At 44.6% G+C, this 71618-nt stretch overlaps 3 protein-coding genes and 2 long non-coding RNA genes across 5 annotated transcripts in view; 3 read left to right on the top strand and 2 right to left on the bottom strand.

Moving 5' to 3' along the window:
- The window catches only part of LOC129838624 (transportin-3), a 17270-nt gene extending 14998 nt beyond the window's left edge, over positions 1-2272 (top strand). The window contains exons 22-23 of the mRNA XM_055905727.1: positions 1189-1280; positions 1429-2272. Of these exons, the coding sequence (XP_055761702.1) occupies positions 1189-1249 (61 nt within the window). The 3' untranslated portion in view covers positions 1250-1280; positions 1429-2272. The remainder of the gene's footprint in view (positions 1-1188; positions 1281-1428) is intronic.
- A 555-nt stretch (positions 2273-2827) lies between these two features.
- Positions 2828-11127, bottom strand: LOC129838625 (interferon regulatory factor 5-like). Its single transcript, XM_055905729.1, has 9 exons — positions 10783-11127; positions 8317-8526; positions 6044-6230; positions 5807-5832; positions 5667-5694; positions 5062-5541; positions 4096-4485; positions 3578-3699; positions 2828-3476 (listed from the first exon to the last, which is right to left on the bottom strand). Exons 2-9 carry the CDS (start codon positions 8491-8493, stop codon positions 3306-3308), a joined length of 1581 nt encoding a protein of 526 aa, XP_055761704.1. The 5' UTR covers positions 8494-8526; positions 10783-11127; the 3' UTR covers positions 2828-3305.
- On the top strand, positions 10794-13989 carry LOC129838629 (uncharacterized). The gene is made up of 2 exons (XR_008756875.1): positions 10794-10912; positions 11665-13989. It is a non-coding gene; the product is annotated as an uncharacterized LOC129838629 (long non-coding RNA).
- Positions 13990-40132: 26143 nt separating this feature from the next.
- On the bottom strand, positions 40133-71233 carry LOC129838298 (putative helicase mov-10-B.1). The gene is made up of 23 exons (XM_055905189.1): positions 70976-71233; positions 67115-67214; positions 66470-66717; positions 66078-66174; positions 65274-65418; positions 63160-63412; positions 61814-61942; positions 61539-61701; positions 61217-61371; positions 60394-60567; positions 60127-60239; positions 55384-55580; positions 55190-55287; positions 53776-53873; positions 53157-53255; positions 52908-53013; positions 51483-51600; positions 51094-51285; positions 49066-49137; positions 45360-45485; positions 43725-43813; positions 41359-41477; positions 40133-41256 (listed from the first exon to the last, which is right to left on the bottom strand). Exons 1-23 carry the CDS (start codon positions 71098-71100, stop codon positions 41195-41197), a joined length of 3078 nt encoding a protein of 1025 aa, XP_055761164.1. The 5' UTR covers positions 71101-71233; the 3' UTR covers positions 40133-41194.
- LOC129838299 (uncharacterized) lies at positions 68170-69895 on the top strand. The gene is made up of 2 exons (XR_008756844.1): positions 68170-68699; positions 69215-69895. It is a non-coding gene; the product is annotated as an uncharacterized LOC129838299 (long non-coding RNA).
- Positions 71234-71618: the final 385 nt, after the last annotated feature.

The raw sequence follows: 71618 nt of genomic DNA, 5'->3' as shown, positions 1-71618 counted from the left end.
CCTTTTGTCCAGGTGGGAAAGGGCAGTGTGGAGTGCAATAGACTGCATCATCTGTGGATCTGTTGGGGCGGTATGCAAATTGGAGTTGGTCTAGGGTTTCTGGGATGATGGTGTTGATGTGAGCCATGACCAGCCTTTCAAAGCACTTCATGGGTACAGACGTGAGTGCTACGGGTCGGAGGTCATTTAGGCAGGTTACCTTAGTGTTCTTGGGCACAGGCACTATTGTGGTCTGCTTAAAACATGTTGGTATTATAGACTCGGACAGGGAGATGTTGAAAATGTAATTGAAGACACTTGCTAGTTGGTCAGCGCATGCTCGCAGTACACGTCCTGGTAATCCGCCTGGCCCTGCGAATGTTTACCTGTCTAAAGGTGATCAGTCTTCCGGAACAGCTGGTGCTCTCATGCATATTTCAGTGTTATTTGCCTCGATGCGAGCATAGAAGTAGTTTAGCTCGTCCAGTAGGCTGTGCGTCCCTTTTGTAGTCTGTAATGGTTTGCAGGCCCTGCCACATCCGACGAGCGTCAGAGCCGGTGCAGTACGACCCTATCTTAGTCCTGTATTGATGCTTTGCCTGTTTGATGGTTCGTCAGGGGGCATAGCGGGATTTCTTATAAGTTTCCGGTTTAGAGTCCCGCTCCTTGAAAGCGGCAGCTCTAGCCTTTAGCTCAGTGCGGATGTTGCCTGTAATCTATGGTTTCTGGTTGGGGTATGTACGGTCACTGAGGACGACATCATCGATGTACTTATTGAAGCCAATGACATGTGGTGTACTACTCAAAGCCATTGGAAGAATCCCGGAACATATTCCAGTCTGTGCTAGCAAAACAGTCCTGTAGCTGAGCATCTGCTTCATCTGACCACTCTTTTATTGATATACCAGTAGTCACTGGTGCTTCCTGCTTTAATTTGGCTTGTAAGCAGGAATCCGATAGTATTTCTGAGGGAGCACCTTGAGTTCACAGTAGGAGACTTGTGAGACAAACTGCAGGCTAGACATGGGTTCATTTCAGTTCAGATTAATATAAAGTGACCTTGAATAAATGGCAAGCCTGAATGTGTTCAATGACCTTTCTTTTCCGATTTCATTTGAAATAACCTTTACCATGTAAATGCACCACATTAATAACGTTGCCCTTTCTCTCCCTGCCACCCCCTCTTTCTCCATCTGTCCATCTCTCCAGTGCGGAGGAGTGTAAGCAGGTGTGCTGGGCTATCCGGGAGTTCACTAGATTGTTCCGATAGCCACGCCCAAAGAGCTCTGCCAGAACACCAGGTACGGCATCAACCCAGAAACCCAAACAGCCCCCACACTGGGATCTGCAGACTCCTCTCGCTCCATGTCTTTAGATGGTTAAAAAACAACATCTGATCTGATTTACATTGGTAGTGTCAGTAAGATCGCCATTGTTTTTCTTCCTCAGGTTAAATATTTTGGCGAACATTCAGAGGTGACGGCAAAGAGGCTGAAGACCGCAGCAGACGAGAATCTAAAGGGATCTCCTACTGGACAGAAGATGGGCGGGACTTGGCACTGTGGAAAGCCAATCAAGACGCATCGCAAGGATTGGAGTGACAGGGTGAACCCGTAAACGAAACGCGCCTTCGACTTTGGCCGTGTGAGAAGAGACGCCCCCTTTCCGCTCCCCTGCCTCACTGTCGCCACAGTAACAGGTGGCATGAGGGTTGAAAGGGGGCGGGGCAGGAGGGCATGTCCAAGGAGGAACGAGAATTCACCGACTCAAAGAAATGGAATGGGATTAGTTCTGGATCCATCTTCAAAAAGAACAAGAGAAGGGAAGGAAAAAAACAAAGAAAAAAAAAAAACAAAGGATGTGCCTGGTTGCAAATCATAATGCATCAAAAAAAGACTTGTACGTTTTTAAATTGAGAAATGATTTATTTTCATGGATGTGTCTTTAGAACTTTAACATGGTCTTGCTGTCGGTGCCATATAGAAAAAGAAATAGCAAACCCACGATGCCCTTCACAAATTGGTCACCACTGCCTTGTGGAGGAATTTAGGAAATGGTTGAAGGGAATGCTGGGAGATTTGGCGTCACCTTTGACCTTTTTAAACGTGTTGGCTGGAGTTTTACTGTTCTCTATTGCCAGGGAAGGAGAGTTGTGACCGGTCGAGTGGGACTCTGGCAAATAGTATATATTCTTTTTTTTTTTTTTGTGTTCCACCTCTGGCATCGTCCATTCTTGGGGAGGCAGACACCGTCATGTTGTGAACAACAATAAAAACGACAGTGAGGAACAAACGTGCCCTTGTCTGTGTATCATGTTTTAGAGTTTAGACATTTGTTCATCCCAGACCCACAACCCCACTCAATCTCTGGCAGAAACCAGTTAGCCAAGGTGTTCTTTGTTGCAAAGCCACTGCTGTCCGTCAGACACACTACACACTTTGGTAGTATGCTATAGGTGTTGTTCTACTTAGATAAATATCCAGAGACATTTCCACACATGCTAACAAGCCCCTACTTTTCGATCAATAACATTTAGTGGCTGCATTTTGAACTCCATATAGCTGATGTCACTCACCACCCTTCCAAGGGTAATTTGCTCACAGGTTCACCCTCATTGACTTGAACACAGACCGGGTTGTATTGTGGACTTGGCAAACAGGTTCCCTTCCAGCTGTAAAGTGAACATGGAGGTAGGTGTTTCACTGTTCTGGAACACCTCCCCCCCCCCTCCCTAGAATCTGAGGGTGAAGTAACAATACCAGTGGATGCTTTCACCCATTCACCAAAGCACCTTCACAGCAAAATGTACAAAATTGTCCTGTCATGGAATAAATTACAATTTTGCTGATTAATGTAGTCATGTAGTAGTTTATTTATTAAAAAAACATTCCAATACTTTTTACATTGCATGTATGGCTTAAGTCCCATTTTTGGCACCAGTGTCCATTCAGCTACAGGGTTCTAGTACAGTAGCAGGTGTCTGCAAAAGAAAATGGATAGAAATTAAAGTGACAATTGAGTAATACCTGCCACCATTAGAAAAAAAATACTGCAATGGTATTTATTGAAATTCAAAAAAATAATATAAGGGACCAAAAAGAGGATACAGCAGTCTGGGTTTTGATGATGTACAAGTAGTTCTGCCTAAGATCCAGTTAAGATTAATTACATACAGGGCTCTAGGCTAAATGGATCTACCATAGGCTCAGGGTTGAAAGAAGGCTAATATCCCCACACACAAAACGTTGAATAAGGTTATTAATCCAAGTGCAGTGTGCTATTAATAGTCCATGAGCAGTCGAGGCCTTGATCCAGGAAAAGCCCTGTTAGGATCCCAGGCCGTGCTGACTCTGGAGAAGCCTCTGGAGCTCCTTGAACTGCTCCACCGTCTGGTCCTTCAGGTCTGGGTTGGAGATCTGCAGCCGGATGCTGTCTGTTGACCAGGACAGCTCTCCAGAAAACATCTCTGTTAGGATCCGCGCCACCACCGGGACCACCTGGACATGAAATGGATGGAGGAGAGAGTCCCTGTTAAGTCAATGTGATAATTTCGTGTGTACTGTATCTGATGGGTATGGGGTCAATTCGTTCTGCTCGCCTGCACAACGATGAGCTTCTTCTCCTTGGGTTTCCGTTGGTCTGGCCAGTCCTCCCCGAAGCAGAAGCAGAGCTCAAACGGGGGTGGGGTGGGAGTTTCACCCTTCTGGAACAAGATGAGCCCTGTTGGTGTGCATGAGAGGGAGAAAGAGAATCTCCTGTAATGCGATAATCACTGTGTATGTGATATCTGTTCTACAGCTAATCCATTTGGATGCCTGGGCTGTGCAACAATAGCAGTACAAGCAATAAGTACTACTCAAGAGCTTACTCACAGAAAGGGCCTGTGACTGAAATATTCAGGGATCAACTGACACTCAGACAGCCTCAAGTGAACTGAAAAATCATGACAATGGAGTCCAGCATTGTTATCTGACAGGATCATTTGGTGTTGTGATTAATTGATCTCAATAAAAAAAAATTTTTTTTTTTGAGGGATCAGATGGGGATTTAAACACTATGAAACTGCTGCCTTAGATGACTAAAATACCAAGGAATAAAATGGATTGACTGACTCACCGTGCAGGAAGTTATTGAGGCTGAACACTTTGTACTTCCGCTCCCTCTCCATAGGGTTGGGAGGCCCCTGCTCGTCAACGCCCGGCCCAGTCCAATACACCTTGCACTGACACAACCTGATAGCATATATATCCTGCTCCCAGATCTCCAGGATCAGGCCTCGATCCATCACATCCAGCAGGTGCTCTGTGTAGAACCGCTGCTTCTCATTCTGGATGTCGGCCGAGCCAGGGAAGAGAACTTGGTTGAGGTTGATAGGGCCGAACAGGTCCACCTGCTCCGGGGTGGGCTCCAAGTGGCCGTAGTACAGCCGGCAGCCCTGGGGGTTACTCACCGTCAGGGAGCCCATCTTGCGACCCCGGTACTGGAACTTCATGTCTAGGTCAGTCACTGAAACCAGAGTCAAAGAATGTAGTGTTGGAAGAATTGTAAGCACTTCAACAATAGTCAACATTTAATACAGCTCTTTCTAATCATGCCTAACAGTATTCTGACACCAAGTTATCATAAGACTGAAAAAGGGGTGTTTATCAATGAATAACACATTACCGCTTTAGCTACAAAAGGGTAAAACTCGATTTTGCCTATTCCAATTAACTACAGAACCTGTCTTACCATCCCCCACACTTCAGACAGCTGCCAGTGTGTTCCATTTGATGGGTGTGACAGACAGACAGCTATTCCAGACTACTACACTAATGCCTGATAGCCTATAATCCATCGAATGAGTCAATTGGAGGCAACTGTTTTGAGTGAATGTATTACAACGTTGGCATTGTGTTGCATGCAGCAACACCAAATAAAGTTAAAGTTGACGCCCTGTTTTTATGGTAGGGGAATTACAAGGAATATTTTTGGGGGGATAACATGCAAGGAACTACTGCAGAAGTGCCTGAGTGCCAAAGTAAAGCCATAGTACATAAAGCAGTATTCTTCTCAACACAGCATAGGTGCTACTCCACTCACATGGCAAGCTGTTCAGCAGGTCATATTTGTAGGGTGGCACCGCCTGCCCTTCTTCCTGATTCTGGACTCCAGACATGGCCTCCATGGGGGCGGCACCTGGGTTAGGGGCAACCGGAGCCACAGATGCAGCAGAAGGAACCATGGTGGCCATCTCAGTGACCATAGGAGGCTGCATGCTCCCTCCACCCATCCCCAGGCCGTTGGAGGGTTCTGCGGGTCCATGGTGCACAAAGACCTCATGTTCCAACTTCACCACCAATGGAACGTGGGCAGAAAACTCTGGGGGAGCCATGGTTAGCTGAGGGAGATCCGCTGCCATGGTATTGCCCCCGTTGGGATTGGCGTACATGTTGGGACTGGGGTACATAGGGGCGTGGTGGGATGTGCCATATCTGTCATTGAGGGGGGAGCTAAAGGGAAGGTCTATCCTATGTGAGGTAGGGAATGCCTGATAAATGCGGGGGTCACTAATTCTGGGGTCTGGGAGAGACAAGAGGACAAACACAAACCCATTAGACCTTGCATAATGTCAATAGTGACACATTTCAAAAGGTTTTCTGCCTAATTCACAGAGGGCTCAGTAGCAAAGGTGTATTGACACGTACCAATGGAGAGATCAACAATATTCGGCATCTGAAAACAAAGGCAAGATTTAATGTTTATGTAACAAAGCTGATATATGGGTATTGTTCTCAGATTGCTCTGAGATAATGGGAAAGTAATTGTCTACTTTTCTACACCTTACCTCCTCCTCATCTTCATCAACTGTGTCTGAAACCAAATCAAAAGGAATATGACATCAACATGGAGGAGAAAATCTCATTAAATCTCACAAAACATGAATATCTGAGATTACTTGACGTTCAGTTCAACAAACTTATTCTAAAGAACTAATTTAAATTTGAAGACAGACAATCAGATAAGACTTGCAAAGCTGCCAATGAGCCTGCATGCTTATGCACGTGTGCGCACGCACTCTTACCTCCATTGCAGGGCTGGTCACAGACCTCGTAGTTCTTGTAGGGCTGGGCGGGTGTCTCCTTGGTGCCGTCGTATTTCAGTTTGAACTCCCGGCTCTTGTTGAGGGCACAGCGCAGGTTGGCCTTCCACTTGGCAGGGTCCGGCTCATCCAGACCCTCCTGGTACTTCCCTGTCTCCAGAGCCCAGGCCTGGGGGAAGAGATGGGGAGGCAAGGAAGAGAAGGAAGTTACATTTTAAATGAATTAGAGAAGGAGTCACATCTGGATGGAATCAAATGGGTGAGGGTTAAATTAACTTCAAATCAATTAGTCACAACTAGGGTGCATTCAGAAAGTATTCAGACCCTTTGACTTTTCCAAATTTTGTTACATTACAGCCTTAAATCGTCCCCCCCCCCCCTCATCAATACATACACACACCCCATAATGACAAACCAAAACAAGTGTTAATGAAACTGAAGCAGAAATATCACATTTACATAAGTTCAGACCCTATACTCAGACCCTATACTCGAATACTTTGTTGAAGCACCTTTGGCAGCGACTACAGCCTCAAGTCTTCTTAGGTATGACACTACAAGCTTGGCACACCTGTACTTGGGGAGTTTCTCCCATTTTTCTCTGCAGATCCATCAGGTTGGATGGTGAGCGTCGCTTCCCAGCCATTTTCAGGTCTCTCCAGAGGTGTTCGATCGGGTTCAAGTCCGGGCTCTGGCTGGGCCACTCAAGGACATACATAGACTTGTACCGAAGCCACTCCTGCGTTGTCTTGGCTGTGTGCTTAGGTTCATTGTCCTGTTGGAAGGTGAACCTTTGCCTCAGTCTAAGGTGCTGAGTGCTTTGGAGAAGGTTTTCATCAAAAGATCTCTCTGTACTTTGCTCTGTTCATCTTTCCCTGAATTTTGACTAGTCTCCCAGTCCCTGCCGTTGAAAAACATCCCCAGAGAATGATGCCGCCACCATGCTTCACTATAGGGATAGTGCCAGTTTTCCTCCAGATGTGACACTTGGCATTCAGGTCAAAGAGTTCAAACTTGTTTCTCATGGTCTGAGAGTCCTTTAGGTGTCTTTTGGTAAACTCCAAGCGGACTGTCATGTGCCTTTTACTGAGGAGTGACTTTCGTCTGGCCACTCTACCATAAAGGCCTGATTGGTGGAGTTCTGCAGAGATTGTTGTCGTCCAGGAAGGTTCTCCCATTTCCACAAAGGAACTCTGGACCTCTGTTAGAGTGATAATCGGGTTCTTGGTCACCGCTCTAACTAAGGCCCTTCTCCCCTGATTGCTCAGTTTGGCCGGGCGGACAGCTCTAGGAAGAGTCTTGGTGGTTCCAAACGTCTTCCATTTAAGAATCATGGAGGCCAATGTAGTCTTGGGGACCTTCAATGCTGCACACATTTTTTGGTACCCTTGCCTAGATCTGAGCCTCGGCACAACCCTGTCTCGGCGCTCTACAGACAATTCCTTTGACCTCATGGCTTGGTTTTTGCTCTGGCATGCAGTGTCAACTGTGGGACCTTATATAGACAGGCGTGTGGCTTTCCAAATCATGTCCAATCAATTGAATTTACCACAGGTGGACTCCAACCAAGTTGTAGAAACATCTCAAGGATGATCAATAGAAACAGGATGCACCTGAGCTCAATTTAAAGTCTCATAGCAAAGAGTCTGAAAACTTATGTAAGTAAATAAGGTATTTTTTTATTTTTAATACATTTGCAAAAATATTTACGGTTTCGCTTTGTCATTATGGGGTACTGGTGTAGATTGATGGGACAAAAAAGTAATTTAATAATTTTTAGAATAAAGCTGTAATGTACTAAACATGTGCAAAAAGTCAAGGGGTCTGAATACTTTCAGAATGCACTGTAAATGGAGAACAGGATAATGACTAATGAGGAAATGACTCGTCAAAAGAGGCAGAGAGTAGACTATTGCCGCTGTTCGTGCAGTGGATATCATGTGGACATCCTTACACACGAGGTCAAAAAAACCCAGAGGTTTGACACTAAGAGATTCAGTGGAAATGAAACTAAGGCTATTTCAGTTCACTAAAACAGTTGATACATTTATCGCTGAATGGGATAAGGAAGTGTGTGGGTGACATAGTAACTGAGTACCTTAGAAATACTCTTGAAATGTGCTACTTACTAGAAAAAGTTGATCTACGTATACAAAGTAAGCAGAACTTTGATCTAACTACATTGTGATATCAGAATGATGACAGAGTTGAAGTACCCAGATCTGTCACGCCATTCTCAACATGAACCCTCTCACCTTGAAGATGGTGTTCTCTTCCTCAGAGGTGGGCAGGTGTCTTGTGGCGTGCCTCCAGGGGATCTGGAAGATCCGGTGGTCCGGGCTGAGCCACTGCAAGCCGGGGTACCTCCCGCTGTTCACCTGGGCTAACAGCCAGGGCTTCAGGCGGATCCTCCGAGGCTGCACACTCATCATGGGGCAGGGCACCACGCAGGGAGGAGAAAGGGGCTGGAAAGGTGAAGGGAAAAGTAATGGTTAAGATGGGTGATTGGGCACTGGGGGTAGGGGAGAGAGTGGGCACTGAGGGATTGTCTTGAAGCGTGATACGATAGTAATGGTTCAGATGGGTGATGAGGCAATGGCGGTAGGGGAACGTGGGGGAGGGTTGAAAGAGAACATACTCCCTACCATCTGCAGGAAGAAGGCTGGGGAAAATGGAGAGAGGATGGGTGGGGAAAAGAGAGGTATGAAGGTGGAGAGAGTAGTCAACAAGTCAGATTTCCCGTTTTTATTTATGATGGCAACAGGCCTGATTATGAAATGATCTGCTGGGAAACAAAAAGTGTTCCATGGCTGAAGAATACAGAACAAAAACACTATCAAGGCAATAAAAAACAACATCATAGAGTTGGGTGAATTAACATACACAACATGCAACAGTTGTAGGCTATTCCTTAATCCATTACTCCATTTCATGACAGTCCCAAATTTGCTTTTGTCATCCTAAAATGATGGATTTGATACTAGGACAACAAGCCTAGGCCCCCCCGGGCACAGATGCAGAGTCCACTGTCACAAAATGAGATCACAGAGGACCATATGAACAACAGAGGTATACAGGTAACTCCTTTACAGACAAAGACCAACTTCTGTCTCAAGCAGCACATCAGAGTCAAATATAAGGCCAACTTGTATTTGCCGCTGGTTGCGCGGAGACAAACTAATGCATCTAGATAGAATATGTCCTCTTCCCGAGGCTGCCACAAATGTCCTTCTGAGCCCTAGTACCAACACACACACACACGTGTGAGTTGAAAAGGGCAAGGTAACTTTAATGAGTATGCAACACAGAACAACAACTGGGTGCAGAGGCGTCATGGCCATAGGGGGCAAAGGGGCATGTGTTTATTTTTGGCATTAACTAGTCCAGATAGGTTTGCCTTTTTTCAACCTCATAACTAGCTACCAATAAGTTATTTCAGGCTTTCAATCAAGTTAGAGTAACTGGCTTGTCTTTCTCTTAGCAGGCATGCCTGCCGGCAAGGTTGTTAGACTTTCGAAAAGCAAGCAATTACTAAATAAGACTCACATTCCTATGAATCATACAGATTGTTGCAGAAATCCAGAGAAGCATATTTCTTAAAAGAAATAAAAACACCAGGGGGACACAGGCAGGTCAAAATACTGTATATGCTTTTTAAAATTATTATAATTTTTTACATAGAATTAAGAATAATGATTATGGCTCTAGATTGCAGGTAAAGGCCGTTTCAGGTATTTGAAAAATGCTAAGTTGTCCAACTTGCAGACAAGGGGGGAGGAGAGAGAGAGAGAGAGAGTACTAGCCCCCCTCATTCTTCAAGTTTTGTCAAGTTGGTTGTTGATCATTGCTAGACAATCATTTTGAAGTCTTGACATAGATTTTCAAGCCGATTTAAGTCAAAACGGTAACTAAGTCTCTCGGAAAAACATTCAATGTTGTCTTGATAAGCAACTCCAGTGCATATTTGGCCTTGTGTTTTAGGTTATTGAGATGCTGAAAGGTGCATTTGTCTCTCAGTGTTTGTTGGAGAACAGACTGAACCAGGTTTTCTAGGATTTTGCCTGTACTTAGCTCTATTCCATGTCTTGCTATCCTAAAAAGCACTCCTATGTCCTTACTGATGACAAGCATACCCATACATAATGCAGCCACCAACATGCTTGAAAATATGAAGAGTGGTACTCAGTGATGTGTTGTATTTGCCCCAAACATAACACTTTCAATACATAGCTTTTTAATGCAGTGTTATTTTAGTGCTTTATTGCTAACAGGATGCATATTTTGGATTACTTTTATTATGTACAAGCTTCCTTTTCACACTGTCATTTAGGTTAGTATTGTGGAGTAACTACAATGTTGGTGGGGACATGGTGTGCTTTAAAATGGGGACTTCCCAATAGTTTTAAGAACTTAACAATAATTGCACAAGTCTGAATTACATTGTCTAAACTCTATAGATACATTTGTACTTATTTAAACATATTAAAACAGTAATAGCTTCACTAGGTTTCATTCAGGGTGTGCAGAAGACAGGTTGATATATATATATTTTTTTTTACATAAACCGACAACAAAAGTTGAAAATAGGCCGCCTGCCTGACACTGACATGATCATGTAAACAATCTTCAAAAAATAAAAGATTTGTAATCGGTCTGAAAAAAATATCAATAGGCTACTATAGTTGTTTTAGGAAACAAGTACAACTTTAAGCAGCACCCACCTTTTAACGATAGGTCTTCTCCACAAAATGATTTCGCTCCCTTGTATCGAAGAGTTCAAGAACGCTGACTGTAGTGATCCCTCCTTCCACAAACAGAAACAGACCAGGCAGAGTATGCGCGCCGCCACAGGTAAGCTTTTTACTTGGTAGTCTAACTGACAAAAACCTTGCCCAACACCGTCACAAGTTCAAGAAGTGGGTGGGAGAATGACAGTCAGAAAGTCCAAGGCTTATTCAGAAGACTTTCCACAAACAGCGGCCAAACATGATTTGACTTTAAACATGAACAAACGTTGTTCGTGTGTGTTTGCTGAACCTGCCTAGATACCACCCTTCCGGTTGACAGACAGAAGTAATATGCAAACATTGTTTCATTTTCGATAGGCTACTAGTACTACCCTAGTGGTTGAAAATGTATACATTTTCAGTGGTGTAAAAGGTACCCAATTGTCATACTTGAGTAAAAGTAAAAATACCCTAATAGAAAATCACTAAAGTAAAAGTGAAAGTCACCCAGTAAAAGAGAAAGTTCCAGACATCATTATGTTTTCCCACCAGTTAGATTATTGTTTTAGCCAAGGTCAGTGTTGTTGATATGTAAGTACATATTTCATATCTTTCAGGTGTTTATGTATGAAGACGCACTCTGCGACAATAATGTGATATTTATGGTTAAGCTAATTATAGTTTCTACTGCAAGCTACTAGTAGTTATTGTGAGCTCGCTAGCTCTGTTTTGGTTGTCATATAATTTCGGGAACATTTAACACTGTATTTGTATAGGATAATGTCCCCCAGTGCCTCGTTATATGCCCTGTAATTGTATAGGTGTATGTATGGTACATCATTATATCAGTATTACATTGTATTTCACTGTTTATAGGTATTCACATTCATTGTGCAATGAAGATGATGGTGCTATCCATACTACGTACATTGTGCGTTGCTGTTCCATGCCTGTGCATCTTCAGCGTAATTAAACCACCTCAACAGTAATCCTCCCTGCCTGTCATCTGTGCTCTTACCAGCACACGGGAGTGAACACGTAAAGTAAAATCTATCCGAAGGAATATACAGTCCACCAAGTCCTCATTTAGATAGGGGTCCGTTCGAGCCGGATAAAGGTGTTTACTCCCGGTTCTAAATGCAGCATGTTACCGGTGAAGCCTGGACCTGGTCTGATCATCAAAGGTACCAAGCCTCACCTTATCCAAGGTATACTAGCACAGCACAGTATTTCCATTGGCAAGAAGAGGACCTTCAGCCTCACATGGAGGAAGCTGCCAAGATGACACCCCTCACTCCACACAGTCCCTTCCTATCCAGCCAGGCCAGATGTGACACAACTCCAGATGAGTGGGAGACATTCAGAGAGTACAGGTCTGTCCTAAACCCTCATCTGACCCACGAGAGCAGAAGGATGAGCCACAGTAAGCAGATTAAGGAGAAACAGAGGTCTGTCCATGGTCTACAACAGTCACTGGGAACACAGGAAGGCACCTACAGAGCACAAGCTAGTGAGAGAGTACATCGAGCAAGAGAGAGCCCAGCTGCGGCAGTCCCAGCGGGCCATACAAGTCTGGCTCACTCAGCTACGTGAGCAACAAGAAGAGATGGTACAGCTCTGTGCTGCCACAGCTCACATCCCAGTCTATAGCTAGTCTCTCTCCCACTAAGCCAGCCCCTACAGAGCCCTTACCCAGAGGTACCCTTCCAGCAGATAGATGTCTGCTGGGACCACAACGGTCCGCGTCAGAGCTGGTTGAGCATACGAAACCATCACCCAACAAAGAAGATACAGCTTGCGATGGACAGTATGACAACAGTGAGTGGCCAAGACCAAGACCCTCCCGCCGGAGCTATGAATCAAATCAAATCAAATGTTTGAGTTCCCTCAGTCCCGGCGCTCACTCCACATGTCAGGAGGCTACTCCTTCACCAGTGTCAGCTCCTAAACACTCCCAGTGTGAAGTATCAGCCCGCTTACGGTGCCAGGGTGTGTCTACCCGTCCCTGCCATTGGTTCTTCATTTGCCCTCAGCATGGGTTTTCAGGTGTCCCTGGTGCCCTACTAGCTAAGCAGTCAGGTGTTCCCCCTAGTTTCCTGCCAGGTGACTGTTTGGACTGTTTCCTGCTGTTAGAAGAATGCAGCGTTCCATCAATGAAATTCACCCCTCTCCCAGGAGGACATTCTCACCACAGTGTGCCCCTGATGGACTAAGTGTTCCTGCCCGGCTGTTTCGGACAGCAGCTCCTCTATTCTACTAGTACAGAGAACCCTTTACATCGTTTAAGTACTGGACTAGAGTTTATTTGTTATTAGTGGTTATACCTAGCCAGGCCATCTGTTGATGGGGCGGCTAGACAGCCCTAGACATCTGGTCTCATGCCTGTTATTAAGTTTGAGTAAGATATGTAAGTAAGAGTTAAGTAAGTCAAGATAGTCAAGTTAACTATTGAGCCTTTCTTAGGAGTGAATTAATATAGTGAATTCAGGGGCGGCTGTACAAAAGGCTGTGAAGACTTTGTAGTTAATCATATCAATAATGTTAGTTCATCATATCAGAGCTGTAGCTCCGCCCAGTGGTGAAGTGGAGCAGAGCATGCTGGGCGATCTCCAGCTCAGAGAAGATCAGCTCATGAGAAGTAAAGTGAGAGAAAGTTCCAGCCATCCTTGCATCCATTCCCACTAGTTAGATTTCATAGTGTTAGCCAAGGCCAGTGTGTGTCCTTGTTGATATGTTAGTAAATATTTAATATCTTTCAGGTATTTATGTCTGAAGATGCACTTTGCAACGATAATGTCATATTTATGGTTATGCTAATTAGTTGTGTAGCGACCCGCACAGACAGCTGTGTGTTATGTGTTAGGCTAGTAGGTGGTTGTGTTGTACTGACCAGTACCCAGTGTTCGCGGGGTCCGACATGTCAATCAACCTGCTATCTGCCAATCACGGGAATGCCTGGAATGTTCTGATGCCGGGCATCCTGGCGGTTGGCGGAGTGGAGTGGAGGGGGTTTGGGCAGGGGGATGGAGCATTGGAAGTTAAGACCAGGTTTCGCCTTTGTTCTCTCTCTTACGTCTGGGCTTCACAAGAGAAGGTCACGATTGGCTTGTGGGTTATTTGTCATTTTATTTGGCGTGTGCTACGGCCCAAACAGTAGCCTGTGTAAAGTTGGTTTAATAAACCGTCAATTCGCAAACTCAAGCCTCTGTCTGGACAATTGTTCATTTATGATCTAGTCAGGTCATTACATTGGTGTCAGAAGTAAAAACGTTGATAAAAGCTAGCCAGCTAGCTAGCTGACTTATGTGGCTAGCTACCGTAGGTGAGAACGGGGGTTGAAAATGCTTCGAGGGAATCCGAAAGTGAAGGTGGAGGTAGGGGACGATTATGGCCAAGGAGGTGCGTGTGCATGGACGTCGGAGGTTCTGGCTGAGGAGATCGCCAGGGCGTCGGAGCGCAGAGGCCGCTTGAGGGAGGACGCTAGAGTGATGGCGGCTGAAGCGGGCATGAGCGCCTCGTCGACTGTGTTTCGCGCGGATTCTGGTGGGCGGGCCGAAGTGGTGACGTCGACGCGGCGGGACGAGGAATCTGGGGCTCAGGATGTAAACAAACATGGCGGCGCCCAGTTCCCGGCTGCGTCCGTATCTGTTAAGACCCCGAAGTATTCCGGTAAGGCGTATTGGGAAGCTTTTCATGCTCAGTTTGAACTGTTAGCTCATTTTAGGGGGTGGTCGGATGAAGAAAGGGCACTGCAGTTGGCTTTATGCCTCACGGATGAAGCTCTGGCCTGTTTGATATTGATTAGCCCCGAGGACAGACATGATGATGGTGGTTTAGTGGGAGCACTGAGGAGGCGCTATGGACAGTGTGTACAGCCCGGGCTACTGCGCTCCGAACTGAGTAATAGACGCAGGCAGCCTGGAGAGCCTCTACGGGTGCTAGCTAATGTTAGTAAAACGTTTACTGTTGACAGGAGAACAAGAGGAGACAATAGGACGAGGTGGATAATTTTATAATAAGGCCGTTTAATCACATGTAAAGATATCTTAGTAAAATCTTGCAGCAAGGCTCTTTCTGTCTGATTCTTATTGAACCGTCCGGAAAAGAGGTAGTTTCAACAATTGTACAGTATTATATAGACAACAAGCAAAGTAGGTAGATCTGCGAGTGTGGCCTTCCGATTGGTCGATCTGGGTCTTGGGTAGTCCTGAACAGGCCTGGTGTCCACGTTCCATTGGTTCCTGAGATAGTTCTTTGTCTTGAGCTCCAACCCTGAGTTGTGTGTGTCTGTGGTTATCATGGGGGAGGGGAATTATGTGTGTCTGTAGTTGGTGTCTTAATAAGTCCAGCATATGTCCAAGAGAAATGAGGAGTATGTGTATTTTGTATAAAAGATGACTTATGTTGAAATGTAGTTATTACTAGTTTCCAGTCCCTATTACAATTTCTTACACTAATGACATTGAGAGCCTCTCTCGGCGGGCATTTGCTCACATGCCCCCCTCCGTGCAGAGCGAGCTAGCACGGGACCAGTTCATACAGGTGCTCTCTCCTACGGAGCTGCGCATACAGACCCAGCTGGCTCATCCTGAGTCATTGCAGATAGCCTTGGAGATGGCTTTGGAGAGGGAGCTGGTGTGGGCTGGGGCTTCAGCTAGGGCTTTGGTGGGGGTGCAGGGAGACACACCCGCTGTGCGAGCTGGGGGGCAGAGCAGCCCGGAGCCGGAAAAGCCTGCATGGGTGGCTGAAATGACAGAACTCATTCGTGCTGTGTCGCTACAGGCGGCACGAAACACACGCCCTGGTCCCAGGGTCTGCTGGGGTTGTGGCCAGCCAGGCCATCTGCGCCGAAATTGCCCCATGTCCCCCAGAGCTCAGGGAAATGGCTTTCGGCACAGACGGGGAAGCAAGGCTCCACTTCCCCCAGAAGCAGAGGAGAGCAAGCGGATGGAGCCTGTTGTTGTGGTGGGCCGGACCTGTGTTGGGGACTTTTGTCATGTCCCTGTCACTGTGGAGGGGGTGCCCTGCTCCGCCCTGGTGGACACTGGGTCCACAGTAACCCTGGTGAGGACAGATATTGTGCCAGGTTGGACTCAGTGTGAGCCTACAACTGTGCAGCTCCTCACAGTCACAGGTGAGCTGGCACCCATGAAAGGGAAGGGAATAATGACTCTGACAGTAGGGGGCAGGACTGTGCGTCATCCTGTGTGGGTGGCGGCTGTGCAGGACCCTTGTATCCTGGGGTTGGACTTTCTTAGGAGCACAGGCTGCCAGTTAGACCTAAATAGGGGCACACTGAGCTTCCAGGGAGGGCCGGAAGTCACCATGGCCCCCCCTAATGTCACATTCACTCAACCCAACAAACCCTTTACTCCAACAGTTAAAGCAGCAGAGACTCATGGCTGCCCCCCCTTCCCCACAGCTGTGTGTGACTTTTCCCCAGCCCCCCTGTCACCTACGGCAGTGTGTTACATTCCCCCAGCTACCTCCATGACACAGCCCTCTGTGAGACCAGGCCGCGCCCCCCCAGCCCAGCTACCCCAGATGGGAGAGGAGAGGACACTGTCTGCAGTGAGGGAGATATGGGGGAGGAACTGTGTTGGCCTTGACCCCGAGCAGCAGGAACGGTTGTGGCAGTTGCTGTTTGAATTCAGAGACAGCTTTGCGCTGAGTGAGGAAGAGGTGGGTCAGACTCATCTGGTGCAGCATGAGATCGACACAGGTGATGCTCGACCCATCAAGATGCGTCCCCGCCGTATCCCGCTGGCACGCCAGGAGGCGGCAGACAAGGCTGTGTTGGAGATGCAGCGGGCAGACTTCATTGAGCCCTCAGACAGCCCCTGGGCGGCGCCAGTCGTCATGGTTCCGAAGAAGGGGGGCAAGCTGAGGTTCTGTGCGGACTACAGGCGGCTGAATGAGGTAACCAGGAAGGACTCATACCCCATACCACGTATCGATGAGTCGCTGGACCTGGTTAGGGGGTCCTCCTGGTTCTCCTCACTAGACCTCCGCAGTGGCTACTGGCAGATGCCCCTCTCCCCAGAGGCCAGAGCCAAAACTGCATTCTCCACTAACAGAGGACACTGGCAGTTCAAGGTCCTGTGCTTTGGCCTGTGCAACGCTCCAGCTACTTTTGAGCGTTTGATGGACAGGGTGCTGGATGGCATCCCCAGACAGCAGTGTCTGGTATACCTCGATGATATCCTGGCCCATGGCAGCTCCTTCCAGTCAGCCCTGGGGGCGCTACGGCGTGTGCTGGAGAGTGTGGCTGCCGCAGGTCTGAAGCTCCACCCCGAGAAGTGCCACTTCATGAGGAGAGAGGTGTCCTTCTTGGGCCACCGAGTGGGGAAGGAGGGGATCAGCACCATGGAGGACAAGGTAGGGGCTGTCAGAGACTGGCCCACCCCCACCGACCAGCGTCAGCTGAAGAGCTTCTTGGGCCTGGCCTCGTACTACAGGAGGTTTGTACGGGGCTTCTCAAGCGTTGCTGCTCCACTGAACCGCCTGCTGCCGAAGGACAAGGCTTTCACTTGGACAGTGGAGTGTGAGGAGGCGTTCAACACCCTCAAACGTGCACTGATCGAGGCCCCCGTGCTCGCCCCCCCTGACCTCACCTTGCCCTTTATCCTGGACACAGACGCGAGCAATGTGGGCATGGGTGGGGTGCTGGCCCAGGTGGGGCCAGAGGGGTAGAGAGTGGTGGCGTACTTCAGCAAAACATTTGACAAACATGAGTGCCGCTACTGTGTCACCCGGCGGGAGCTCTTGGCTGTTGTGGCTTCCGTCAAACACTTCAAGTACTACCTGGGTGGTCTGCCCTTTACTGTAAGGACTGACCACTCTGTTCTCCAGTGGCTCATGTCTTTCAGAGAGCCAGAGGGGCAGGTGGCACGCTGGTTGGAGGAGCTTCAGCCGTATGACTTCACGGTGGTGCACAGGGCAGGGGCACGCCACTCCAACGCCGACGCCATGTCCCGTCGGCCCTGTACTGCAGACGGCTGCCGCCACTGTGAACGGAGAGAGGGACGGGAGAGAGAGCTGTGTGCAGAGGGGTCTGTGCCACAGTGTGTCGGGCGAGCGGGCCTGTCTGCTGTGAGCTGCAGACTGTCGACGTGGCTGAATGGCGGCAGCAGCAGGGACGGGACACAGACCTACAGCCAGTGCTACAGTGGGTAGAGGCGCAGGTGAGGCCACCATGGGAAGAGGTGACAGCGCTCTCACTCGCGACCAAAGGGTTGTGGTCAAAATTTGAGAGACTGCGACTGGCTGATGGCGTGCTACAGCGGACATGGAAGGAGTCAGCTACGGGAGAGGAGAGGTGGCAGGTGGTGGTCCCAAAAGCATTGCGGGAGGCTGTGCTCCAGAGTACTCATGGCGGGGTGGGGACTGGACACTTTGGGGTCACAAAAACACTGCGCCGTCTCCGTCAGGGCTTCTACTGGGGGCAGCACAAGAGGGATGTGGAGGACTTTTGTCGCCGCTGTGACAACTGCACAGCGAGAAAGGGCCCCCCAGGCCGCTCTCATGCTCAGCTCCAACAGTTCCCAGTGGGGGCTCCCATGGAGAGGGTGGGAGTGGATGTAGTTGGGCCGTTCCCCACCACAGACAGTGAAACCGCTGGGTGCTCACGGCCATGGACTATTTCACAAAATGGCCCGAGGCCTATGCTCTGCCTGACCAGGAGGCAGAGACCATCGTCGACGCCCTGACAGCGGGGATGTTCAGCAGGTTTGGAGCTGCAGAGTCCATCCACAGCGACCAGGGCAGAAACTTTGAGTCCCGTGTGTTCGCCACCATGTGTGAGAGGCTGGGTATGCACAAGACCCGCACTACTCCTCTCCATCCTCAAAGTGATGGCCTTGTGGAGCGCTTCAACAAAACGCTTGGACAGCAGCTGGCCATCGTCTCTTCCAAACACCAGCGTGACTGGGACAAGCACCTGCCTATGGTCCTCATGGCATGCCGCTCCGCTGTCCAAGACTCCACCTCCTGCACGCCTGCCCTCCTCATGCTGGGGAGAGAGATCCGCACCCCTGCGGAGATGGCGTTTGGTCGGCCCCTGGATAGCCCTCATGTTTCCCCGGGGCCGGATTATGCCCGGAGACTCCAGGACCGCCTGGAGACAGCCCACACCTTCGCCAGAGAGCAGCTGGTGAATGCAGGTGTGAGGCAGAAGAGGAACTATGACGTGCACACCCGGGGAAGGCACTTTGTGGCTGGGGAGCTGGTCTGGGTCTACAGCCCGCTAAGGAAAAAAGTCAGATGCCCCAAGTTGGACAGTCACTGGGTGGGACCCTGCAGTGTCCTGGAGAGGGTAGGGGAGGTTGTTTACCGGGTGCAGCTTTCTCCCAGTGGGAGAAAGGTGGCACTGCACCGGGACAGGTTAGCCCCATACAGAGGGGCCTCTTCTCCCCAAACCCCAGGAACCCCCACAATTCCCCTCTCTGGCAATGCCATTCTCCAGGCACCCACCCCCAGGTGCCGCAGACAAGGCTCCAGACAGCCCACTCCCCCTGTCTCCCCCCCTGTGTCACCGCGTGGTTCCCCAGAGCCACGGACTGTATTACCCGTTCCCGCTTCCTTGTCCCCCATATCCCTGCCTTCATCCCCTGGTTCCCAGAGGGGCACTCTGCGACCATCACGGCCACGCAGGCAAAGGAGACCTCCGGGTCGCTTCAGAGACTTTGTTTGTTCCCTCGGGGACGAGGGACTTTGTGGTGGGGGGGCTGTGTAGCGACCCGCACAGACAGCTGTGTGTTATGTGTTAGGCTAGTAGGTGGTTGTGTTGTACTGACCAGTACCCAGTGTTCGCGGGGCCCGACATGTCAATCAACCTGCTATCTGCCAATAACGGGAATGCCTGGAATGTTCTGATGCCGGGCATCCTGGCGGTTGGCGGAGTGGCGTGGAGGGGGGTTGGGCAGGGGGATGGAGCATTGGAAGTTAAGACCAGGTTTCGCCTTTGTTCTCTCTCTTACGTCTGGGCTTCACAAGAGAAGGTCACGATTGGCTTGTGGGTTATCTGTCATTTATTTGGCGTGTGCTACGGCCCAAACAGTAGCCTGTGTAAAGTTGGTTTAATAAACCGTCAATTCGCAAACTCAAGCCTCTGTCTGGACAATTGTTCATTTATGATCTAGTCAGGTCATTACAGTATTTTCTCCTGCGAGCTAGCTAGTATTGTGAGGTGGCTAGCTCTGCTTTGGTTGTCAAATCATTTCGGACATTTTAACCCTGTATTTGTATAGGATAATGTCCCCCATTGCGTCATTTATATGCCCTGTAATTGTATACGTGTATGGTACATCATTATATGAGTATTCCATTGTATTTGACTGTTTAGAGGTATTCAAGTTCATTGTGCATTTGTAGCCCTGTACTGAAGATGGTGCTATGCTTTGTAGTACACGTGCAGCGTAGTTATGGGTCGTTCGCGAACGAGTCGGATCTTGTAAGTGAACGTTGGGAGCCGGCTCACATAACAGAAGAGCCGAATCTATTTATAAAAATATTTTAAAAATGAAGATATGAATAATCAAAAGATTTAAATGAATAGAATTAACTAATTCAAAGAACGAAAAAATAAATACAATAATATAGGCCTAAATGCTCAAGCGCACACATTCGTTCTGACTGTCAGCTCATACAAACAGCCTCACCTGTTGTTCCTATTAATCAGACACGCAGTGTCAACGAATAAACCAAAGATGCGCGAGGGAGGGCCGAGCCAACTTAGTCACACACTCAGCAGCCGAGGAGACAGAGGAAGGACAGCTGTGAAAACAATAGCTGGAAAATGAGTCGGAAGCACAGTAGCATTTGGATGCATTTTAATAATGTCAACAATGTTAGAGCACAGTAGAATTTGCCAAAACAAAATCTCATATAATGCCGGTTCTACGCACAACCTACACCGGTATATGTGAACTGTGCACCCAACTGTGAAGCTAGCTGTAGAGGAGCTTCGAGAAACTAGCGGGCCTGCTAGTGATAGGAGTGGAGCCAGCACCTCCACACGTGGAGATGTATCCACTCAGTCAAGTAGGCCTACTCCCACAGCAATGCAGTTTATGGACCAGTTTATGCCAAAGTCTATGTCAGTAGCAAAACAAGGCCAAATTGATATTGCATTGGCTAAAATGATTGCCACTGATTTCCAGCCATTTTTGATCGTGGAGAACAGAGGTTTTAGAAATTATAGCAATAGTCTACATCCAATATACACAATTCGAAGCAGGAAAACCCTTTCAAAATCACCTGATTGTTAGAGATGCTCTGAAGGTGATGAAGCCCATGGGACAAAGTGAAAGCAGCCGTGGAATACTTCCACAGGAGCACAGTAGGTGCTGAAAAACTAAAGTCTACACAACGCCAGATGGGGATGCCTGAGCTGAGGCCTAAACAAGACTGCACTACAAGGTGGAATTCAACATTTTATATGTTGAAGCGGTTTCTTGAGTCAAAGGATGCCATCATCTCTACCCTGACCATTGTTGATGCTCTGACCCAAGAGGAATGGAAGGTGGTGGTGGAGGTGTGCAGAGTCCTGGAACCATTTGAGCAGGTCACTGTGGAGATCAGTGGAGAGAGGTACAGTAAGCAGTTATTACTACATTATTTAATCCAGTATTATATACCGTTGAAGTCAGAAGTTTACATACACTTAGGTTGGAATCATTAAAACTTTTCAACCACTTCACAAATTTCTTGTTAACAACCTATAGGTTTGGCAAGTCGGTAGGACATCTACTTTGTGCATGACACAAGTAATTTTTCCAACAATTGTTTACAGACAGATTATTTAACTTATAATTCACTGTATCACAATTCCAGTGGGTCAGAAGTTTACATACACTAAGTTGACTGTGCCTTTAAACAGCTTGGGAAATTCCAGAAAATTATGTCATGGCTTTAGAAGCTTCTGATAGGCTAATTGACATCATTTGAGTCAATTGGAGGTGTACCTGTGGATGTATTTCAAGGCATACCTTCAAGCTCTGTGCCTCTTTGCATGACATCATGGGAAAATCAAAAGAAATCAGCCAAGACATCAGCAAAAAATTGTAGACCTCCACAAGTCTGGTTCATCCTTGGGAGCAATTTCCAAACGGCTGAAGGTGCCACGTTCATCTGTAAAAACAATAGTGCGCAAGTATAAACACCATGGGACCACGCAGCCGTCATACCGCTCAGAAAGGAGACGCGTTCTGTCTCCTAGAGATGAACGTACTTTGGTGCGAAAAGTGCAAATCAATCCCAGAACAACAGCAAAGGACCTTGTGAAGATGCTAGAGGAAACGGGTACAAAAGTATCTATATCCACAGTAAAACGAGTCCTATATCAACATAACCTGAAAGGCCGCTCAGCAAGGAAGAAGCCACTGCTCCAAAACCGCCATAAAAAAGCCAGACTATGGTTTGCAACTGCACATGGAGCGAAAGATCGTACTTTTTGGAGAAATGTCCTCTGGTCTGATAAAACATAAATAGAACTGTTTGGCCATAATGACCATCATTATGTTTTGAGAAAAAAGGGAGGCTTGCAAGCCGAAGAACACCATCCCAACCGTGAAGCACGGGGGTGGCAGCATCATGTTGTGGGGGTGCTTTGCTGCAGGAGGGACTGGTGCATTTAACAAAATAGATGGCATCATGAGGAGGGGAAATTATGTGGATATTTTGAAGCAACATCTCAAGACAAAAGCTTGGTCTTCCAAATGGACAATGACCCCAAGCATACTTCCAAAGTTGTGGCAAAATGGCTTAAGGACAACAAAGTCAAGGTATTGGAGTGGCCATCACAAAGCTCTGACCTCAATCCTATAGAACATTTGTGGGCAGAACTAAAAAAGTGTGTGCGAGCAAGGCGGCCTACAAACCTGACTCAGTTACACCAGACCTGTCAGGAGGAATGGGCCAAAAATCACCCAACGTATTGTGGGATACTTGTGAAAGGCTACCTGAAACGTTTGACCCAAGTTAAACAATTTAAATGCAATGCTACCAAATACTAATTGAGTGTATGTAAACTTCTGACACACTGGGAATGTGATGAAAGAAATAAAAGCTGAAATAAATCATTCTCTCTACTATTATTCTGACATTTCACATTCTTAAAATAAAGTGGTGATCCTAACTGACCTAAGACAAGGAGTTTTTACTAGGAGTAAATGTCAGGAATTGTGAAAAACTGAGTTTAAATGTCTTTGGCTAAGGTGTATGTAAACTTCCGACTTCAACTGTATATATATGAGCAGTAGATGATAATGTAGTATCAGTAGACAAAACATGAACCTGAACTACTGTTCTCTCTTTTCAACTATGTGACAGCCTCAAAAATGATACTCCTGTGTAAGGGTCTGCAGCGAATCACAGCCAGCCACCAGAGAGAAGCAAATGTAACCACAGGACATGTGACAGAGTTGATGGACACCCTATGTTCATCAATGGACAGAAAATTCCACAGAATGGAATATAATCACGTGCTATCAGAAATCGCTGCACTTGACCCCAGGTTTAAAAAGTTAGCCATCAGTGATTCAGTGATGCCAGAGCGATTGACGAGGCTCTTCAAAGAATAACCTCAGCAGCAGGGAGGGACAGCCCCAGCAGTCAGCTGACCTAGGCACCAGGGCAACAGGAAGAAGAGGGATCAGATGGAGCAGAAGCACCAGCAGTAGTGGCACAAACATCTGCTGTTTGACGAGAGCAACTGGGGATGCAGCACGAAGGAATCCCTCAGCAGATGCCATAATGGAGGTCCGATCCTCTGAGCTGGTTGAAGAACAAGGCCTCTGTCTCCCCACGGCTTACTAAAGTCATGACAGTGATGAAAGTGGCCACATCTGTTCCCTCTGAGAGGGTCTTCTCGAAAACGGGACAAATAATTACTGAGAAGAAACCGCATCAGCCCCTCAAGTGAGGCAGCTTGCATTTCTAAATGCAAATCTCTCATAAAAGCAAAATATAGTCAGCATTGCTGTGTGCTGCTGGTTATAACATGGTAATGAAGAAGAGAGAAAAGAGGGACCAGTTTAATGTTTTAAGTGGGATGCTGCAGTTTTGCACATTATTTATTTTTCTTTGATATGGTGCAATATTCTATTATTATGCTGTTCAGATTATATTAGTTTTGAATGGTTAGATTTATATGCACTTTGTTTATATACATTAAAAAGTTATACTTTAAATGCAAATGTTTAATAGCATTCTTTTCATAACAAACCAAATCATTTTAAAATACATTGTGGTTAAGGTAGAGTATGATTTCATTAAATAATTTCATTATAATTGTTTTAACACCAATCATAGTCAAACTATCGCTATCTGTCTGACTTGAAAAAATACAAAACATTTTTTTTTTAAAGAGTCGTTTGGGAGCCAAAAGAGCCGGCTCTTTATGGTGAGCTGAGCCGAACGACCCGGCTCACTGAAAAGAGCCGGAATGCCCATCACTAATGCAGCAGCACCACTTTAATCTTAAATTAGTGCAGTCACATTCACGTTTTATTGCGCTGTATGGTCCTGTATATCATTTAGTCATCACAGTCATGTTATAGCCATGCATATTGTTTATAGGATATGTGTTTTGTATTCTGTCATTCACTATTGTATCTTTATTTCTCTCTTTATTTGCAGACCACACACACACACTTTGGCTGAAGCAAGATGCCAGACCACTAAGTGCCTTATATCCCATCGACTACATACAGTGTGTGGTGCTGTTCCATGCCTGTACATCTTCAGCGTTATTAAACCACCTCAACTGGAATTCTACCTGTCTGTCATCTGTGCCCTTACCAGCACACGGGAGCAAACACATAAAGTAAAACCTAATCTGAAGAATATACAGTCCACCAACATCTGCAAGATTTGAGTAACACTAATGTAATCTGTTGTTGAATATTGCAGGCAATAATTTGGGGGGAAATTTCCCACAGTCATGATACACACCTATGGATAGACGGAGTGATGGGATGATTGATACCGGAGTTTCCCGATGTAGTTTTCAAAGCGCTACAATGTACGGAAGCTTGTTTCAAAGTAACATTATCACGCGATCAATGACATCAGAAGCTTTGTTTGATCACGTGGGGTTTCAAACTGTATTTAGCAAAATGCAAGATCCCCCTGAATTCTCCTGTGGTTCCGGGGCTTTCTTTCAAATACCTGAGATTTTTTCATATAGTGTCACCTGAACGGTAGCTCAGCAGGTGAACAAGAGAATGTGGTGAACAAGAACACGGGAATGGGGTTGAATACCAGCCAAGGCATATTATGTAGAACATAGTTTTAAGTGAAACCACACCAAACATTGTTTAAACAATTCGTTTTATTTAGAAAAGTATAAGTTTATGTCTTTAGCATCGTCAATAATACCATAGATTCAGTTTGACAGAAAAATTATGGCTATTTGTTTGGAATTCGTTTTTTTGTCAAGAAATTAGGTCCACCTAATAATGCAGAGATGAAAGTAATTAAGATATATCGTTCAATCATATAGTAATTAGTGAGTATAGTATTCAGACCCCTTGACTTTTTCCACATTTTGTTACTATACAACCTTATTCCAAAATTGATTAAATATAATTTTTTACTCATCAATCTACACACAATACCATAATGACAAAGTGAAAAAAAAAAATTGTGTGCAAATTTACTAAAAATAAAAAAAATACCTAATTTACATAAGTATTCAGGCCCTTTGCTATGAGACTCGAAATTGAGCTCAGGTGCATCCTGTTTCCATTGATCACCCTTCAGATATTTCTACAACTTGGAGTCCACCCTTGGTAAATTTAATTGATTGGACATGATTTGGAAAGGCACACACCTGTCTATATAAGGTCCCACAGTTGACAGTGCATGTCAGAGCAAAAACCAAGCCATGAGGTCGAAGTAATTGTCCGTAGAGCTCCAAGACAGGATTGTGTCGAGGCATAGATCTGGGGAAGGGTACCAAATAATGTCTGCAGCGTTGAAGGTCCTTAAGAACACAGTGGCCTCCATGACTCTTAAATGGAAGAAGTTTGGAACCACCAAGACGTTTCCTAGAGCTGTCCGCCCGGCCAAAATGAGCAATCGGGGGAGAAGAGCATAGGTTCAGGGAGGTGACCAAGGGCCCAATAATCACTCTGACAGAGCTCCAGAGTTCCTCTGTGGAGATGGGAGAACTTTACAGAAGGACAACCATCTTTGCAGCACTCCACCAATCAGGCCTTTATGGTAGAGCGGCCAGACGGAAGCCACTCTTCAGTAAAAGGCACATGATATCCTGCCTGGAGTTTGCCAAAAGGCACCTAAAGGACTCTCAGACCATGAGAAACAAGATTCTCTGGTCTGATGAAACCAAGACTGAATTATTTGGCTTGAATGTCAAGCGTCACGTCTGGAGGAAACCTGGCACCATCCCTAAATCAAATGAAATCACATTTTATTGGTCACATGTTTAGCCGATGTTATTGCGGGTGTAGCGAGATGCTTGTGTTTCTAGCTCCAACAGTGCAGTAATATCTAACAATTTCACAACAACATTACATTTACATTTAAGTCATTTAGCAGACGCTCTTATCCAGAGCGACTTACAAATTGGACAATACACACAAATCTAAAGTAAAGGAATTAAGAATATATAAATATTTGGACGAGCAAGTCGGAGCGGCATAGACTAAAATACAGTAGAATAGAATACAGTATATACATATGAGATGAGTAATGCAAGATATGTAAACATTATTAAAGTGTCCAGTGATTTCAAGTTAGCCTCTAAGGTGCTAGTGTTGGCTATTTAACAGTCTGATGGCCTTGAGATAGAAGCGGTTTTTCAAAACCAGTTTTGAACCAGTTTTTGCTTTGTCATTATTGGGTAAAAAAAACAATTTAATCAATTTTTTGACAGTGACACTGCACAAATAGGCAGGTACAACACTTCTGCCATCCCCTGCCTTGCATGAAAGGGCTTTGTATATATTAGAGCCCTCAAACTACACTCTGGTCCCCAAAGCCAGTTCCACTGCATTTTTTCATTGTTCCCCTCTAATCAGGGACTGATTTAGACCTGGGACACCAGGTGGGTGCAATGAATTATCAGGTAGAACAGAAAACCAGCAGGCTCTGGACCTTGTAGGGTAAGAGTTGAATACTCCTGTACTAGAGTATGACATATTTCCCTCAGTTTTTCGAGAGGTACAGGGACACTGTGTAATGTGTGATTAACTAAAATGACTTTGTATTTGACTCGCTTTGTGTAGAATCTTCACAATCCTTCATATGTTCAGTAGAGAAGAACATCCATAGACATGGAGCTGCTGCAGCAGCTAGACCACTTCCTATAGATAACACACACACAGGAATGGATGAACACACACATCGTCATAATTTCCACATAGAAAGGCTTAAAGTCTGCATTGAGAATCTTATGAGATTTATTTGTGTGTGTAGGAAGTGAGGAGGCAGACTGTCGTACCCTCTTTCCTCTCTGAAGGGGTTAGTGTACGAGAGCTCTAACCTGCTGCTTCTGATGCTGCTCCCTCTGAGGAAGAACGTCCTGAAAAACATGACCATCCTCTTCTTTCACCAGGACACACATCTTAACCTCCATATATGTGAGTGTGTCCGTGTGTATTTGTATTTATTATGGATCCCCATTAGCTACTCTTCCTGGGGTCCAGCAAAATTAAGGCAGTTATACATTTTATAAAACATTACAATACATTCACAACAGATTTCCCAACATATTAAGTGTGTTGCCTCAGGCCCCTACTCTACTACCACATATCTACAACACAAAATCCATGTGTATGTGTGTCTATGTTATTGTGTGTTTGTATGCATGTGTCTGTGCCTATGTTTGTGTTGCTTCACACTCCCCACTGTTCCATAAGGTGTTTTTTTTAACTGTTTTTTAAAAATATAATTTTACTGCTTGCATGAGCTACTTGATGTGGAATAGAGTTCCATGTAGTCATGTCTCTATGTAGTACTGTGCATCTTCTATAGTCTGTTCTGGACTTGGGGACTGTGAAGAGACCTCTGGTGGCATGTCTTGTGGGGTATGCATGGGTGTTCAACATGTCTCACAAATACAAGTAGTGATGAAGTCAATCTCTCCTCCACTTTGAGCCAGGAGAGATTGACATGCATATTGTTAATGTTATCTCTCTGTGTACATTCAAGAGCCAGCCATGCTGCCCTGTTCTGAGCCAATTGCAATTTTCCTAAGTCCCTCTTTGTGGCACATGACCACAAGACTGAACAGTAGTCCAGGTGTGACCTGCCTTGTTGATGCTAAGACCTGCCTTGTGCTGTTAAGAAGTTGGAGCAGCACTTTTTTATGGACAGACTTCTCCCCATCCTAGCTACTGTTGTATCAACATGTTTTGACCCTGACAGTTTTGACCCTGACAGTTTAGGTTTAGGGTTTAGTGAATGATTCGTCCCAAATACAATGCTTTTAGTTTTTGAAATACTTAGGACCAACTTATTTCTTGCCACCCATTCTGAAACTAACTGCAGCTCTTTGTTAAATGTTGCAGTCATTTCAGTTGCTGTGGTAGACGACGTGTATAGTGTTGAGTCATCCACATACATAGACACACTGGTTTTACTCAAAGCCAGTGGCATGTCATTAGTAAAGTATTAGTTACCTGTTACAGGTAATTCTTTATCCACAATATAGCAGGGGGTGTAAAGCCATATACACATACGCTTTTCCAGCAACAAACTATGGTCGATAAGGTCAAAAGCCGCACTGAAGTCTAACAAAACTTGTGTCTGTTGTTTTAGTCTGCCCTACTCATACACGTTTTTTGTTGTTGTGAGAGATGAATGTGTTCACTGTTCTATGAAGTTGATGTGTGTTGTCAGTTGTGTTTGATTTAATCTCGTTCCCAGACACTTTCGCCCAAATGTGCAAACAGTCTGGTGGTTCAATGCGACAAACTGTGGTCAGAGGGGGCTGGATTTCGGTTTCGATTGTCGTTTTACTTCGAGCAAAAAATGTTTTTTCTAAATTCAAACAGACCCTCTGCAACTGAACAAGGACGTTTTATGAGACTCCTGGTTCCACAAATTGAGGACGAAGACTTTATCGCTAAAGTTGGTTGAAAATGATCTGTGCTACACCAAACAGTACCTTTCCTGAAACTCCCAGTAATAGATACCAAAAACCTTTGGTTAAATCACAATATCTGATGTAACAATCTGTAGCTACAGCTCTCTACACTTTACTAGACCTGAGACACACTCGGACACACTGAACTGTACTATACTGTATTTAAAAATATATATATTTTACCATATAATATTCTTATTGAATACCCAGTTCTCTATTTGAGTTAGCATTAAATAGTGTACACTCCCCTGTATTTTAGATTTGGACAAATAAACATAGGATATATCTGAATGTTTAACATCTGTTTGATGCTACAGTGTCCTGTACAGCTTATGTAAACATATAATGTGAATCCATAAAGGCACACAACTTTTGAAGATTGATTTTTATGGTAATTCTTTGGTCTTATGCACTGGCTGTGTTTACACAGGCAGCCCAATTCTGATCTTTTTTTACACTAATTGGTCTTTCGACCAATCACATCAGATATTTTTCAGAACTGATCCGATTGTACAAATTTTAGCCGTCAGCTTGTAAATAGTTTGGCGAATTTACCTTCACCTTGTGCAGAGCTAGGGGTTGAAGGCACATGCTGGTTAAATCAGATTATGTACCCCATACATCAAAACAAACAAAAATACAAAATTTAACCACCCCACTAATTGTTTTGATCTGACTGGCTAGATAAGCACACCTAACATTGACATTTTAATATAGTCAGCTTGCTGTTAGCTAGCGTCACTAAATTGGCAGCTGAGAACCAACTAATCAACCATAGACAATTTATACACATTAATCATTGCTACCAACACACAAACAGAGAGTGAGTTAGCTATATCGTCAATGCTATTTTTAGTAACTGAGTGTTTTCCAGACAAGCATGTAATAGATGGCTACCAGTTTGAGCTACTCTTATTTGCTAACGTTAGCTAAAATTAGTCAAAGATGGAACAAACAAACGTTTACTCTGCTGAATGTAACAGTCTAGCAGTGACTACCATAGCATCAGTGGAGGATTTACGTATAGGCGACATGGGCAGCCGCTCAGGGCGGCATCTTACCCGGGGGCGGCACGGGGCGCCCGCACAATTTTTTGGGGGAATGGTGACATTTGCGAGATCGGTTTTCTATCGCTCATATGCACGTCACGTCAATGATATCATGTCACCGTGTGGGACTGTGGGTTAATTAACCTTGTCGGAGTGGGCGCCCTGATTCTAGTTTGTGAGCTAGGCAGATTACTGCCTGGGAAGGTCTCCCACTCAGAAGTACGAAATGGGGCGGGGGTAGGTTGACCTCAGTTCTCCCCACTGGAAGCCCGGGGGAGCGGGAGAATCTATCAAACAGCGCACCTCTAACTTTGTACAGTACTAATGCAATTAGTCAAATAAGTCACACTACGAAATGCTACCAAATAAACCACAATTAATTCATAATACTGTGAATATATAGTTTCACAGACATATTGTTAAAAAAAAATCTGGTTTGTGCAAAATCGTTAAAACCAGTCTGCACACCACCAAGGTGAATTGGTTTAGTCTCTAGTTTTGTTTGACTGTGTTTGGGGAGGGGTAATGTATTGATGCTCGAGTGCCAAATAAACACAAATTTGTTTCTATTTGTCTTTGTTACTTATTTTTTATATTTATCTTATTTTTGTATATATTTATATACACTGCTCAAAAAAATAAAGGGAACACTTAAACAACACAATGTAACTCCAAGTCAATCACACTTCTGTGAAATCAAACTGTCCACTTAGGAAGCAACACTGATTGACAATAAATTTCACATGCTGTTGTGCAAATGGAATAGACAAAAGGTGGAAATTATAGACAATTAGCAAGACACCCCCCAAAACAGGAGTGATTCTGCAGGTGGTGACCACAGACCACTTCTCAGTTCCTATGCTTCCTGGCTGATGTTTTGGTCACTTTTGAATGCTGGCGGGGCTCTCACTCTAGTGGTAGCATGTGATGTTTTGGTCACTTTTGAATGCTGGCGGGGCTCTCACTCTAGTGGTAGCATGAGACGGAGTCTACAACCCACACAAGTGGCTCAGGTAGTGCAGTTCATCCAGGATGGCACATCAATGCGAACTGTGGCAAAAAGGTTTGCTGTGTCTGTCAGCGTAGTGTCCAGAGCATGCAGGCGCTACCAGGAGACAGGCCAGTACATCAGGAGACGTGGAGGAGGCCGTAGGAGGGCAACAACCCAGCAGCAGGACCGGTACCTCCGCCTTTGTGCAAGGAGGTGCACTGCCAGAGCCCTGCAAAATGACCTCCAGCAGGCCACAAATGTGCATGTGTCAGCATATGGTCTCACAAGGGGTCTGAGGATCTCATCTCGGTACCTAATGGCAGTCAGGCTACCTCTGGCGAGCACATGGAGGGCTGTGCGGCCCCACAAAGAAATGCCACCCCACACCATGACTGACCCATCGCCAAACCGGTCATGCTGGAGGATGTTGCAGGCAGCAGAACGTTCTCCACGGCGTCTTCAGACTCTGTCACGTCTGTCACATGTGCTCATGTGCTCAGTGTGAACCTGCTTTCATCTGTGAAGAGCACAGGGCGCCAGTGGCGAATTTGCCAATCTTGGTGTTCTCTGGCAAATGCCAAACGTCCTGCACGGTGTTGGGCTGTAAGCACAACCCCCACCTGTGGACGTCGGGCCCTCATACCACCCTCATGGAGTCTGTTTCTGACCGTTTGAGCAGACACAGGCACATTTGTGGCCTGCTGGAGGTCATTTTGCAGGGCGCTGGCAGTGCACCTCCTTGCACAAAGTCGGAGGTAGCGGTCCTGCTGCTGGGTTGTTGCCCTCCTACGGCCTCCTCCACGTCTCCTGATGTACTGGCCTGTCTCCTGGTAGCGCCTGCATGCTCTGGACACTACGCTGACAGACACAGCAAACCTTTTTGCCACAGTTCGCATTGATGTGCCATCCTGGATGAACTGCACTACCTGAGCCACTTGTGTGGGTTGTAGACTCCGTCTCATGCTACCACTAGAGTGAGAGCACCGCCAGCATTCAAAAGTGACCAAAACATCAGCCAGGAAGCATAGGAACTGAGAAGTGGTCTGTGGTCACCACCTGCAGAATCACTCCTGTTTTGGGGGGTGTCTTGCTAATTGTCTATAATTTCCACCTTTTGTCTATTCCATTTGCACAACAGCATGTGAAATTTATTGTCAACCAGTGTTGCTTCCTAAGTGGACAGTTTGATTTCACAGAAGTGTGATTGACTTGGAGTTACATTGTGTTGTTTAAGTGTTCCCTTTATTTTTTTGAGCAGTGTAGTTTTAAATGTTATGATTATTTATGTGTTCCAGATGTCTGAATAAAAATGACAGTTAGTGCATTATGGATCCCCATTTGCTACTCTTCCTGGGGTCCCGGGGAGCTATACAAGCTAGAACCACCACTGCATGGCATAGTCGAAATTGATTGACAGTGTGTATCCAATAGATAGTTAGCTATATTATTTAGCTGATGGCTTTCAGAGTTAAATACATGATTGTAACGTTAGGCTAGCTAACGTTACATTATCTCTAATTGAGAATCTTACGTTTTGTTGTGAAGGAGAAAAAATTATGGTATCACATCACATATCAGCTGTCATCGAAATTGATTACAAATCAGTTGAGCCTGAAAATCCCTCTGATAAACTTTGGTCACCGTAAGCATGATTCTTGATAGCCGCAAGCCACTGGCAGCATCGGGGGAAATTTCAGGTAGGTAGAACGGTGAAAAATAACTACTTTTTTGGGCTTGTTTGTAATTAGCATAGCCAGACACAGAACACCACATGGGCATGATGACAAACATTTTGCCGAGAGAAGTTCTGAGATTACTGCATGTTGGTCGTTCAAAGTAAATCATTATCCCAAGTTTATGGTCACGCCTCATCTACCTAGCAGGGCGGTATCTGCATTCGCTATGAATGCTGGACTTTGTGGTTCACTATGAGCAGGAAGGTGGACGATTATGTGATGGAGGTGTTGCTATACCGAGCCACAAGCAAAGTCGGGAGAAGAGGAATATTGGGACAGGGACACAGAAAGGTGGATTTCTGAGGAGGAATGAAGGGGAAATAAGAGGTCAAAGAGAATAAGGAAAGCAGAGGTTGGATTTAAATTTGAGGAAGATGGTGATAAAATGGAGATGGGGTGTCAAAGAAGATTAGTGTCAAGTGCAAACAGAGTGAGCTGTGCGCCAGACCGAGTTCTGGAGGTGAAATGGAAGTGAATGAGGGCGAGTTAAGCGAGGTGGAAGGTGTGGTGAAAAGCCCAGAGCCCAAGCCTGGCATCAGTGGTCATGATAAAGAAGAATCTGGTCCAATAGGAGTGACCTTTTTGGAGAAAGTGGATCCTTGTATTTTGGTGGATCCATATGTAGTTTCAGGGTGGGTGGTAAAAGAGTTGGGTGAAGGTAACCTGTAGTGGACTTGTGATATTTGTTTGTGGTTCTTTGGCCTAGAGGGAACGGGCACTCCGTGTTACGCAACTTGGGTCAAGATCTGTTTCCTGCATTGCGCTTAAGAATAGGACATTGAAAGGAGTGATTTCTTTGGTAGAGCAAATTATGTTGAAGATTCCTGATGTTTGTGACACTCGCTGTTTTGTGCGACGCATACCCGGTGGTGAGTGTGGTGAAACCGAGGAGTCACTGTCAGACCTTTTTGTTTTCGAGTATTTACCTGACAAAGTCGTGTTAGAATATCTCAGTTATCCTGTTTAGAGCTTTTGTGCTGAATCCACTGCAGTGTTTTAGGTGCAATGTTTATGGTCATGTCGCAACCGTGTGTAGGAGGGAGAATTCAAGATGTAGGAAGTGTGCAGGAGGGCATGGGACAGAGGATTGAGTAGTTTCGGTGGATAAAGTTGTGTGTGTGTGTGTCAACTGTAGGGGTCAACTGTAGGGGTGCCCATGTTGCTGGGGATCGGAAGTGTCCGGTGCGAGAGAGGCAGGTGGAGGTGGGCAGATTCAGAGTAGTGGGTCAAGGGTGAGGGATCCTGAGAGGATCCCTGTGAGTAGTGGATTTGTGCCAGCACAGAGGGATAAGCCAAGTGGTACAGTATATGCTTCAGTAAGGTTGGCTTCTCAGCGTTCATATCAATGGTTATCAACTGTACTACAGAAATCACAGAACATATGTTGTGTTGATATGGTGCAGGAGCAGATAGGGTCAAAGTAGTGGAATGAGGTAGTGGGTTTTTAATGAGTATAGGATTAGTTGGAAGTTAAAAAAAAAAAATTATATATATTATTATGAATAAAAAATATATAATTTTGTATCACAAAGTATAATTGATTTATATTACTCCAGTTGGGGTCGGTATTGGTATCGGTATTGCAACAAATTGGAGGCCAACCTCTATTAAACCCCAAAGAAGAATACGATGAGCAGCCAAATACACAGGGAGTCAAAACGTCACAATTCTACCAGTGAAATGAAAATGCACAAATACGCTTGTTCTAGCTTGTGGTTTGGATAAGGGCGACGTTTATGATAAAAACGTAATGTTGTTAATAAAGTATTGACTCTATGCCGTGACAGAGCCAGGGTGAAATGTCCCTTTCATTCAATCTTGCGGATTAACATAGAATCATCTCACTTCATGAATTCATTTTTCTGTCTTCATTGTTTAAGTTCGGATATTGATTGAACAAACCGTACACTGATCCACCTCAGACTACTAATTCTTGTGATTCCTATGGTCCAACTCAAGGTATAATAAATAAAAAAATGCACCCCCCTCCCAAAATTTACAAATATTTTCACATGATCCTCCCGTTGTACTGTAAAATAAATTGAATACCCTCCCCCCTCATAGAATTAACTCAAAATAATGTATAGACCACAAATAACAACTGCGACCCTGTGTTTAAAAAAACGTGCATATCAACTGTGCCACTTCAGCATTCGTTTGTGGCACAGTCGGTGTCACGCAGGGCTACGGGCCAGAAGGTTGAGGGCTCGCAGACCACCACAGACAAGCTCACTCTCCCTGCCTTTCATTACTTCACGATCAGAGCCGGTTGCAGACAATGATCAGCTAGGGGAATCAGATGTTCAAAATGTTGATGCCATGTTTATAATTATATAAAATATATGCAACAAATTTTCCACCAACAGGTTTCTGTGCCACACAACCACTGAATAAAACATACCGACTTCGGGCACTTCAATATCATGGTTTGCGTTGTCTCTTTCCATTCATCAATTGGTCTCTGCACAGTTTGGATTTGCTTGATGGATTTTATTTGTCAGTAAAATAAAATACATATATACACATAATTTTAAAAGTGACCGGGATTGCAAAATAAAGTCCATTGTGGTCCCTATACAGTACTAGTCAAAAGTTTGGACACACCTACTCATTCAAGGGTTTTTCGTTATTTTTACAATTTTCTACCTTGTAGAATAATAGGGAAGACGTAAAAAAAATATGAAATAACACATGGGATCATGTAGTAACCAAAAAAGTGTTAAACAAATCAAAATATATTTTATATTTGAGATTCTTTCGAAGTAGCCACCCTTTGCCTTGATGACAGCTTTGCACACTCTTGGCATTCTTTCAACCAGCTTCACCTGGAATGCTTTTCCAACAGTCTTGGAAGTTCCCACATATACTGAGCACTTTCTGGCTGCATTTCCTTCACTTTGTGGTCCAACTCCTCCCAAACCATCTTAATTGGGTTGAGGTTGGGTGCTTGTTAGTGCCGCAGCGGTGCTAGAGTGCTAGAGGCGTCACTACAGGCCTTGATTCGATTCCAGGCTGTATAACAACCGGGCGTTATTGGGAGTCCCATAGGGCGGTGCACAATTCGCCCAGCGTCGTCCGGGTTAGCGTTTGGCCGGGGTAGTTCCTCATTGTAAATAAAAATGTTCTTAACAGACTTTCCTAGTTAAATAAAGGTTAATTAAATTAATTGCGGAGGCCAGGTCATCTGATGCAGCACTCCATCACTCTCCTCCTTCATCAAATAGCCCATACACAGCCTGGAGGTGTGTTGGGTTATTGTCCTGTTGAAAAACAAATGATAGTCCCACTAAGCGTTAACCAGATGGGATGGCGTATCGCTGCAGAATGCTGTGGTAGCTATGCTGGTTAAGTGTATCTTGAATTCTAAATAAATCACTGACAGTGTCACTAACAAAGCACCCCCACACCTCCTCCTCCATGCTTCACAGTGGGAACCACATATGCGGAAATCATCCGTTCACCTACTCTGCGTCTCACAAAGACACGGCGGTTGGAACCAAAAATCACAAATCAGAACAAAGGACAGATTTCCACCGGTCTAATGTACATTGCTCGTGTTTCTTGGCCCAAGCAAGTCTTTTCTTCTTATTGGTGTCCTTTTAGTAGTGGGATGGCGATAGGGATAGTTAATATAATATATAATCACCAAGACATTTTGATTAATGAATTAATTATAAAAAATGGGTCAAAAATGTCACAGAACTTTGCAGCAATTCGACCATGAAAGTCTGATTCACGCAGTCTCCTCTGAACAGTTGATGTTGAGATGTGCCTGTTACTTTAACTCTGTGAACCATTTATTTGGGCTGCAATTTATGAGGCTGGTAACTCTGATGAACTTATCCTCTGCAGCAGAGGTAACTCTGGGTCTTCCTTTCCTGTGGTGGTCCTCATGAGAGCCAGTTTTATTATAGCGCTTGATGGTTTTTGCGACTGCATTTGAAGAAATGTTCTTAGCTCTTGAAATGTTCCAGATTGACTGACCTTCATGTCTTAAGGTTCCACCCCTTTTTTAAATTTTCACCTAAAATGACATACCCAAATCTAACTGCCTGTGGCTGAGGCCCTGAAGCAAGGATATGCATATTCCTGGTACCATTTGAAAAGAAACACTTTGATGTTTGTGGAAATGTGAAAGGAATGTAGGAGAAAAAAACACAATCGATCTGGTAAAATATAATACAAAGACAAAAACAACCATTCTTTTTGTACCATCATCTTTGAAACGCAAGAGAAAGGCCATAATGTATTATTCCAGCCCAGGTGCAATTTTGATTTTGGCCACTAGATGGCAGCAGTGTATGTGCAAAGTTTTAGACTGATCCAATAAACCATTGCATTTCTGTTCAAAATTTTGTATCAAGACTGCTCAAATGTGCCTAATTTGTTTATTAATAACTTTTAATGTTCAAAATTGTGCACTCTCCTCAAACAATAGCATGGTATTATTTCACTGTAATAGCTACTGTAAATTGGACAGTGCAGTTAGATTAACAAGAATTTAAGCTTTCTGCCCTTATCAGATATGTCTATGTCCAAGGAAATGTTCTTGTTACTTACAACCTCATGCTAATCGCATTAGCTTACGTTAGCTCAACCGTCCCATGGACGGGACACCGATCCCAAAGAAGTAATGATGGACTGTCGTTTCTCGTTGCTTCTTTGGGCTGTTCTTAGCCCTATTTGGCAAAGTCCATATTATGGTATCTTCTGTATACCATCCCGACCTTGTCACAACACAACTGATTGGCTCAAATGCATTAAGGAAAGAAATTGAACAAATTAACTTTTAACAAGGCACACCTGTTAATAGAAATGCATTCCAGGTCCCTACCTCATGAAGCTGGTTGAGAGAATGCCAAGTGTGCAAAACTGCCATCAAGGCAAAGGGTGGCTACTTTGAAGAATCTCAAATATAAAATATATTTTGATTTGTTTAACACTTTTTTGCTTACTACATGATTCCATGTGTTATTTCATAGTTTATGTTCTCACTATTTTTCTACAATGTAGAAAATAGTAAAAAATAAAGAAAAACCCTTGAATAAGTAGGTGTGTCAACTTTTGACTGGTACAGTACGTCTTTTTACCCTGGATTTAGATTAATAAATTACAATTTAAATAGGTGAAAATACTAAGGGATATTGATAGCGTTAAACCTCTGTGTTACTGTATCAATGACTGTCTTAACACCAACAAAGTGTCTTAATAGGGCGTTGGGCCACCACAAGCCTAATTGCTTCAATGCACCTCGGCATAGCCTCTACAGGGGCCTAGAACTCTATTGGAGGGACGTGACACCATTCTACCAAGAGAAACTCCATATTTTGGTGTTTTGTTGATGGTGGTGAAAAACGCTGTCTCAGGAGCTGCTCCATATGGTTTATATCATTTTCCTCGGTACTGCATATAGCCTGTCTTTTTACTGTTGTTTTTATTTCTTTACTTACCTATTGTTCACCTAACACCTTTTTTTGCACTATTGGTTAGAGCCTGTATGTAAGCATTTCACCTGTTGTATTCGGTGCACGTGACAAATAAACTTTGATTTGATTTTCATGCTCATCTAACCATTCAGTGACCACTTGTGGATGGGGGAATTATCATCCAATGGGCGCATAGCCATGGTAGCCAAAATAATGGCCTGCCTAGAATGAAGCATGATGAGATGTTCATTTCTTAATTAACTCAGGGACCACACCTGTGTAGAAGCACCTGCTTTCAATACACTTTCTATCCCTTATTTACTCGTGTTTTCATTATTTTGGCAGTTACCTGTACATACCAGCACTTCCAACTGGGGGAAAAAATGGTTGAAATCAACATTGTTTCCACGTCATTTCAACATCAAAAAATGTAATGTCATGACATTGAATCAACGTTGAAAACTGATTGGATTTGCAAAAAGTCACCCAACTTTTAACCTAAATCCAATAACATGGTGACATTTGTTGTTGATTTCACGTTGAATTCACATTAGTTGACAACTCAACATAATGTAAATCAAAACTAGACATTGAAATGAGGTCTAATCCCAGTGGGTTCCTTCCAACATATAAACTATGGATTTCAGTTCTACTGTTCTACCTGACAGTTCTACCTGACATCTTTACACTACCCTCAATTAGTGAATTAGCAAGTCCTTGATCTCACAAGGTATTTGGAATTATATTTTTGTCAATTATTGATCAAATTCATATTGGTTTTATATGTTAGAATATAACATACGTAACACATGATGGATATGCTGAAGTAAATTTGTATTTGATAATTTTTCTTTGTTCAACTGATGTAAAATCCAACATACATGACCAAAAGTATGTGGACACCTGCTTATTGAACATCTCATGGTATAACAGCCTTCACTCTTCTTAGAAGGCTTTCCACTACATGTTGGAACATTGCTGCGGGGACTTGCTTCCATTCAGCCACAAGATTATTAGTGAGGTTGGGCACTGATGTTGGGCGATTACGCCTGGCTCGCAGTCGGCCTTCCAATTCATCCCAAAGGTGTTCGATGGAATTGAGTCAGGGCTCTGTGCAGGCCAGTCAAGTTCTTCCACACCGATCTCGACAAACCATTTCATTTCGGTATGGACTTCACTTTGTGCACGAGAGCATTGTCATGCTGAAACAGGAAAGGCCCGTCCCCAAAATGTTGGAAGCACAGAATCGTCTAGAATGTCACTGTGTGCTATAGAGTTAAGATTTCCCTTCACTGGAACTAAGGGGTCTAGCTTGAACCATGAAAAACAGCCCCAGACCATTATCACATTACACCATTCCTCTACACTACTCTATAGGCTGGTTCCCTAGCCTCACACTAACCCTAGCAGATACATTTACATTTCCTGCCGTTGTGCCCTTGAGCAAGGCACTTAACCCACCACAATTGCTCTCCATTCAGGGGTACTGCACTGCAGATAACCCTTTGCCTCTCAACATGTGTTCGTGTATCTGGGGGTGTTGGGAAAGGCAGAAGACAAAATGACCATTCTATCCAATGGACAACAAAGTTGGATTGTAATCTATTCTGGTTTCCCAGACTCACATTAACCCTCCTCCTGGATTATTAAACCTAGTCCAGGACTACGGAGCAGTTTAAACCTAGTCCCGAGGGCCGTATATCTCAAGCGTCTCAGAATAGAAGGGCTGATTTAGGATCAGTTTAGCCTTTTACATCATAATGAATAAAATTATTAATCATCTTGACAAATTGAAAATGTTAACGTATTTTGAAATGGTATTGGCTTGCTGATTCCCTCTAATTGAAGAGATGTGGTAATAAATAGCTTCTAGCAGTGGAACTTTGCAGATAGAAATGTCATGAATAGAGCAACATTTGTGCCATACTGAACGCACCACGGAAGGAGAGAGAAACATTTTAACAAGTTAATAGCATAATTACCTATTAGTAATTTAATAGGATCTTTGTGGTTAAAATCTTGACAATAGATCAGACATAATGATTTATTCCAGTTTATCTTTGATTACATCAACAAGGTCAGACACACCGGCAGAGAAATAGTTTGATGAATTTATCGGGAACTGAACCTCTAGCGAACAGTAGAGGAGCAGCAGCACAGGATTTTAAAGGCAGGACCTCAACAGACATACAGCCATCCATGAGATGAACTCTCTAGGTGTAATTTGAAGGAAGTTGCTAACTAGCGTCCATTGCATTAACACAAGTTAGCAATCGCTCGTGAAACTACCTTATGCTTCCTTCAAACTGCACGCAGAGACATACAAATGGTATCCATGAGTTCATTGGACTCTGAGTAAGTAGAAAAAAGGATTGCAAAAATCACACACTATCCCTTTAAAATGTCAAGCTTAATTGCCAAAATCACTTTAAAAAGACAATCCTCCGGTGATAAAAAAAAAGGTTCCTGTTGAAAAGCAATATCCCAAGTATAAATACAGAGACTGGAGTAGGCCTTTAAAGGTAATTTCTGATTGAGCCGCGAACGCAGGAACATTTCCATTAAAGGCTGCATAGCCGACAAAGGGCGATGGGATTTAATCCTGGTCTCAGTCCGTGTCATACTAATAAAACTAACACCAGCATATATGGAGGGTACAAAGTCATTTTATAAATTAATTCACTATCCTAGAGGACTGGTCCTGATAGATCTCATAGGAAGTTCACCTGGTATGGAATAGGAAAATGTTGGTCCTTGTTTAGAAATTATACAATAACATTGGCCTGGTACCAAATGTTACTTAGTGCAGTAGTACTAGGGCAGGCGCTTTCAAAGTCTGAGACAGTGGGCCTCCATTCAGAGAACATCAAGACAACCGCGCCCCAAAAGCTGGGACACCTCTTTTTTAAAACGTATTTATTCATTATTAGAGAACTGAATACAATTTGATTTGGAATTCCTTAGATGAAACTCTGGCAGAAGCGTGCCTCACACTTTGAAAACCTCTACTAGGGATGACAGAGGATGTTTGTAGGAAGAATTGATTCCTGATCAGTACGGTCGTTGGGTCTCCTGTACGATGTGCGTGTCTCTCACTGCTCGTTCCTCCACTCTGGTTCGATCTGCTGCTGAACCTCACTCTCCTCTGTCTCCACTGGATGTGTGTGAGTGAGAGACAAACAGTTAACTTCCAAAAGGAAACATTGATTTTATATTTTTGAACAGTTTGAAGTGTACGTTTGTCTGTGTGTGTTACCGTGGGGATCAGCCTGTAAACAGAGGGCAGCTAGGCGTTCCACCACCTCCTCCTCTCCCTCAGCCTGGGAGGAGTCAAACCCTGTCTTCCCCCCCGACAAGGAACAGAACTGGAGGAAACTGGAGGGAGAGAGAAGGGGGAGTGAGAGAGGGGTTAGGGTTCCTTAGTTGATTAATTCGTACAGTTTAAGAATGTGAAATGTCAGAATAATAGTAGAGAGAATGATTTATTTCCGCTTTTATTTCTTTCATCACTTTCCCAGTGGGTCAGAAGTTTACATACATTCAATTAGTATTTGGTAGCATTGCCTTTAAATTGTTTCACTTGGGTCAAGCTTCCCACAATAAGTTGGGTGAATTTTGGCCCATTCCTCCTGACAGAGCTGGTGTAACTGAGTTGGGTTTGTAGGCCTCATTGCTCGCACATGCTTTTTCCGTTCTGCCCACAAATGTTCTATAGGATTGAGGTCAGGGCTTTCTGATGGCCACTAATAACTTGACTTTGTTGTCCTTAAGCCATTTTGCCACAACTTTGGAAGTATGCTTGGGTCATCGTCCATTTGGAAGACCCATTTGCAACCAAGCTTTAACTTCCTGACTGATGTCTTGAGATGTTGCTTCAAAATATCCACATAATTTACCCTCCTCATGATGCCATCTATTTTGTGAAGTGCACCAGTCCCTTCTGCAGCAAAGCACCCCCACAACATGATGCTGCCACCCCGTGCTTCATGGTTGGGATAGTGTTCTTCGGCTTGCAAGCCTCCCCCTTTTTCCTCCAAACAGAACGATGGTCATTATGACCAAACAATTCTATTTTTGTTTCATCAGACCAGAGGACACTTCTCCAAAAAGTACAATCTTTGTCCCCATGTGCAGCTGCAAACCGTAGTCTGTCTTTTTTATGGCAGTTTTGGAGCAGTGGCTTCTTCCTTGCTGAGCGACCTTTCAGGTTATGTCGATATAGGACTCGTTTATATAGATACTTTTGTACCTGTTTTATCCAGCATCTTCACAAGGTCCTTTGCTGTTGTTCTGGGATTGATTTGCACTTTTCGCACCAAGGTACGTTCATCTCTAGGAGACAGAACGTGTCTCCTTCCTGAGCGGTATGACGGCTGCGTGGTCCCATGGTCTTTATACTTGCATACTGTTGTGTTTACAGATCAAATTGGTACCTTCATGCGTTTGGAAATTGCTCCCAAGGATGAACCAGACTTGTGGAGGTCTACACATTTTTTTCTGAGATCTTGGCTAATTTCTTTTGATTTCCCCATGATGTCAAGCAAAGAGACACTGAGTTTGAAGGTAGGCATTGAAATACATCCACAGGTACAACTCCAATTGACTCAAATGATGTCAATTAGCCTATCAGAAGCTTCTAAAGCCATGACATAATTTTCTGAAATTTTCCAAGCTGATTAAAAGGCACAGTCAACTTAGTGCGTGTAAACTTCTGACCAACTGGAATTACTTGTGTCATGCACAAAGTAGATGTCCTAACCGACTTGCCAAAACTATAGTTTGTTAACAATACATTTGTGGAGTGGTTGAAAAATGAGTTTTAATCAGTCCAACCTAAGTGTATGTAAACATACGACTTCAACTGTATTTTATATTCGTTCTTCAAAGTAGCCACCCTTTGCCTTGATGACCGCTTTGCACACTCTTGGTAATTCTTATTTACAATGACGGCCTACCCCGGGCCAACATTGGGCCAATTGTGTGCCGCCCTATGGGACTCCCAATCACAACCGGATGTGATACAGCCTGGATTCAAACCAGGGACTGTAGTGACGCCTCTTGCACCGAGATGCAGTGCCTTAGAACACTGCGCCACCTGAGCAACAGGACCTTCATTGGACAACAGTGTGTTTTATTCAATTATTTGGTGACGTGAATATATTTAGTATAGTCTTATCTAAAAAGGATAGCTTTTTAGTTTCACTATTTTTATTTAAAAATTTACTAAAGAATATGGTCCTCCACTTCTTCCTCTGAAGAGCCTCCACTGGTACCTACCTTCCCCAGGTGGGGTCTCCTCTCAGCATTAAGGGTTAGGGGTCAGGACATCCCTGCCCCATGTGGGGTCTCCTCTCAACCCTAAGGGTTTATTTTATTTAACCTTCATCTAACTAGGCAAGTCAGTTAAGAACAAAATTCTTATTTTACAATGACGGCCTACCCCAGCCAAACCCTCCCCTAACCCGGATGACGCTGGGCCAGTTGAGCCCCGCCCTATGGGACTCCCGATCACGGCCGGTTGTGATACAGCCCGGGATCAAGCCAGTGCCTGTAGTGACGCCTCTAGCACTGAGATGCAGTGCCTTAGACCGCTGCGCCACTCGGGTTAGGGTCAGTACGTACCTGCCCCAGGTGGGGTCTCCTCGCAGCACTAAGGGGTTTCCCACCACGATCAGCAGGGCTTTGGCTCTGGTCACCGCCACGTTGAACCTCTGGACACATAGAGAGCAGGTGGTCAGCACTGTCACTGTGGTGTGTGTGTAGATCAAACTGTTTATGCACAAAAGTATATTCTTAGTGAACGCTGTGTGTTCATATTCAGTCAATTTTAGGTCCCGCAGGCTGTCAACACATAATAATGCCACAAAAGTGCATTCTAATAATGTAAAAGGCCCTTAGTTGATACTAACAGATTGTGTTCTATACCAATTTGAAGCGAGAAAAGTTATTTGTTTGATAAGATCACAGATTTTCTCAAGGGATCCCATATAGGGTCCAAACTCCAAATTTGGGAACCACTGTTGTTGATACGTGTGTGTGTGTGCGGGCTGTTTGTGCATTACAGTATACTGTGACACTGCCACATATAACAGTGCACAAATCAAGTGATATTATGAAAAATCACCATCGGGAAATTATATGAAATAATTCTCTGCCCTATGTTTAAATAATTCAATTTTGTATGAAAGATAGATGTGGCCTAAAATGAGCACTACCGCTTTAAGAAGTTCGCCCTGAAAATGTATTATACACACAAAAGTATGTGTGTAAGAAATTTGTGGATTCGGCTTGTTCAGCCACACGTGTTGCTGACAGGTGTGTAAAATCGAGGCCACAGCCATTCAATCTCCATAGACAAACATTGGCAGTAGAATGGCCCATACTGAAGAGGTCCGTGACTTTCAATGTGGCACCTTCATAGGATGCCACCTTTCCAACAAGTCAGTTCGTCAAATTTCTGCCCTGCTAGAGCTGCTCCGGTCAACTGTAAGTGCTGTAACTGTGAAGTGGAAACGTCTAGAAGTAACAACGGCTCAGTCACGAAGGGGTATGCCACACAAGCTCACAGAACTGGACCGCCGAGTGCTGAAGTACATTTTTACACACTGTGAAATGAATGGCGTCACATGATCAATGGCTTTGTCCATTCATATATACAGTCATTGGTCTCAATAGACTAAACCTTAACTTAACCAAAACAAAAAGGTCAAGTTGCAACATCCATTTTCGGACTTATGAATGATATCTACCCATTGATTCTTAAAGAATATAATTTAAAAAATGCCTCATGAGCCTAGTTCAATTGCGTACCCCATCAGGAACCAAAACATAAGCTCGTTTTACTCCAACGTTTGTAAACAATGCAAATATAAACAAACACTGTTTAGCCTCAAAACACGGTTCAAACTATCATTTTGATATAATGGCTGGTCAGTCCTTGCATCCATAGCTTTGTCTATGAATTTGAGCATGGTTAAATGTATCCAGGCCCATCCTGACCGCTTTTTTATTGATTCAATTGAGGATTCTTTAAGGGTACTGGCTGACTGAAAATGTTCATGGAATATTTGCGTTTGTGAAAACTATGCGTTGAATTACATTACTTGTAGATTGATTTTATTTATTTTTGTCGAAAAGTGTTTGTCGGGTTTATTAAAATACATATTACTCAATTGACAAATCACCTACTGCGTTCCTGTTGTTTTTTCTTGCTAGAAGTCCTCTTAAATTGTATATTAAGTGTGTATATGTATGTACCTTCTCATTTTTGACGAAACCAAGGCTGAAGTGTTGGTCTGTCTGGACGTACTTGGCGCTGCTGCGGACCGTCGAGACCAGAATCACCCTCCTCTCCTGACCCTGGAACTCCTCCACTGACCCCACCTAACAGACACGCACACCTAGTTTAGCTCCGTACACAGCCCCGCACACACACATGCCTCGCAATACGCATGGAAGGTGCGTCACAATAGCTCATCGTAAACAACATGTTATTGACATGGCAGCACTACCGTAGCTAGCAGAAGAGAGTGTAGGGGAGATTGTTACCAAACTGTAAACCACTTTAGCTAGCTGTTAGCTAAACATCCTGGCTAACTGTGGGGTGAAACAATTGACTTTTTTACTGTTAATTAGCCACAGCAAATATCTGTAGCCCTTTACACTCACAACCCATATACAGGTTGAAAATGGCAGACTTGGTCACTGATAAGTGCCTAAATTGGAACACAGTAAGATGCAATACATTGTCAGACCTCAGGGTCTCTGCTTTAAAGCGCTCTATGGGATTCAACTGACAGACGCTCTAAATGTGAGCACCAAGCACAACAACAAAATGCCCCAATCCCTAACGCAACTTTTTTGTTGTCTGAGAAAGGAGAATGCTGTAATTCAAGAGCACTTGATGTGTTCTGAAAGATGAGACATTGAGGATGATAATGAACACCACTTTTGATGTCAAACAAGCAAACCACACACCCCTGAGTACAAACGTGCACTTCACCTTTCCATACTTATAAAACTCACGTCATCTACAGGATCAACATTTAGGATCGCTATGTTTGATTTACAGTTACAAGGATGACATGACGTCATTTGTCCTGTCGTGAAGAAAATTGGCAGCGGAACACGCGTTTGAATGCTCTCGTGAATCCATTCTAAGCGCAGAAAAAAATGTTATATCTGTTTCTCTGAAGTGCCTTGTGAAAGCCTAGCACTAAGATGGTATTTTATAAATTAGCTAGTCATGTTGGCAATAGAATAAGCGTTCAAATGATGACCACCTGACCCAGATTGCGATTTATAAATGGACCGTTTTTGGATTGCGTAAACAGTATTTGTGTGATGGGGATGCAGGATTGTGTTCAAAACAAACAAATACTTGTGTGCCGTCTTAAGTACCTCAACGGCACAGCTAGGTAACAGCAAAAAAAAAGCACCTAATAGTTGAAGTCTCTTCCCTTGAGTCATAAAAGTGCATTGAAATGATTTAGTAACTATCCACACTCTGGAGAGGTGTAGCCACTTGAAGACACCAGGTAAACATCTTATTCAAACCCTTGTCATTTTTTTTAAAATATTCTTATTATGTTACCGAATGTATCCAGATTATTTCACTGTGGGGGGAGTAAAGTGCGAGTGTTAGTGTAGGGGGAGGCGGGAGGAGGTGCTGTGGGATTATTTAAGATACTCTTTGAAGAGGTAGAGTTTCAGATGTTTTTAGAAGATGGGCAGGGACTCTGCTGTCCTAGCTTCAAGGGAAAACTGGTTCCACCATTGGGGTGCCAGAACAGAGAAGAGCTTGGACTGGGCTGAGCGGAAGTGGCCCTCCTGTAGGGTTGGGAGAGCAAGAGATCAGAGGTGGCAGAACGGAGTACTCGGGTTGGGGTGTAGGGTTTGAGCATAGCCTGAAGGTAGGGAGGGGCAGTTCCTCTTGCTGCTCTGTAGGCAAGTATCATGGTCTTGTAGTGGATGCGAGCTTCAACTGGAAGCCAGTGGAATGTGTGGAGGAGCGGGGTGAACTTGGGAAGGTTTGATGGCACAAGCGGGGAGCCCAGCCAAGAGTGAGTTGCAGTAGTCCAGACAGGAGATGACAAGTGCCTGGATTAGGACCTGCGTCGCGTCCTGTGTGAGGTGGGGTCGTACTCTACAGATGTTGTAGAGCATGAACCTGCAGGAGCGAGTCGCTGCAGTGATGTTTGCAGAGAATGACAGGGAATAGTCCAGGGTCACGCCAAGGTTCTTTGCACTCTAGGAGGGGGACACTGTGGAGTTGTCAATCGTGATTTAGAGTTCTTGGAGTGTGCAGGCCTTTCCTCGGGAGGAAGAGCAACTCAGTCTTGTCGAGGTGGAGCTTGAGGTGTTGGGCAGATATTCAAGCTGAGATACTGTATCTGCCAGGCATGCAGAGATGCATGTCGCCACCTCGGTGTCAGAAGGAGGGGGGGGGGGATATGAGTGTTATCCGCATAACAATGATAGGAGAGACCATGTGAGGATATGATGGAGCCGAGTGACTTGGTGTATAGAGAGAAGAGGAGAGGGCCTAGAACTGAGCTCTGGGGGACACCAGTAGTGATAGTACGTGGTACAGACACAGATTCTCTCCACGTCACCTGGTAGGAGCGGCCTGCCAGGTAGGATGCAATCCAAGGGTGTGCAGAGACGCCCAGACCTGAGAGGGTGGAGAGGAGAATCTGATACCAAGGAGAGAGTCTGCTTTGGCAGTGTGGCGAGCCTCCGTGACAGAGGAGAGCAACCCGTCTTGAAGCCTGACTGGTTAGGGTCAAGAAGATCATTCTGATAGAGATAGCGAAAGAGTCAGATGGGACGCAGCCAATTGTTAAGGGATGAGTTGATGAGGGAAGTGAGGTCTCCAGAGATGGGGTCGACTGGGCAGGTTGTCGGGCTGCTGTACCTCACTAAACTGGGCAGATGTCGTAAAACGTATTCAATTGGTTGACAAAGTGGTTCACAGAGGGGGGGGGGGGGGGGGATAAGGAGGGAGGAGAAGGTGGAAAAGAGTTTCCTAGGGTTATAGGCATAAGCTTGAAATTCAGTTTTAGAAAGTGGCTTTAGCCACTGATACAGAGGAAGAGAAGGTATAGAGGAGGGAGCGAAAGGATGATAGGTCCTCTGGAAGTTTAGTTTTCCTCCTGTTCTGTAAGCATGCAATGAGTCACTCAGCCATGGAGCAGGAGGAGAGAGTCGAGCCGGACAGGAGGAAAGGGGACTGTCATAGGAAGCGGAAAGAGGAGAGTAGGGTCGAAGAGGCAGAATCAAGAAACAGGATAGAGAAGAGGAGAAGAGGAGAGAGCAGTGGGGGCGAGAGAGAGCGACAGCGCATGAGCATCTGGCAGTGGCTGAATGGGTAGAGTTGGTGGAGAGGGGGACAGAAAAGGAAATACTTCTCATATTTATTCTGTTTGAACCATTTCAATTTTGCCCTACCAATATAGGCCGATTACCACAATTGTAAAGGGTTAAAGATAACAGAGTGACAGAGATTCAGTAGTGGGAAGAGAGACAGAGAGAGAAAGAGATTGGGACAATTCCACAGAGTTTTCTGTGTATATAAAAATGTATATCTAACAAAAAAAACAATGATTGCAAAGGTAAACAAACCATACATATTTTTGCAGAAGGACTACATTTGACCAATTTCCACAGAACATTTTACAGAAACACATTTACTTGAAAATCAGAATGACGGTTTGGCTGTTGGTACCGTCATTCTTCTACCAAACTTAGCATCTGCACTGTTTTTCAAGTAAATATGGGTTTGTTTAACTTCGCAATCATTGGTTTTTGTTTGGCATTCAGTTTAAAGTGAACAATCTAAGTCTCAGCATCACTCTTACCGTGGAATTGCCCAGAGAGAGAGAGAGAGACAGACAGAGAAAGAGAAAGAGATCGAGACAGACAGAAAGAAAGAAGAGATTGATTTAGTAATGTCTCTCCACACCTTCAGGTCTTTGATGCTGGTCGATTTGAAGTCTTTCTCCAGCGTCTTCAAGGCTTTACGGATCTTCTCCACCTTCACACAGAAACAAACAAACATTCTATATGAGCTACGGCAGGGCTTTACAACTGCTGCCTCTGTAGCCGTCAAATCCTTGTTACCTCCATCATTATTTCCTCAATTCCACTCAAAACACATTGGAGGAGGGGATCTACGGTCCCTTCCTTGCATCGCCTCCTCCAATGCGTTTTGAAAGATGCAGCCCAGTGGTCCTGTACGGTAAAAGTTGCACTATGAAGAAATTACTCCGCCATTTCCTGGTTGCTAAAATTCGAATAGTATGCGTAATCTCAATTTATGTCACAAAACAAGCAGTCATTGAGTAGAGAATCATTGTACCATCTAAAACCGCTGGGAAATAGATTTTCCATAACCAAAAATAGTGTATTTTCAGCTTTTGAAGCTGGTGTACAAAACTGGAAGTACGAGACACAAAAACAAAACTTAAGAACAGGAAGCATAGAAATAGCACACAAAGTACTGATCTACTGCTTCTTAGACTGGGTTTCAGTGAGAATGACAGATCTACAACTCACATTTCTATAACTCCTATTATAGCTTTACGGGTTATACTGTATATATTTGATCTTATAGGGTGTGCCAGGCCCTCTATAGGGTTAGGGTTGTATATATTATATATGGTTAAGAGTTATATATACTGAACAAAAATAAACAAAACATGTAAAGTCATGGTCCCATGTTTCATGAGCTGCAATAAAAGATTGCGAAAATCTTCCATACGCACAAAAATTGTATTTTCGCAAATTTTGTGCACAACTTTGCATCGTGTGGGCGAGCGGTTTGCTGATGTCAACATTGTGAACAGAGTGCCCCATGGTATGGGCATTCATAAGCTACGGACAACGAAAACAATTGGCAATTTGAATGCACAGAAATACCGTGACTAGATCCTGAGGCCCATTCATCCACCGCCATCACTGCGTATTTCAGCAAGATAATGCACGGCCCCATGTTGCAAGGATCTGTACACAATTCCCGAAAGCTGAAAATGTCCCAGTTCTTCCATGGCCTTCATACTCACCAGACATGTCACCCCTTGAGCATGTTTGGGATGCTCTGGATCGACGTGTATGACCGAGTGTTCCAATTCCCGCCAATATCCAGCAACTTCGCAGAAGCCATTGTGGAGTGGGATAACATTCCACAGGCCACAATCAACAGCCTGATCATCTCTATGCGAGGGAGATGTGTCGCGCTGCATGAGGCAAATGGTGGTCACACCAGATACGGACTATTTTTCTGACCCACACCCCTACCTTATTTAAAAAAAAAAAAAAAAATGTATTTTTTATCCCCTTTTCTCGTGGTATCCAATTGCTAGTAATTACTATCTTGTCTCATCGCTACAACTCCCGTACGGGCTAGGGAGAGACGAAGGTCGAAAGCCATGCGTCCTCCGAGGCACAACCCAACCAAGCCGCACTGCTTCTTTAACACAGCGCGCCTCCAACCCGGAAGCCAGCCGCACCAATGTGTCGGAGGAAACACCGTGCACCTGGCCCCCTTGGTTAGCGCGCACTGCGCCCAGCCCGCCACAGGAGTCGCTGGAGCGCGATGAGACAAGGAAATCCCTACCGGCCAAACCCTCCCTAACCCGGACGACGCTAGCCCAATTGTGAGTCGCCCCACGGACCTCCCGGTTGCGGCCGGCTGCGACAGAGCCTGGGGACGAACCCAGAGACTCTGGTGGCGCAGTTAGCACTGCGATGCAGTGCCCTAGACCACTGCGCCACCCGGGAGGCCCCCCCTACCTTATTTTTAAGGTATCTGTGACCAGCAGATGCATATATGTATTCAGTCATGTGATATCCATAGATTAGGGCCTAATGAATTTATTTAAATTGACTGATTTCCTTTTATGAACCGTAACTCAGTAAAATCTTTGAAATTGTTGCATGTTGTGTTTATATTTTTATTCAGTATAATATATCCTGTAGGGTGTAGTCCCACCTGTTTTCTATAGGGGGCGATGATACCGATGTCTTTGGGTGAGATTGTGGCGAGGCCCCTCTTGCCCTGCCCCTGCAGCAGCTTCTTGAGGTAATCCATCAGCACCTCGATCTCCGCCACGTTAAAGAAAGACGGACTGGTAGCCTCCCGCTCATCACGACCAGCTACACCATGGAACACCACCGGGAAATTCTGGAGGTAAACCAATGCTTAGCAGGCTATTAAGATTAAATTCATTGAATTGAATCAAGTCTTTTTTTGGCCCACAAGATGTCCATTTCATCCCAGAGGATGACACATGTAAACAAATTTCCAAAGTGGTCCTCGATGGTGCTCCTTGTTGGTTTAAATGTGTTTGTCTGTGTAGTGTGTATACAGTGTGTGTGTACCTTCTGAGGCAGGTGTTCCCAGGTGCAGTAGGAGTTCCGGATCATCTCATTAGCAAACACCAGCAGCTCCTTCTCATAGAACAACTCGTTAGGCACCTTCAGGATAGAGGGATGAGACCTGGAGAGGGAGGGAGATAATGAAAGGAAACACCGTTTCAATTAGGGATGCTAACGGTTAACAAAAAATATATTTTACTGGTCATGCTTATCGGTCTATAGGTTAATTTGCATAATTTTGTGTTATTAAATTGCTGTGTGTTTCGTTAGTCGTCATGTATGTTATTTATCACGCACGCAGCATACAAAACCTAGTTTGAGGAGCGGAATAGCCTATCACCTGTCAGACAGCAGCTCCTCAAACTGCTTATACTGGAGTGAAACATTCCTTTGTAAACCCAGTCATTGCGCAACAAATAACAATTCTCAAAGCAGTCACGTGTTAAAAAACCGTGTTGACGGCCACAATTATTAAAAAAATAAAATAAATCTCAACTCGTTATTAAAACTTGCTTCCCATTCGCCATTCGAGTGCCTAGGCTATAACATTAGACAGTTAGTCGAGAGAGTCTTACCTTTGCCTCGATTCGGCATTCTTGTCCAGAGCATCATGGGATTTGTAGTTCTTTATGATAGCCACATTAGCAGATAATTACCGTTTCATTTTGGGGGGAGGGGAGGGGTAAATAGGTGAATATATTGAGAAGTCACCTTGTCCTAGAGAGATTTACACGGTTGTCAATACGTCACGCCCGGGTAGGCCTACACGAAACACAGCCCATATTTTAAGTGTTTCTAAAATCCCCTATGGGAAAAATGAATGTAGGAAAAACTATTGGAACCATTTCCTTGTTTGACTGCTAGGTTTTATGGGTATTATGACTCATACTGTGGTACTCTATTGGTTTTCATATGAACTTTCTTTCATTGTCCAGAAGCCAAAAGGCCCAATCCTACACATATTAGCAACACCTCCTACTTGTTGCTATTAGATATGTTTCTAAAGGACATTTTCATCTCTGTCACATATGGAAACGCTCGCATTAGGTGTGCTGTATAGAATGGCGTTTTCCCCCGAATTTGGCAAAATGTTTGAAAATGATGTTTATTACCTGCTTCATGACAAGAGTTGCCTGTTCAATAATAGGCTATAGCCTTTTGACTGTAAGACTATATTATTGCATGTTTCCATTAAGGTCTTCATGAAAACTGCCAGTTTCTTGTATGCACGCATAGCATTTTTTGTTGGTCACGTCATTTCACCGATTGGAAAAAATGTAACCGTTTGTTGATCGGTTAAATCAGGGTCGGTTAATTCGGCAGCAAAATTCACCGAAATTTGCATCCCTAGTTCCAACGCTTGTCCTTTTCTCCCAAAGTGCTCGTGCTGGCCTCATTAAACCAGCCGGATCAGGAGAGCTTACATACCTGTAGTTTCTCAGTAGTTTGGTGACGTAGCAGTTGTTGAATGCTCCATTCTCCTCCTTCTGATACAGAGACACATCCTTCATCAGCCTCTCCAACAGAGACACACCTAAGAGATAGATAGGGCGAGAGAGTCCTCAGAATCATAGCGGCCTCTACAAGCTGCTCTTCTATGTCAACGGATTTTCAAGGAGTAGGGAGAGGAAGAAGAATTGAGGAGGAGGAAGTAGAGGAAAAAGAATAGGAACTGACCCATGCCGTGTCTCAGAGCCAGAGGAGACCTGAGGATGGGTCCCAGCTGTTTAGGGTCTCCAGCTAGAACCACCTGACACGTCTCTGGTTGGAGCAGCCCTGCACACACACAAATTATTGGGCTTGTTTGACATTGCAGCCGACAGTGCAGGATCTACAAATCACCTTCCATCGTAAATAACTAATCATTATTATTTGTAGATCAGTCAGTCACAATTTACCCATGATACATTTAAGCAATAAGGCAATAGGGGGTGTGGTATATGGCCAATATGCCACGGCTAAGGGTTAATCTTAAACACAACACAACGCCAAGTGCCTGGACACAGCCATTAGCCGTGGTATATTGGCCATATACCACACCCCTTATTGCCTTATTGCTTAAATGTATCATGGGTAAATTGTGACTGACTGATCAACAAAAAATAATGATTATTTATTAGTTGGCCATATACCACAAACCCAGAGTGCCTTATTGCTATTATATACTGGTTACCAAAGTAATTAGAATGTTAAAAATAAATGTGTTACACGGTCTGATATACCACAGCTTTCAGACAATCAGCATTAAGGGCTACCCCCCCCCCCCCCTTCATCCTTTCTTCTATCCCTCTCTCACCAGCCAGTGGTATGATGGTCTCCGTTTCAACAGCGTGTCCCGCCTCGTCAACAAACACATGACTGAAATGACCCGGAGGAACACCACCTGTCACCAACCTGGAGAACACACACAAGACAGACAGAGAGGACAAAAGTTAGCTTAGCATTAGTGTCTCGCTATGGGGATTCCTAGTATTAGCCAACCGGTCGATGACAATTGACTGGTATCTTCAAGGCACTTCCTAGTCGATCAACAAACCTTTCTGTAGAAAAGTCAACAATAAAGGCTTGCGGTCCTCTTTTTCTTTTTTAATTCGTCTTGCGCTTTTGGCAGTAGGTGCACTTGATTCAGAAGCCGTGCGTGCCGGGTAGGCAAGGTGTTCCCATGTTGAACCATTTAATTTGCCTGAAGTGACAAATTCTGCCTACCGGGCGGACCAGGAGCTATGGCTAAATCATGCGCGTCTACTGTGCTAGCCAGTCGGATAGCTCAAATCACTGTGCCTAGTACAACTTCCACGACCCCACAGCAAAATCTGATACCAGCCTACGTGAGATTTCATAATACAGCAAAGAGCTTCAGTTTTTTGAGTGAGTTACTGTTTAAATTTTTATTGAGCACTGTCAACTGTTTTTATTCAACACTCACAAAAAAGTAAATGCGCTTGTCCCTACTTCCACTCGTGCTGCAGCTGAAATTAATTATCACCTAAGATGTAGCGATAGGCCTGCATTTGTATAATTAGCAGCTCGTTGTGTCTCTTTTAATAGCAAGGAATATTTCACTTTTTCTGGTCATAGGAACATGGATTTGTACGAGGCAGAAATATTTGCGGTGCCATCAGGTGGAAGATTATGTCCCCTCTCTCTGGTCAGTCTCACCGGAGGAAAGGAGAGAGGCAGAGAGTCTGCTGCTCTCTCCTTTCCGCCGCTGAGACTGACCATCAGATGCAGGTACCATCAGTCCAGTAAAATAAAAAAGCGAATCATTTCAATTTATGCTCAGCTGTTCCTCGCAAGTGATACAACAACTGATCTATTTTGTTAATCAAAGCTCGAGTTCTGAAATATAATATGGTCTGAGAAGAACAATATTGGCAGGCCAAGCATATAGCCAATATGCTGTGATGATGTATTAGGCTCATTCCTACAGAACTGTTTTTATTAGGTTAATGTTGCATATGCTTACATTTAAGTCATGTTTAAAAATAAAAATCTGAACAGTAGATCTTGGCTTGCTTTCTGACTGCGAAAGTGATCTTGACTCAGAAAAGGTTGGTTACCACTGGTCTATGGGGAACTCAGGTGTTAGCGGCTAGTGACTATCTTTACTGTCCGGCATGGAGCAGAGTGGTGATTAGGATCTTGCGTTACCCTAGTGTAGCATTTTCCTATGGGGATCTCCAATGTTAGCGACTAGCGGCTATCCTTACCGTCCGGCAGTGATTAGGGTGGTGACCATGATGCTGTACTGCATCAGTTCCTCTTTACAGGGAAACACAAAGCAATCCTGACCCAGGTTACAGCAGTCCTGAAGAGAAACACGCGCACACACACACACACGAGAGAGGTGTTACACACACAGAATACAAACCTCACACTGACGTACACACTCACTCACACACACCCGTATATCATTGGGCACATCTTCAGGGTTACGGGATGCGGCGTACATCCGGAACAGCTTCCTGTGTTCCAGGTGTTCTAGAAGCTTCAGAGCCAGCAGGTCTGCCGCGCTATTGGAGGGAGCGCACGCCAGGATGTGGGCGTGACTCTGTGTCTTCAGCACCTGTTTGATGGCTTCAACCACTGTCACAGTCTTACCTGGGGGGAACAAACACACACAGCGTTAGTAATTAAGTCGGAACTGCTCATAAGGCATGAGACCATCACCTGTTTCTGTAGCGTGAGGCAGCTTGATGTACAATTACACCCCCTGGACAGGAAGCAAGCCGCTGCGATAGACTAGCTATCTCCTTAATCTAACCTTAATTCTGAGTGCCAAGCAGAGACGCATCGGGTCCCATTTTTACAGTCTTTGGTATGACTCGGCCGGGGATCAAACCCCCAACCTTTCAATCTCACGGCAGACACTAACAAGGCAAAAATAAAATATACTGAACAAAAATATTAAATGGCAACATGAAACCATTTCATAGATTTTACTGAGTTACAGTTCATTGAAGGAAAATCAGTCAATTGAAATAAATTCCTTAGGTCCTAATCTATGGATTTCACATGACTGAACAGGGGCATGTGTGGGCCTGGGAGACATGGGTGGGCATAGGCCCACCAGCTGGGGAACCAGGCCCAGCCAATCAAAATGAGTTTTTCCCCACAAAAGGGCTTTATTACAGAGAAATACACCTCAACACCTCCCTGCCCACCTCCTCAGATGATCCTGCAGGTGAAGAAGCTGGATGTGGAGGCCCTGGGCTGGCGTGGTTACACGTGATCTGCAGTTGTGAGACCAGTTGGACGTACTGCCAAATTCTCTAAAACAACTTTGGAGGTGGCTTATGGTAAAGAAATTAACATTCAATTCTCTAGCAACAGCTCTGGTGTACATTCCTGCAGTCAGCATGCCAATTGTATACTCCCTCAAAACTTGAGATGTCTGTGGCTTTGTACTGTGTGACAAAACTGCATATTTTAAAGTGGCCTTTTATTGTCCCCAGCACAAGGTGCACCTGTATAATGGCCATGTTATTTAATCAGCTTCTTGATATGCTACACCTGTCAGGTGGATTGACTTTCTTGGCAAAGGAGAAATGCTCACTAACAGGGATGTAAACAAATTTGTGCACAAAATTTGAGAGAATACGCTTTTTGTGCATATGGAAAAAAAAATTGGATCTTTTATTTCAGCTCATGAAACATGGGACAAACACTATGCGTTACGTTTATATTTTTGTTCAGTATAAAAGATGGCGATGCTGAGGAGGGCGCACGTTTTGCAGGTTCCTGCTCGACTTTGCTTTTTTTATGGCTATTTTTGCGTTAATTATTACTTTACCCCAACCAAAAGGCCTGGATGAATGGCGATACCTGTACTGCAGCATTGAATGTCAGTAGAATGAACCCTGATGAGGTGGCGTGCGATGCGCACAAGGCAAGCAGGTACGAGCTCTGCAAATCCATTGATGATGCAAAAAGACAATACAGACTCAAACTTGAATTGATTTCCGACAACGCAGACTCGAGTCGCATGTGGCAAGGACAACAGACTACAAAGGAAAATCCAGCTAGGCGTTATGCATCGAAGCCTCCCTCCCACACGAGCTTAACACATTCTATGCTCGCTTCGAGGCAGACAACACTGAGCCATCCATGAAGACTCTCGCTGCTCTGGACGACCAGGGGCTTTCTGTCTCTGAGGCTGATGCGAGGAAAACTATTAGACAGTGAATCCTCACAAAGCTGTCAGCCCAGATGGCATCTCTGGTCGTATCCCCAAGAGTGTGCGCTGACCAGCTGGAGGGCGTCCACGGAACATGCCATTTCTATCGCTATTCACATGGCCGTAACACATCTATCTGGACCAGAGGAACATCTTTGTGAGAATGCTGTTCATTGACTACAGTTCAGCATTCAACACTATTGTTCCCTCCAAGCTCGATACCAAGCTCACAGCCCTGGGTCTGGACACAACCCTCTGCACCTGGATCCTGGACTTCCTGACGGACAGACTACAGGCTGTGAGGATTGGCAACAACACCTCTTCCACACTGACTCTGAACCCAGGGGCCCTGCCCATGGGTGTGCCCTCAGTCCTCTACTGTACTCCCTGTTCACCCACGACTGCGTGGCTTTGCACAACACCAACTCTATCATCAAGTTTGCTGACGACACCACGGTTGTAGGCCTGATATCCAAAAACAACGACGAGTCAGCCTATAGGAGGAGGTAAGTGGACTGCCATGGTGATGTCATGACAACAACCTCTCCCTCTATGTCAGCAAAACAAAGGAATTGGTTGTTGACTTCAGGAAGCAGAGGGAACATTCCCCGATCCACATCAATTGGACTGCAATAGAGAGAGTCACATGTTTTAAGTTCACAGAGGTCTCGTCATGGACAACACCACCACTCTTGTCAAGAGGGCGCAACAGTGTCTCTAATTCCTAAGGAGGCAGACCGGTTGCATCACGGCCTGGGACAAGAACTGCTCCACCCACAAGGCCCTCCAGCGGGTGGTGAAGACGGCCCAGTACATCACTGGGGCCGTGCTCCCACCCATCCAGGACATCTACTCAACACGGTGCTTGAGGAAGGCACGCAGCATCATCGACCCCACACACACCCCAGCTGTTCTCTTCCTTACCGTCAGCAGCCATCAGACTGCTGGACACTTGAACTGGACTGACCACCTGTTCGGATTCTCCACACCTTAGCACACATGCACACACATATATACATTCATTCTACTCACACGCCACAACCAGACTTTTATTATACTGCTCTATTTACACATTTGCCCCCCCATCCTCCCCTTCCCCAATATACATGTAAATATTGGACAATAAATTGTGCCTTCCTGTATTTTCCTTATGCTAAAATGTATTATTCTATTCTACAGACTATGTTCATATTCTTATCTTTTATTATTTCTTATTCTTTTGCATTTTCTAGAAGGAACCTGCAAGTAAGCATTTTGTTGGATGATGTATATACAGTACCATTTGTATTCTGAACATACGACTAATAAAACTTCAATTTTAACTGAGTAGGTTAACACAATTTTAACACACACTTTGTTTGTTTGGGTCACACACACATACAGTGCCTTCGGAAAGCATTCAGACCCCCTGACTTAAACATTTTCTTACGTTACAGCCTTATTCTAAAATTGATTAAATATTTTTTTCCTCATCAATCTACACACAATACCCCATAATGACAAGGCAAAAACTGTTTTTTCTAAATTGCTATTTTATTTAAAAAAAATTAAAAAATGAAATATCACATTTACATAAGTATTCAGACTGTTTACTTAGTACTTTGTTGAAGCACCGTTGGTAGTGATTACAGCGTTGAGTCTTCTTGGGTATGACGCTACAAGCTTGGCACACCTGAAGTTGGAGTTTCTCCCATTCTTCTCTGCAGATCCTCTCAAGCTCTGTCAGGTTGGATGGGGAGCACTGCTGCACAGCTATTGTCAGGTCTCTACAGAGATGTTTGATCGGGTCCAAGTCCGGGCTCTGGCCGAGCCACTCAAGGATATTCAGAGACTAGTCCCGAAGCCACTCATCCATTGTCTTGGCTGTGTGCTTAGGGTTGTTGTCCTTTTTGGAAGGTGAACCTTCACCCCAGTCTAATATCCTGAGCGCTCTGGAGCAGGTTTTCATCAAGGATCTCTCTGTACTTTGCCTCGATCCTGACTAGTCTCTAAGTCCCTGCCGCTGAAATAAATCCCCACAGCATGATGCTGCCACCACCATGCTTCACCGTAGGGATGGTGCCAGGTTTCATCCAGATGTGACATTTGGCATTCAGGCCAAAGAGTTCAATCTTGGTTTCATCAGACCAGAGAATCTTGTTTCTCATGGTCTGAGAGTCCTTTAGGTGCCTTTTGGCAAACTCCAAGTGGGTTGTCATGTACCTTTTACTGAGGAGTGGCTTCCATCTGGTCACTCTACCATGAAGGCCTTGGTGGAGTGCTGCAGAGATGGTTGTCTTTCTGTAAGGTTCTCCCATCTGCACACAGGAACTCTAGAGCTCTGTTAGCATCACCTCCCTGGCCAAAGCCCTTCTCCCCTGAATGCTCAGTATGTCCAGGGGGCCAGGTCTAGAAGACTTGGTGGTTCCAAACTTCTTCCATTTAAGAATGATGGAGGCCACTGTGTTCTTGGGGACCTTCAATGCTGCAGAATTTTTTTGGTACCCTTCCCCAGATCTGTGCCTCAACACAATCCTGTCTCAGAGCACTACGGACAATTCCTTTAACCTCATGGCTTGGTTTTTGCTGACATGCACTGTCAACTGTGGGACCTTATATAGACAGGTGTGTGCCTTTCCAAATCATGTCCAATCAATTGAATTTACCACAGGTGGACTCCAACCAAGTTGTAGAAACATCAAGGACGATCAATGGAAACAGGATGCACCTGAGCTAAATCATAGCAAAGGGTCTGAATACTCATGTAAATAAGGTATTTTTGTTTTTTATAAACCAATAAAATAAATCTAAAAATCTGTTTTCTCTTTGTCATTATGGGGTATTGTGTGTAGATTGCTGAGGATGTTCTTTTTTAAATGTAATCAATTTTAGTATAAGGCTGTAACATCTAAATGTAGAAAAAGTCAAGGGGTCTGAATACTTTCCGAAGGCACCGTTTATTAACTTAGCACACATACACACGTGTTTTACCTGTCCCTGGTGGTCCAAACACCAGGTAAGGAGCCGGTCGGGAGGATCCAGCTACGATGTTCTGGACTGCTGTGTACTGTTCTGGGTTCTGCTCTAGAGCCCTGTCATACAACCTAGGGGGAAGGGGGGAGAGAGAAAGAGGGACATTGAGAGAGTGGGAGGGGTTATGTATTGGGGATTTTGGATAAGGGTTATTAGTGTGTAAGGCTTAGTGGTCAAGGGTCAAAAAGGAAGTGTTGGTCAGGCAGATGGGTGGTGTGAGCTCACAAGAGAGGCTGTCTTTTGGGTGGTTGGATAGTTGGGTCTCCAGAGGGGAACAGTACGTTCCCCAGGTTGTGTGTGTCAGCCAGCTCTGTTGCTCTCTGCTGAAGCCTAGTGGTCAGACGGTTCACTGTGAACTCCACATCAAACTTCAGACCATCCACGAAGGAGGACAGAAACCTGAAGGGGGGGATAGAGAGACAGAGGCTACATTACGATTCTCGACCCTTCTCCCCCAAAGTGTACTTGTACTATTCAGACTCCTTAATCCGTTCAAACACAGTGCCACACCCACGAACGTTTGTTTTAGACCCCTCCCTGAATGCAAACACATTTGGGCTATCTGATTGGTTCTAGAAACCGATGGGTTGGGCCAGAGCCAGAACACATGTGGGTGAAGCTGCGTTTTCATAGTATGTAATTGGCTTTGATACTGTGATTGGTTAGAGACGATCCAATCGCTGATGACTTTGTTTTCACCACAATTGACGTCACAAAACAACTTCCAATGATGGCAGATTCAGACTAAATTATGTAACAAACGTTAGAGCAACTCCTTTTAGTGTGAGAGGTCAGAGTAGCAGTGTACACTTGTACACTCCACCTCATGGATTTAAAAGAAATTAACTGGTATAAGGAATAAGGTGGAAACTCCCTCCAGCCATGCTTTCACTAATCCAATGCTTGAGGGGGAGTGTACGAGTGCACACTTTTGAAGAAAGAGTAGAGAATCGGAATGTAACCAGAGAACCATGGTAACCATAAAGAGAGCGAGCTATTGACTTATAAGATCCCTTCAGGAAGCAGCCTCCTCCAATCATGTCCTTACCTGCTGTTGAATCCCAGTTTGACGGAGTCCAGCTCCACACGGTGGACGTAACCACGGTATTTGACCACGCCCCCCTTATTAGAGTCACCTGACCTCGTCACCAGGATGGCGTCGCCCCGCAGGACAGACGGACGGTTCTCGGACACACCTGGTACCTGCAAGAGCACACAACATACTGGGCTGGAGATAAACCCTGCACCATCTAGTAGAGGATGAGCTATGTTCCTAGTGTGTGTGTGTGCGTGTCCGGGCCTGCAGCACCGTTAGTGTCTTGTTGGTCTTGTCTCTGACCGTGTGTGTGTACATCTGTGTTTGTGTCTACCTGTAGCACCAGTAGTTTCTTGTTGGTCTTGTCTCGGACCATGGGAGTATTGGGCTTGTTGTAGTTCTTAATGTCCACCTCCATCTGAAGCTCCTCTAGATACAGCAGCAGCTGGAACCGTTTAGAGTAATTCTCTCTACTCAGACCTGACCCTAGGATAGACCTGGGGGAAGAGGGGGAGGGAGAGAGAGAGAAAGAAAGAGACATTCACAGCACCCATATTGTACACTGGCAGGGTGGTCTAGGATTACTGAGGAGGGAGAGTAGGCACTCACTGGGCATCCAGTAAAAGAGTAGAGGAGGAGGAGGAGTGTCCTTTGAGGAACTGGATCAGATCTCGGATATATCCTGGAACCTTGTAGTCCTGGAGACGCACCACGGCTGTCAGGTTGTTGGCTGAGAGACTGACGGGGAGAGAGAGAGGGAGGGGCGGAGAGGAGGAGAGTGTTAGTGGTAGAACAGGGTGAGCCATGGGGAGACAGACAGGGTTAGTATTTTTGAAAAGTATCTCTTTGCTCAGGTGTGTTTAATGGCTGTCGGGTGTGTTACAAGGAGTGTTACAAGGTGTGTGTTACCGCTCAGGTGCTTCTCCCTCCGCTACAGTGTAAGGCATAGAGGCTGTAAAGGTAATGGTTCAGGGTGAATAAGTTATTTTTTTTTATTTTTTATTTTTTAAATCAGGTGTGATTTCTGTGGCAGGTGTGTTCTGCCAGGTCAAATCATATCAAATTGTATGTCACATGCGCCGAATACAACAGCTGTAGAACTTAGTGAAATGCTTACTTACAAGCCCTTAACCAACAATGCAATTTTAAGAAAATAGAGTTAAGAAAAGATTTACTAAATAAACTAAAGTTAAAAAAGTAACAAAATAACAATAACAGGGGGGTACCAGTACCAAGTCAATGTGCGAGGGTACAGGTTATTCGAGGTAATCGAGGTCATTTGTACATGTAAGTAGGGGTAAAGTGACTATGCATAGATAATAAACAGCAAGTAGTAGCAACGTAAAAACATTTGATTAATTGTTCAGCAGTCTTATGGCATTGGGGTAGAAGCTGTTAAGGAGCCTTTTGGACCTAGACTTAGTGCTCCGGTACTGCCTGCCACGCAGTAGCAGAGCGAACAGTCTATTACTTATGACTGGTGTTGATCGCTGAGCTGTAGTCAATGAACAGCATTCTCATAGGTATTCCTATTGTCCAGGTGGGAAAGGGCAGCGTGGATTGCAATTGAGATTGCGTCATCTGTGGATCTGTTGGGGCGGTATGCGAATTTGAGTGGGTCTAGGCTATCTGGGATGATGGTGTTGATGTGAGCCGTGACCAGCCTTTCAAAGCATTTCATGGCTACCAACTTGAGTGCTACGGGGCGGTAGTCATTTAGGCAGGTTACCTTTGCGTTCTTGGGCACAGGAACTACGGTGGTGTGCTTGAAACATGCAGGTATTACAGACTTGATCAGGGAGAGGTTGAAAATGTCAGTGAAGACACTTGCCAGTTGGTCCACGCATGCTCTGAGTACACGTCCTGGTAATTCGTCTGGCCCTGTGGCCTCGTAAATGTTGAACTGTTTATTGTGTGTGTTACCAGGTGTGTGTGTGTGTGTGTGTGTTACCTACCTCTCAGGTGGTTCCCCATCCTCTACAGTGTAAGGCAGATAATCCGTAGCGCTGATAATAGCTCTAGGTGTGTAGGGCGCAGTTGGGGCCAGCTCCCTGGCCAACCCTGTCACATACTGGGCCTCGATGAACCGCAGCAGGTGGAAGGCAGGAGAGGAGGAGGAGAGGGAGGGTTTAAACTCAAAGACCAGAGTGGCTGGATAGAAACCCAGGAGGCTGGACTTGAACTGGAGCTGCACCTCATACTGGTCACCTGGGGAGGAGAGAGAGGGAGGGGGGAGAAGAGAGGGAGGGGGTTAGTCACATATTATAGAAAGAGAGTGTGTGTGCACCAGCATGCGTCAGGTTCTCTGAGCCTTCTTTTGGCCCAAACCTTTTAATATTTGTAGATCGGTACAGTGTTAGCAATATGGTGGAAGCTCCACCACTTATACCTGTCCAGACCCTACAGAACTGTAAACATTGAAGGGTTGGGGCCAAAATGAAGGCTGAGGGAGTGATTTGGGCCGAGCAGTTGCCATACCAGGCAGTGATGCAACCAGTCAGGATGCTCTCGATGGTGCAGCTGTAGAACCTTCTGAGGATCTGAGGACCCATGCCAAATCTTTTCAGTCTCCTGAGGGGGAATAGGTTTTGTCGTGCCCGCTTCACGACTGTCTTGGTGTGCTTAGACCATGTTAGTTTGTAGGTGATGTGGACGCCAAGGGACTTGAAGCTCTCAACCTGCTCCACCGCAGCCCCCGTCGATGAGAATGGGGGCGTGCTCGGTCCTCTTTTTCCTGTAGTCCACAATCATCTCCTTTGTCTTGATCACGTTGAGGGAGAGGTTGTTGTCCTGGCCTCCTCCCTATTGGCTGTCTCGTTGTTGTCGGTGATCATCTGCAAATTTAATGATGATGTTGGAGTCGTGCAGTCATGAGTGAACAGGGAGTACAGGAGGGGGCTGAGCACGTGGTGGATGTGCTGTTACCTACCCTTACCACCTGGGGCGGCCCATCAAGAAGTCTAGGATCCAGTTGCAGAGGGAGGTGTTGAGTCCCAGGGTCCTTAGCTTATTGATGAGCTTTGAGGGCACTATGGTGTTGAACGCTGAGCTGTAGTCAATGAATAGCATTCTCACATAGGTGTTCCTTTTGTCCAGTTGGGAAAGGGCAGTGTGGAGTGCACTAGAGACCGCATCATCTGTGGATCTGTTGGGGCGGTACGCAAATTGGAATGGGTCTAGGGTTTCTGGGATGATGGTGTTGATGTGAGCCAGCCTTTCAAAGCACTTCATGGCTACAGACATGAGTGCTACATGTCGGTATTCATTTAGGCAGGTTACCTTTGCGTTCTTGGGCACAGGAACTATGGTGGTATGCTTGAAACATGCAGGTATTACAGACAGGGAGAGGTTGAAAATGTCAGTGAAGACACTTGCTAGTTGGTCCACGCATGCTCGCAGTACATGTCCTGGTAATCCGTCTGGCCCTGTGGCCTTGTGAATGCTGACCAAATATAGGCTACAACTTGTTGCGTTGTGGCCATAGATATATAATCCATAGAAGGGTTTTGTACCCTGGCAATTTAACTGTTAAACTCATGGGTGCATTAGCAATGGATGCCAGTCCTGACTTTAATCTGAACCTCCATCTATGGATTATATTTCTATGGTTGGTTGCAGCTGTCGGTTTGCCTTTTGCAGATTCCAAAGTACAATTGTGGGAAAAACAGTTTCGAAAGCAAATGGTTACTGCTGAAAAGAGAAGACTAATCTGTCTGTAGAACCAATAGAACCAGTTTGTATCAAACAGCAGCACTCGTTTCAAAGTAGCTCATCTTGAGCTAGGCTATTGCCGAGACAAACACGTCGGCCATGACCAAATTGTATTTGCTAGCCTACTGTAGCTTATGATTTAGACACTGTGTATATATATATATATATATATATATATATATATATATATATATATATATATATATATATATATATATATATATATATATATATATATATATGTTTCGCTTCATTGGCCTGGGCTATTGTTTGTTTGAATTCAAGACTGAAATGTCTTAATCTGGCCCTGCCTGCCTGCGTGCGTGCGTGCGTGCGCGCGCGTGCGTGCGTGTCTTGCCTGGTTCCAGCTGTAGAGGGTTGTTTCGGGTGACTTTATGCTTGTCCTGTAGGTTGAAGCAGGTCATCCGGTGCAGAGCAGAGTAGTAGGTGAAGAAGAGAGGGCTGGAGGAGGAGTTCTTCAGGAACAGACGAACTGCGTACACCTGGGGGGAGAGAAGGAGAGTTTGTTAGTTTCTCCTGTAAAGCCATTGAAAGAAAACAGCTACTATTTTGTCACAGGACTGGTCTTAGAGTAAAAATAGATTTACAGATATGGGACGACTAACTACCGTCTCTTATTTGTGAATTAGAGTTCAGAGCAGTCTGACCTCGTGTCGGAAGCCTTTTGTACCCATTCTTCCAGATCTTGTTGCCCAACCTTCAAACTTTAGATTTGCATGCGCCGTGTCTGACCATTAATCGCACCTGTATAAACTGCATGTCGGCTTTGTGGGGAAAGACTCTGGTGTTGGGTGCCGTGTCCCCAATTTAAATGATGCTAGGGAAATGCTGTTGTCATTACAAGTGGGAAACTCGTAAAATACTACGAGTTCTGTGCGTTCACGTGCTTTGAACTCGTCGAGATGAGGAGATGGGAGAGGCAGGACTTGCAGCGCGATCTGCGTCAGAAATAGGAATGACTTCTATTTAAGCCCTTGGCAACGCAAACGCTCGTTGACGCGCGCGAGCAGTGTGGGTGCAATAATTGAATAACAGATTCCTAAATTTATTTTGCAACGCTCGCACACGCGACGCAAGCAGTGTAGTCAGGGTATTAGGGTCAGAGTTAGAGTCCGGGTTAAAGGTCAAGGTCTGGTCTTACCTCTGTCTCACTCTCCAGACTGAACTTGATCAGGCCGTCTACAACAGGGTGGTCGGAAGTGATGTGTACACCGCCACGATCAGAGATCAACTCCGCTCTGAGGGGGTAGGGGTCAGGAGTTAGGTTAGTCAAATTACAGAGGCCCGATCCCAAATGGACCCCTAGACCCTATGCACATGCCGAGATCAGAGAGGATTTGAAAAGTGTGAGCAATATGATAATAGCTTCACTTGCTCACTGAAAGGATAGGTGGATGTTTAACCATATTGCATATACCCATCACATCCTGTCAGTCCATAGGCCATTTGTGATTGGGCCACCAAGGATCGATAAGGACCTGATGAATGAAGAATAAAGGTAAAGACAAACAGCTCCATGTCTGGATCACTCACCTGTCAGACTTGAACTTCCTGAGGATGTAATTGGCCAGTCTCCAGTCTCTCCTGGGGGTGTGTGATGTCTGGGCTGGGTCAGATGAGGGCGCCACACACACTCCGCTCACACATGCCCCATTCTTCTGCCCCACCCCGTTCACCTTGCCTCCATTCTGAACAGGAAAAGAGCTAGATGCCCCCTGCTGCTTCTGGCCACGCCCCTTACCCCGGGTTCCTTGCCACTGGTCCTGATAGAAATCCCTCACCTGCAGACCAACACACACACACGGGTCAAATTCAACCCTCCGTCTCTTTAGTCTAGTGCCATGTCTATATCTGCTATCAGAACAGAGTCATTTGGAAAACAAATTTCGGTCTTCTTTTTCCCCTTTTGGTTTGGCTTTGACCATGTTGACTTTGTAACATACGGAAACACGCGTCAGAAGGCGGTTGGTATCGATTGCTAGGTTGCAACTGATTGTAAAAGCTGAGCTGGAGAGGGTGTGGGCCGATCATGGACCAGGACTTTGTACACATGCACGCACAACTGGTGAGCTGTTTGAGGAACACAACAATAACCCACTACCTACACTCTGCCCAAAGCTACCAGGCTAGGGCCATATGTCAATATAAGTCTGTACCAGGCTAGTGTTGTAGGCCTACCTTTGGTTTGAAGTGCACCACTCCTGAGTAGATTTTGGCATTATTGGACAGCTTGAGAGCATACAGCATCGAACTGAAGTTAGGGTCTCTCACTCCATCCCTAAAAGAGAGACAGGTTCAAATGCAGAAGTCTTTATCAACACCTCCCATCCATTCAGACAAGTCACCAATTATGTGCCTTTTGAGAAGTGTTGATTTCAACTAATATTAACATTCTTTCATAAAGAGCACATTCAACTTCATAAATGTGTTTTCAAATGTATTCTCCTAATGTGGGCTTCTGATTCCTCTCCTACGTTTAAAATGTGTATTGACCAGATTGTTTACTTTCTTCCTCTTGAAAAGCTCAATTATGACCTCATCATCTAAAATACCACTAATTTATAAGACAGTTCTTATTTGATTAACGGTGGTTGGACCCATCAATGTGAAGCTAGCGACAATAAGGATTAGCCGCACTGGTGGAATTTGCGGTTAGGCTTCAGAATAAAAGTATGTTATTGACAGTGATGCAAATGAATACAAATAGTGGAATTATGCCATACTTGAATAGATCATGCTAAAACGAGGTTAGCATGTTATATAAAATCAACAAACGTCTATGTTATTTTGACAAAGATCTGTTGAAACCACACTCAATGTATTAGACTTTAGAATTGCATCGGGGTCAAATTTATTTCATTGTACAGCCTTACCTATGAATTGTGGATCAATGACATGGGGTATCAGTCTACTCAGTGATACCCAGAGAACCTTAGCATCGTAGCTCTGCGGGATTCTGAAACCACTGTGAATTGAGCAACATGTATTGTACCAGTCAACCAACTATGTGTATTGAACACTACTCCAGAGGGAAAAACAATGCAACGTGGATGTTTGGGAGTCTGAGAACTTTGGGAAAAAAGTACTTGGGTATTGAGTAGACTGATACACCATTTCAGTGATCCCAAATACAACCCTGTTTAACATTAACTACTCTAAATATGGCATGATTCCACCAATTGTAACCTTCTGCGTCTCAACGAGGGACTTTTAATTTAAAGGCGAATCGCAAATTCTACTTTTGTGGCTAACTTCACAATACATAACCATATCAGATCAGGCCCCACTAGCCAGACGAAGCTAGGTGGCTGCTTTAACGTTAGCTTTGGGAAACAGGGTAGCTCGTTTTTTTCTTCGTGAACTGAAGTTCAATTTCAATAGGCGAACAACAAGTGGCTACCTAGTGAATACTTACTCACAAGGATTCCCAAATCATTGCTAAGAATATTGAAAATGACTGCAGTTTCTACTGGTAATTGTTTTCAGGCTGGTTGCACATTGGTGCTAACAATCCCAGAAGTTGCTAATAACATCTGCATCAAAGATATTTGCCATTTTTAAAATCCGGCTTGTTTGGTGGCGGTTGGCTTGCACGTGCAAATGCAGCACACACACAACAATCTATAATACAATTGTGTTATTTGACGTGTCGAATATTGTATCTTTTTGACGAGCAAAGACCCAAACGGCGTTCCATAGTATGTTGTTGGGGTCTGTCGAAATAGAACGACGTCATGCTTGGATCAGCTGCATTTTACTTCAGGTAACATGATTGTGTTATTTGTCTAGCTAATCTGCTAGCTAGCTAACGTTATATATGTGTTCCACTAAGTGTCTGGAGGCCTAGCAATGGCTGTCTATGCCCAAAAGCTAACTTTGTGCAACAGGGAAAAAAATCTGATTGTGATCCGTTACATTAACATCTCTAGCTAGCCAGTAATATAACGGTAACTATCTAGCCAAGGAGAGGGCTAGCTAGCTACATTTTATATAAGGCTTAACGTTAGATACTGTATCTAGCTAGCTAGCCTACCGAATTGCCAACCAATAATCATAAGCCTAATGTATGAAAGTGCATGCATCTCTGTCTAGTATTATATTGATGAGGACGAGTAACTTGAACGATTTGGTTTAGATCATTTATTTGGTGCTGCCTAGGCTAACAATTCATCTTGGGTGTTTGTGGGTTATAATCAAAGTGAAATGTGTCCCATCAACATTGTGCTGATAAACCAATGACTGAAGAGGAGTTGAACGTGTTGTCCTTTTTCCCCCCAGACAATGATGCTTGATGGCAGACATTTTTCCTAGAGGATTACAGTCAGCTTGTGTTGTCAGGCCTGTCTATCCCTCTCTAGATGGACAATATGCTGGATAAAGACGTGGATGACTCCATAGAATGTAATACAACTTTATAATCCATTGGTGAGAATGGATAATGTCTTCTCCCTTTCCCAACACAAACAAATACACACAAGTTGACACAGCAGCAGTGCAGAGCCCCAGGATGGAGGGGTGCTGCACTGCAGGGTGTTGGGAAAAGCAGGAGGCACATTTCTGTGCTAATGTACAATAAAGTATCGGATCCCTCCATGTCATTGTCAAAAGGTCTCTTTGCACATCTCTTCACCCACACCACTGTTTCTATTGCCCCACTGTACAAGTATTCCTTGTATTGTACTACACTGCCATTACTGAATGTATGGCTACTAATTGTGCTAAAGTATCCTGTATGTTCAGAACAAACGTTAGGTTTTACTATGCCTACTTAAATATGACAAAGACTAATGTCGTTATTACAATGCCTACTTTGATTATTGTGAATGACTTGTTTATTGTGAAAGATGAAGAATTCACATATGTTTACTTTGCCAACCAATGAAAGAGCGGAAAAGAGAGAACTAAAATTATCACTTAGAACTTGATGGGTTAAATGAAATACTAACTGAAATCTGGAAACTGACAGGCCTATACCATCTCACTTGTAGCCTAATATGAAATTAACTCCTGCAGAATTTAGTATTTCTTGCAGTACAATGATGCACCAAATGTTATTTATTTTGTCTGGGGAAAAAGAGTGGAGCAATACAGTAAGTTAATTTCTTTCAGTACCTCAAACAAATGCAAATATGGGTGTGTTATACAGTGGTCGAACATTTACATAACAGCTCACTATTTTAACCACGTAGAATATGCATCAACGAGGAAGTTCATTCTCATCAGAAACATGATTTTTTTTTTTCACTGCTTTTAATCTCAACATGTTTGCAAGGGAAGAATATTTAGGCTACACTGTTAAGCGCTATTGCGTTCTCCCCGGTGCGGACGAGAGGATCAACTATGAAAGAGAAAGATTTACAGGTGTCAGCTAGCTAATTTAATTATTTCTATAATTTAAGACATTTATTCTTGAGAGTACCGATATATGCATTGTCATTATTTGTCTTCTAGTGCAAGTTGACAGAAGAGAGGCGTAGGCTAGGCCTACAGTTTATCTGACTAGACAAGTTGATTTAAATAGCCTATTACATTTCGGAAATTAATGTGGCTTAAGTGTTTCTCCCCCCCCCAACACCAACGTGAAGAAAGTTGTCCCGCCGTCATACAATGAGGCTAGTGTCAGATGCACAAGGCCCGTTGCTTCTCGCCACTATCCAGTCTAAGTAGCCACGTCCTCTGAAGTATCTGGTCTGCTAGTTCCGCCTCTGACTTCGTTATACACTGACTATAGGCTACATGTAACGCTGTTTTTCCGTCTTTGTTTACTTTTCTTCCTGTAACATGCACTTGACATGTTGAGTTATAGGGGGCTGCTAGCAGGATGTAGTGGGGCCGCGCGTTCTAAATTCGTTTATGGTTTACGTTCCAAAAAAGGTACTGTATTCTTGAAACAATAGCCAAACGAGGGCTTTACAATGATGGTGAACATTTCGAGATGTTGAGGGTTAAAATCTTACTAGAAGTCACAGAAGGTGCACGAAGGGAGTTGTCAACAAGTCTCTCCAAGTTTGAACAAATCATCGATGAAGATAAGTTTACCTGTTTCGAAACTCTGAGTTGTAGATGTCTCGGAGTTCACTTTTGTCTTTGGTTGATTTTCGATTTGTTTCATTCAAGAATTCATAAAAATCCAGTCCAACTTGGCAACGCGTTCTTAAATTCATGGTGATATGCGATTGGGAGCAGCTGGTGAAATAGGCTACGTTGAGAACAATATAGCTATTTGAGTTTCATTGTGTAGAACACATAAGTGATCATGGAGCTACTGAGGAGGATCTGCGGAAATCCTGTCATACTGAAGAAACGAAACCGGACACATCACTACTCGCGGGGGGGGGGGTATCCTATCAAAGATATTTATAACATTATAAGGTTAACGTCTATGCTGGTGTTGATAATGATCGTATGGTAAAGATGAAACCTTCAAAATAAAATCCCGCATTTAAACAATTTTCAATGTGGATAACTCATTCAAAAGATATTGCATTTTAATCAATAGAGGAGACTCGTGTGCAAGCATTGCCATCGTATGTAAAAGACTATAGACTTCATAAACAAGATCTAACCAATAACGGGTTTAACAGAAGACTGTATTTTGGTCATATTAGATGTCAAGAGTCTATACCAGCATTCCCCATGTGTGGGGGGGGGGGCTGGCAGCCCTAACTCACTATTTGGGAGA

This window comes from Salvelinus fontinalis, chromosome 39, assembly GCF_029448725.1.
Source record: "Salvelinus fontinalis isolate EN_2023a chromosome 39, ASM2944872v1, whole genome shotgun sequence".
Lineage (NCBI taxonomy): Eukaryota > Metazoa > Chordata > Actinopteri > Salmoniformes > Salmonidae > Salvelinus > Salvelinus fontinalis.
Note: the sequence above shows the minus strand (reverse complement) of the source record. Positions and strands in the feature narration are given on the sequence as shown.

Coding starts and splice junctions, on each gene's coding strand:
- LOC129838625 (XM_055905729.1), bottom strand. CDS start 8,493: ATGATGAGTGTGCAGCCTCGGAGGATCCGCCTGAAGCCCTGGCTGTTA. Junction 5,695..5,806: donor TTGATGAAGATGAGGAGGAG/GTAAGGTGTAGA, acceptor CTTTGTTTTCAG/ATGCCGAATATTGTTGATCT. Junction 3,700..4,095: donor CCTCAATAACTTCCTGCACG/GTGAGTCAGTCA, acceptor GCACACCAACAG/GGCTCATCTTGTTCCAGAAG.
- LOC129838298 (XM_055905189.1), bottom strand. CDS start 71,100: ATGAATTTAAGAACGCGTTGCCAAGTTGGACTGGATTTTTATGAATTC. Junction 60,240..60,393: donor CCCAAAAGACAGCCTCTCTT/GTGAGCTCACAC, acceptor CCTTCCCCCTAG/GTTGTATGACAGGGCTCTAG. Junction 51,601..52,907: donor AAACTACTGAGAAACTACAG/GTATGTAAGCTC, acceptor CTCCCTCTCCAG/GTCTCATCCCTCTATCCTGA.